Source organism: Cannabis sativa, chromosome 3 (assembly GCF_029168945.1).
Source record: "Cannabis sativa cultivar Pink pepper isolate KNU-18-1 chromosome 3, ASM2916894v1, whole genome shotgun sequence".
Classification (NCBI taxonomy): Eukaryota; Viridiplantae; Streptophyta; class Magnoliopsida; order Rosales; family Cannabaceae; genus Cannabis; species Cannabis sativa.
Window position 1 is genome coordinate 15033269 of NC_083603.1, and position 72089 is coordinate 15105357.

Consider the following 72089-nt stretch of genomic DNA (forward strand, 5'->3'; position numbering starts at 1 on the left):
TGACTGTGATCACCAAGATATTAAATTTCATGTGCGTCACCGGGAATGATAGAGTGGTCTGTGCAACTTTTCAGTTTCAAGAAGATGCGTTAGTATGGTGGGACATGGTGTCCATGATACATGATGTTACTACGATGACCTGGGAAAAGTTCCAGGAACTTTTCAATGCCAAGAACTATAATGAGGCCGTCCGAAGTGCCAAGAGAAAAGAATTCACCCACCTGACTCAGAAAGAGAATATGAGTGTTACTGAATACACGACCCAGTTTGATCGTCTGGCGAGGTGGGCCTCGGGTATAGTGCCAACAGATTTCAGTAAAAAGGAAAAGTATCTGGATGGATTGAATGTGAAGATTACACATGACCTAATGATTACTACCAACGACAAAACCACCTATGCTGAAATGGTGGAAAAGGCACTGCGAGCTGAGGGCACAGTTGGATGCATGTCAGAGTCTGCTAGGACTCCAGTGGTTGGCAGGGTTCTTACCCCTCCTGCATCAGGCTTTAGCAGGGGAGGTAGTGGTTCAGCCATGGATCAGAAAAGGAAAGCATCCACTGCAACCGGTGGCTCAGGTCAGAACAAGAGGTTCCGAGGGAACCAAGGTCGAAGCAGTCGTCAGGGTAGTTCTGAGACTTGATACACTTACCCAGAGTGCCCCAGTTGTAAAAGGCACCAACTGGGGGAGTGTAGAGGCCAAGGGTGCTTTTAGTGTGGCATGTTAGGGCATTACTAGAGGGATTGCCCTCAACTCAGAACCGAAACACCAAAGGCTCCGACGAAACCCACTCCAACAAGGGTGTTCGCCATTACTCAAGCTGATGCAGAAGCTGTTGGAAATATTTTACCAGGATCTAGATTTACTACCATGTATGTTTCATTAACATCCTAATATGAATTCTAATACAATTAAATAAACACATATAAATTTTAGGAAACCTTACATTGGGTGCAGCAAAATATAATGACTCCTTTCGTTCAGATCTCTAGCCCTTAATTCCTTTCTGTAGTAGAGCATCACCAAGATTTGAACCTGGATCTCTTTCTCTCCTTCCTTTGATGCTGATTCTCCTTCTTGTTGGTTGGATTCTACACAATCTTCCACACTATGATTGAGATACCACTTGATGTGTGTGGGCACTCACTCATTCACTCAAGGTTCAAAAGTAGAAGAAGAAAAGAGAAGGGAAGTGGCGGCTATAGAGAAAGAATAGGAGGCTCAAATTTCATCTCACAAAGTTAAGTGTGAATGTGAGCCATCACTATCTATTTATAGGTAGCCACCTAGGTTTAGGTTAAAATTATTTGGAATTAAAATAATGAAAAAATAAATGATAAAATCCATTAAGTGTGGTCGGCCATGGGCCTTGGATATTGGGCCTCACTTATGCAATTGCTGTTTTATCATTTTTGCATCTCATTTTCTCAAAAACGTCAATTTTCCAATTCAACCATTTAAATGCCAATTCTAATTATTTAATAACTAAAAATTAATTATTAAATAATATTTTCATTTAATATATTTATTAATTAGACATATAAAGTCTCTTAATTAACAAATAAAACCTAGAATCTCTTTTCTTCACAATTTCGCCCTTGCTTAGTGAAAATTCATAAACTAGACATAGTCTAACTTTAGAATTATAATTGATTAATTGAAATCAATTATTTAAGTCTTACAAGCAGTATGGTCTCAACTAGTATGGGGACCATGGGCCTATATAACCGAGCTTCCAATAAGCCAAACCAAATTTACCAAGTAAATTCCCTAACTTATTAATTCCCTATTGAATCCACACTTAGAACTTGGAATTGCACTCTCAGTCATATAGAACGCTCTATATGTTCCACGATATAGATACGCTATTAATTATCCATTGTTATAATCCTAATTTGATAAATGACCCTCTAATAGATGATCTACATTGAATAGGGACTAAATTACCATTAGACCTTCAATGTATTTTATCCTTAAAACACTTAGCTCCGTATAAATGATATTTCAGCGAAGTGAAATGAGATCTCAATCATTTATCTCTGTTTAGCCAAGCTCGAAGGATATCATCGTTTCACTTCTAAATTCCTATAGAAGTTATAGATTCCATATTTATTTTAGCGCTCCCACTCAATTATACTATCATGTTCCCAAAATGTACGTATCACCCTAACCCAAAAGTAGGCTTAACTAACAAATCAAAGAACATGTATAATACTCTTGAGATTGAACCTAACCATATCAGGATTAAGATCATTTGATCTAGGATCAACGTGTGATATTGAATTGAATAGATATTATGGTAAATTTTAATATATCTAATCAAAGTTCAATATCAGTCCCTTCCGATGTATACTCCATACATCCGATACTGATAAACTTTGCCAATGCCCTGGAAAGGACATAACACTTATCCAAGGTGTAAGAATACCCATCGCTGATTATCATGCTAGTCTAAATCCAGTGAACTGACAAATCAGGGAATAAACTTTCGAACATATAATCAAGATTATATTCCATTGTGCTAACAACACTATAATCATTAACAAATTCATATGTTCTGGACTTAAATAGAATTTATACATTATATATATAATCATAAAATAAATCAGGTGAACCATGCAACATAAAATGTAATTTCTGATCTTTATTAATAAGTAAATCTGATTATATTGAAATGGGTTTTATTTAGGGCACAAAACCCAACAGAAGCCATCCCTTCAGTGGTGACAGGTCAGCTCTCGGTCAACAACTGTTACTTCTCTGTATTGTTTGACTCCGGGGCCACACATTCTTATGTGGCAGCCAGGATCTTTAGTAAATTGGATAGACCACATGATAGTTACGAATCAGGGTTTGGAACCCTATTACCTGGCGTAGAGTTAGTTATCTCCAAAAGGTGGATTAGGTCTATGCCGATCAGAATTGATGATAGGGAGTTAAGTGCTGATCTAGTAGAAATTAGCTTAGCGGATTTTGATATCATACTGGGAATGGAATTTTTATCTAAATATTCAACCAGTATTGACTATAAGAGGAAGATGGTAATGTTCCAACCAGAAGGAGAAGAACCGTTTATTTTTGTCAGTTCGGTTCAGTTCAGGGATCTCGGATCCCGGTGATTTCAGCCTTATCAGCTAAGGAATTGTTGTGTGATGGATGTCTAGGGTTTCTGGCCGTGGTAGTAGATACCACTCGGCCAGACTCTGTTCGGCTAGAAGACATCAAGGTGGTTCAGGAATTTTTAGATATTTTTCCTAAAGAAATTTCAGGTTTACCATCTCAGCGGGAAATTGATTTTGTTATTGGTTTACCGCCTGGAGTGGAACCAATTTCTAAGGCTTCTTATAGAATGGCTCCAGCTGAACTTAAGGAATTAAAAATTTAGCTCCAGGGGTTGCTTGACATAGGGTTTATTCGGCCTAGTGTATCACCCTGGGGAGCTCTGGTATTGTTTGTCAAGAAGAAAGATGGGTCTCTGAGAATGTGCATCGACTATCGGGAGTTAAATAAGCTAACAATTAAGAATAAAATCCATTACCTAGGATCGATGATCTTTTTGATCAACTTCAGGGGAAGACGGTCTTTTCAAAGATTGATCTCCGATCGGGCTATCATCAGTTGAGAATCCGAGAGGAGGACATTCCAAAGATGGCTTTTCGTACTAGGTATGGACATTATGAATTTCTGGTTATGTTGTTTGGACTAACCAATGCTCCCTGCGGCATTCATGGACTTGATGAATAGGGTATTCAAGGATTTCCTCGATATCTGTGTGATTGTGTTTATCGATGACATCCTTGTGTACTCTCAATCAGAAGAGGAGCATGAGCTACATCTTCGAATGGTTCTGCAACAGCTTCGAGAACACAAGCTTTATGCCAAGTTCAAAAAGTGTGAATTTTGGTTGTCCTAGGTGTCCTTTTTAGGGCATATTGTTAGTAAGGATGGGATCAAGGTGGATCCAGGAAAGATAGAATCCGTCTGGGATTGGCCAAGATCAAAAACAGTGACAGAAGTCAGAAGTTTCTTGGGTCTAGCTGGTTATTATCATCGGTTTGTAGAAGGGTTTTCTAAAATCTCAACACCCTTCACCGAGCTCACCAAAAAGAATCAGCTGTTTATATTGTCAGACAAATGTGAGGCTAGTTTTCAGGAGCTGAAACAGAGGTTGATTACAGCTCCAGTGCTAGCTTTGCCTTCTGACAAAGAAAAGTTTGTGGTTTACTGTGATGCATCCAGACAGGGTCTGGGGTGTGTGTTGATGCAAGCCGATCGGGTTATCGCTTATGCCTCCCGTCAGTTAAAAGATTATGAACAGCAATACCCGACTCATGACCTAGAATTGGCCGCAGTAGTATTCTCTTTGAAGATTTGGCAACATTATCTTTATGGGGAAAAATGTGAAATTTATACTGACCATAAAAGTTTCAAATATTTTTTTACTTAGAAAGATTTTAATATGAGACAGAGGCGATGGTTGGAACTAGTAAAGGATTACGATTGTGAGATCCTTTATCACCCTAGGAAAGCCAACGTAGTGGCCGATGCCCTGAGCAAGAAGGGTCCCGGGCAGGTAGCTAGTCTGATTCAAATTTCAACTCAGTTAGCGGAGGATATGGTCAAATCTAGCATTGAGTTAGTTGCAGGAAAGCTTCACAACTTGACGCTGCAATCTGATCTGTTAGAACGAATTAAAGTCTCTCAGATGACTGATCCGGAGTTAGTGAAAATCAGAGAAGAGGTTTCAGCTGGTCAAGCCAGAGATTTTTCCGTGTCAGATAGTGGGATGTTATTGTTTAAAGCCAGGGTTTGTGTTCCAAATAGTGTGGAACTTAGAAACAAAATTCTCGAGGAGGCTCATACCACTCCATATTCCCTACATCCCGGCACCACCAAGATGTATCAGGATCTTAAACCTTACTTCTGGTGGAGCAAAATAAAGAAGAATTTGGTAGAATTCGTATCAAATGCCTAACCTGTCAGCAAATCAAGGCTGAGCATCAAAGGCCGACAGGGTTGTTACAGCCTTTAACCCTACCTGAATGGAAGTGGGAGGACATCACGATGGACTTTGTGGTTGGGTTACCTAGAACCACAGGATTGTTCGATTCTATCTGGGTTGTGGTAGATCGATTCACAAAGTCTGCTCATTTTCTGCCAGTTAAAACAACCTATTCAGTGGATCAGTTGGCAGAGTTGTATGTTAAAGAAAGAGTAAGGCTTCATGGGGTACCAAAGTCTATAGTTTTGGATAGAGGTCTGAAGTTCACCTCCAAGTGTTGGCAGAGTTTGCAACGAGCCATGGGTACGAAACTAAAATTTAGTACAGCATTCCATCCTCAGACAGATGGGCAGTTCGAAAGGACGATTCAGATATTGGAGGATATGTTACGAGCTCGTGTTATGGATTTTGAAGGCTCTTGGAGTAAGTATCTACCATTGATAGAATTTTCATACAATAACAGTTATCAGAGTACAATTGGGATGACTCTCTATGAACTGTTATACGGTAGAAAATGTAGATCTCCAATCCACTGGGATGAGAGAGGGGAAAGAAAGTATCTAGGTCCGGAATCAGTACAGCTGACCAATGAGGCAATTGAGAAGATTAAAGCTAGAATGCTTGCCTCTCAGAGTAGGCAAAAGAGTTATGCAGATCCGAAACGCAGAGATGTTGAGTTCCAAGTAGGGGATCATGTGTTTTTACGAGTATCTCCAATGAAGGGGATCAAACATTTTGGGAAAAGAAGCAAGTTATGCCCTAGGTTTATATAGGACCCTTCGAGATTCTCGAGAAGGTTGGACAAGTGGCATATCGGTTAGCTTTGCCTCCAACTCTTTCAGCAGTTCATAACATATTCCATGTCTCAATGCTGAGAAAATACGTTTCAGACCTTACTCATATACTTAGTTATGAGAGCCTTGAACTGCAGCCAGACATGTCATACGAGGAACAACCAGTACAGATCCTTGATAGAAAGGATAAAGTCCTCCGGAATAAGACCATAGCATTGGTCAAGGTACTCTGGAGAAACAGCAAGGTGGAGGAAGCCACCTGGGAGTTAGAGTCAGATATGAGAGCTTAATATCCGGAGTTATTCAGGTTAGATTTCGAGGACGAAATCCTTTTAAGGGGGGATAGTTGTGAAGACCGCTATTATTAATTTGAAAATTAGTAGATAATTAGGGTTAATTATGAAAATTGTTTATTGATATTTAAATAATTATTTATGTTGATTTATTTGAATTCAGAATGTATTTTTATATGTTATATATAGAAATTTCATATTTTTGCATGTTCGGTGGCCGACAACATTGGAACGCGGTGTATGGCTCAGTAGAATCACATTTTAGTATTTTAGTATAGCGAGGTAGTTTAGTTAGACATTGGGAATGTCGGGATTGGTGGGGAATTTAGAACTTCCCAAAATACCCTTTGTACCCCTTTTATGTTATTTTAGTGTGGAGGGGCAAAATGGTCATTTTGCCCCATTTGTATTTCGTCCTTTAGTGGACTTAGTTGCATTTTATTTTTCAGCTTTTATTAGCTATGTTTTGCTGAAATTAATTCAAGTAAAAACCATGTTATTTCATCATTTTTCAAAAAAAACAAAGAAAAGGAAAAATTGCATTTTCACTCCTCTCTCTCTCTCTCTCTCTCTCTCTCTCTCTCTCTCTCTCTCTCTCTCTCTCTCTCTCTCTCTCTCTCTCATTTTCGAACCACTTAGAACCAGCTAGGGTTCTGGTTTTTGCTGCTTCAAATCAGTGTGTTGCATCAATTTTAAGTTCAATCCAAGATAAGGTAATCCTTGTGTAACTTTCTTGCTAGTTTTCTTGAGTTTTAAGAAAGAAAATTTTGCATGCTTGGTGATTTTGATGTTGTGGCTGCTGTATGTGTTTGTTGTTGTTTTCTAAAGCTTAATATTGTTTTAATATGAAGATTTAAGCAGGTTTTTGTGGTTGTTAGATGGTTTTAAGTAAGTTTGGAGTTTGAACTCAAAACTTTGACTTTAATGGTGAAATGATGATTTAGCTACTGTGGTTGTTGTTTGGGTTCGGGTTTGTTTTCTCATGTTGTATTATGGATATATAAGGTGAATTGAGGAGGTTTTGATAGCTAGTTTGTGGGATGAGCAAGCTTTGAGTTTTTGAACTCAAGCTTGACTCATCAATGGTGATTTTTGTAATTGTGCATGATGCTGTATTTTATTGCTTTGGTATTGACCTCTAGGATGTTTAGAACAGGTCTGGAGAGTCTCATGTGGTTTGGGGTTGTTTTGGTCGAGATATGAAATTTTGAACCATTCCTGCACTGAACCAAAATTCTGGTTCAAGGAGGCCTGTAGGAACCGGAATTCCGGTTGGCTTCCAGGAATTTTCCCAGAACCAGATTTCCGATTGGGGAACCGGTCTACCGGTTGGGGCAAATTTGGGAACCCTAGTTTTTCCCATTTTTGTGTTATTTAGGGTATTGCCATGTTATTTATCGATAGGGAAACTTTTAGTCTCAAATTTAAGTCCCCGGGAAGTGATTTAGCGTGTCACTTATCAGTGTTGTGATTGATGTGATTTAGGAGCCTGTAATTCGCCGAGCAGATTATTCCACTCAGGTTGACCGGTACACCTGAATTCGGAATTGAGGTAAGATTAATATAACAATATGCATATGTATTTACATGTTTAGCGTGCATATTAGGAAGCCTGTTAGATTACATTAGATATGTATGTTGGCTTCGTACTATCCGACAGTATCACATCAGTACGGCTAGAGTATGACTAGCCTACCGAGTATAGGCTGATATTATGGTCGATAGTACCGTACTATTAGACAGTATCACATCGGTATGGTCAGAGTATGACTGACATACCGAGTATAGGCTGATACAGTAACACATCGGTACGGCTAGAGTATGACAAGCGTACCAAGTATAGGCTGTTACTATGTCTAAAGTACCATCGTACGAACGTTCGAGACTCAGTACCGTCTGGGACACGGGGATTAGGGTTGTGGTCAGGGGTATGGGCGTCTGATCATAACTCGGGATTTATCTATGTTATATGATTTATGCTTTTCTTACTGAGTCTGTCGACTTACAATGCTATGTTTATGTGTAGGTAAGGGCAAGGCTAAGGCCGAGGAACCGTGAGGACGAGCAGATGAAGATTGTACATGTCGGGGCGGTTGGGCTTGGAGCATACGATCCTCAGGACATCAGGGCTTTTATTGTTAGTCGCTGGGCGAAATTTTTTTTTGTAAAGAACTAGTAAACTTTTGTAAAGTATTTAGTAAACGGGATCCCGAGGTATTTTGTATGTAATGTTATAAGCTTTAATTAAATAGCAAAATTTTAATTAATCACGATTTTCATTAACCTCATTGGTTAGCAACGAGCTGCATAATACGCTTAAAATCACGTTAACATGCCTATGCTAGTTAGGGTGTTACAATACGGATATTCCCGTGTTCCACGACATGTCCCAGGAACTTGATACTTTCTTGAGCAAATGAGCACTTCTCTCGCTTCACATACAACTGTTATTTCCTCAACTTCTAGAACATCGTAGCCAAGTGTTCCCGATGCTCTTCCAAAAGGGGCGCTGTAGACCACGATATCATCTAGGTACACCACCACGAACTTATCCAAGTCTTCATGGAAGACTTCATTCATGAGTGTACAAAATGTGGCTAGCGCATTTGTCAACCCAAACGACATGACGCATAACTCAAATGCCCCATATCGAGTAACACAAGTTGTCTTTGGTTCATCCCCTACTGCGATCCGAACTTGATAGTAGCCAGATCTCAAGTCGAACTTCGTGAAGTATTTTGCCCCACTTAGTTTGTCAAACAAATCAGCGATCAAGGGAATGGGGTATCGGTTGCGCACAATTTCTTTGTTGAGGGCATGATAGTCTATGCATAGTCTCAAGGTCCCGTCCTTCTTCTTCTAGAACAACAAGGGGCAGCTAATGGTGCCTTTGATGGCTTGATGAATCCTGCCTCCAACATCGCTGTTAGCTGCCTCTTCAACTCCTTAAGTTCTGGGCAAGACAATCGGTATACTGCTTTAGCTGGGGCCTTTGCACTCGGCACCAGCTCTATTTAGTGATCAACTCCCCTCCTGGGAGGCAATCTCTTCGGGAGTTCATCCGACATCACGTCTTTGAATTCATTTAACACCTGCTCAATTTCAGGTGGAGTGGACTGCTCCACTTTTGCATCATACACAACGGTAGCAATGACAAATGTTGGCCTTTTCTTCTTCAGACCCTTCTTCAGTTGCAAGGCCAATAGAAGCTTGACTTCTAGGGGCTGTCTCACTTTAGCGGGAACCATTTAAGGATTCTCATCCATGATGAGTAGATTCCCTATTGCTGGAATCAGAATGGCCCCCTCCTCTGCTAGAAAGTCCATTCCCAATACCACATCGAAGTCATCCATGTGAACAGCTACAAGGTCAAGTTGCCCCTCCTAATCATCGATCTTGACATTCACTTTCTTGGCCACTCCAATCGTGGCCATGGCCTTCGAATTGACTGCTTTCATGCGGCCCACATCTTTCTCTAGTTTTAGGCCCACCCTCTTGGCTTCGATTTTGGAAATGAAGTTGTGTGTTGCGCCAATGTCAATCAACACACTCTTGGCATACTTTTCATTAAAAGTGGCCTCCATAAACATCAATCCCTTCCCGAGGGCTTTTTTTCTGCACTCAACAATCAAACGACACTCATGTGCGCACAGTCTTCGTCTTCATCATCTTCCCCACATCCTTGCTCCTCTTGAGCAATGGATGCCTTTATGGCACTCAACTTGGACTGGTGGGGGCAAGTAGTCGCCCTATGTGTGCCTTGACAAAGCTAACACTTAAGGGGCTTCTTCCCCGTTGTAGCATCACTCTTGGAGGAGGAGCTAGATTCTGGAGTCCTCTTGTCCCCTCTCCCACTTTTACTCGGCCATTGCTTTCCTGACTTCTTACTCGTAGAATTTTTGATGTTGGTCTGGGGATTCGTCTTCTTCGGCTGTGAATTCTCAAAGGTGTAATCAGTCACCCGCTCGGCTGTAGCTTGAGCAGTGGCGAGGTCTAACACCTGCTACCTTTGCAGCTCTTGTTTAGCCCACAGGTTGAGTCCTTCGAGGAAGTATAAAAGTCTGTCAACTTCATTCATGTCTTTAATGTCAAGCATCAATCCGGAAGACTTCTTCACATAATCTTGAACTGTCCCAACTTGCTTTAACTCTCTCAACTGTCGTCGAGCCAAGTAGGCGACATTTTCTAGCAGGAATTGGGCATTCAATTTTTTCTTGAGGTCTTTCCATGTCTCAATGGTGCATTTTCCACTTTGAATGTCCTCGTACTTTGTCCTCCACCACAACTTGGAATCCCCGGACAAATACATGGTAGCTGTTGCTACCTTTGCTTGTTCAGAGTCCTTCCGCAAGACCCTAAAGTATTGCTCCATGTCAAATAGAAAGTTTTGGAGCTCTTTCGCATCCCTTGCTCCTCCATAGCATTTAGGCTCAAGTGCTCTTGGTCGACCATACTCCATACTCCATGCCCCCGTGCCCCCCGGTATTTGCACGCTCTGTTGCTATCATGGTAAGATTTAGCTTAGTTTACATTCCAGCTAACTCTTCCCGGATGGCTGTGATAGATGCATGACAATCCTCTATCGTATCATTAAGGGAGTCTTGTAATGCAACCTGCCCATTTTATAGCACATTGATAGCAACCTGCATTTCTGTTGTTGCTTGTTCTATTGCCCTGATGCAATCCTCCATCTAAGGCGCACTTAATGTTTCGGCAGCAACGTCTCTCCTCTCGAACGCAGCTACCCTGGCCAACAAGTTAGCATGGTCTTGAGCCAACGTGGCAACTTGTCGTTGTGTCCCTGTTAGCCCTGAGTTCTGAGTGCTAGAGGTTAGATCCCTGGCCCTCTCGTCTAGGCCATCCAGTTCCCTTATGCGCTTCTCAAGCTCTTGAATCCTTTGAGTATTACTCACCATTATGAACGTGTTACCAAGCTTCCCTTTCTCTTGGCTCTGATACCAAATGTCACGGGCCGACTATTTAGACACTCCGAAGTAGGCGAAACGTGCGACACTTACTGGCACACCGAGCTAGCAAGTCAGCCTAAACGCACCTGTAGGCAAACAAGTTCAAAGGTTAGGCACGATACATGTCTCGCACATGTTGAGTGCAAACAAGAAGCATGAGCAAGCAAACACAAATCGTCCCTAATGACCAATCTCACACAACCCACAAGTAAACATATATACAAATGGTACACAATGGCCCAACAAAGGCAACAAACAAGCATCACAAAGGCAACATAGAAGCATACACAAGAATCATGGATAAACATCATTTTATTATTATATGGCCTTGATATGGCAAGGGAGTACACAGCTGGCCCCTATCATGCTGGTGACAAGGTGCTTCATAAGTCACTAGGTCACCCCCCTAAAGAGCTTAATGGGGTTTCAAGGGATTTCTAGGAACATATATGATTATAGCTCTTTATACATATCTAAAAGGAAATACAAAAAAAAAAAAAAAAGAAAGCTAATCAACAAAAGTCTCCCCACCCCAATGAGGTGCTTGGTGCAAGACTTGACTAATGATCAAACACCAAGGCATGCTCATGTTACAAAATGGCCCCATTGTGGGTGTGCCATGGGACAGCACGCCACACTCAGGAAGCATGGATCCTGGGTTGAAGGTGTGTGTAAGTGGTATTTGTGTATTTTTTTTTATTTGGGGTTGTATATTCGTTTATTTGGCAAGCTGGAAGTATTTTTGTAATATTGTTACTTTTTTTGGTTAAAAGTGAAAGAAGCCCATTCAATAAACATAAGAGCATGGCCTAAAGGTATAAGGGGTCTTAAATAAATTTAAGTTTTGGAGCCCTTATATAAATAGTTTAATTATAATTAAAATAATAATTCTAGTATTTTAGTGTAGTACTAAAATATTTTAAAAATTTAGCTACACATTAAAAAATAGAAAAGTATGAGGTTGGGAATTAATTCCTAACACTTTCTACACTAAAATACTACATATTATGGAGACGTAAGCATTTGGGGCCCAAGGTACACACCTAACTCGTCTCATCTCAAGGTTGATGAAAACATTATAGATATATATTCGACATAATGTTTGCTAAATTTATTTTTAATATTGTTAAAATCTACATAAAGTAATCGCACCTAATATATGAATTGTTAAATTTAATTTTAATTTTAAAAAATTATATCCAATTTTAAAACTAACTCTTTTAAAATAATTTTAAAAGAAATTATTGACATTGAATAAGTCAACATTGTATCGTTTGATAAGAAACGTCAATCAAAGAATAAGAGAGCTAAAGCAAGATAACTATTTGCCAAAAATATTTAGCTTGATGATAGACACTCTTTTTGACATGTGGCACGAAGAAAACAACTCGAGCCTCATTTCCCAAGATAGGCAGTGTCACCATGTTGGGGGCACCGAGGAAGAGGCTTAGATCCTACAAAGTTGTTTTTAAGCTTCATCCTTTTATAGTCTAAGTAATTAGCTCAACAACTACGATAAATAACATGAAGACATGTCATAATCAAGCCCTAAATCCTGTAACAAATTCTGAGACAAATCCTACATAAGAGGCACCCAAGTAGGTAACAACACCTAGGTTAACATTTAGTCATGTTGTGCACACGAAGACTAGGGTTTAGGTTTTCAGGAACTTTTATAGACCCCAATTTCAACGAGGAATGATGTGAGGATAAGTTTTTTCAAACTGTGCCCAAGATGGGCACAAACCCTTGACCAACACCCAGGTTGACTGTATGAAGCTCTTGAGCGCTAGGTTACCAACTCAAGTTCACTGAGTAAAACTTACCTAAATTAGACAAAACCAATTTGCGTGAATAATTTATTAGGAATATTTTACCAGGATCTAGATTTACTAACAAGTATGTTGAATTAACATACTAAATATGAATATCCCTAAAATAATGAAATTAAACACATAAGAGTTTAGAAAACCTTACATTGATTGCAGCAAAATAATATGACTCCTTCCGCTCAGATCTGTAACCCTTGTTCCTTTTTGTCGCAAAGTATTATTAAGATCTGAGCCTTGATCTCTTTCTCTCCTTCGGGTTGGTTACCACCGTCTTCCGCATTATGATTGAGTACTTTACTTGCTATGTGTGGGCATGACACTCTATCACTATGAGCGAATTCATGAAGAACAATGAAGGAGGGTTCAAAAACTGTATAGAAGGTGTCTCTCATCTACTAGTTGTCTGACAAAGTTAGAAACTACATTTGGAGTTGGATGAGATGAGAGCATCATGTTCCTTTTATATTGTTTCAGCTAGGGCTTAGGTTTGAAATATATGGATTAGAAAATAATAAAATATTGGGCAAAAAATCACTAGAGTGGCCAGTCACTTAAGGACCAATCTCTAGTTATAATTTGCCACTTTATTTCAACCAGTTATTCTTATTTCAATAATAGCATATTTTCTAATTCAATTCTATAAATGCCAAAAATATTTTTTTAATAAATATAATTAATTATCAAATAAAATTGCCATTTATATTATTTATTAATTAGACCATGCAAAGTCTTTTAATTAATATAACTCCAAAACCTTTTTTCCTCATAATTAAGCCCTTACTTAGTGAAATTTCATAAATAAGACATAGTTTAATTTTAAAATTATAATTGATTAATTAAAATCAATTAACTGAGTCTGTAAGTAGTATTATCTCAACTAGTGAGGGGACCATGAGCCTATATAACCGAGCTTTCAATAAGTAGATCTAGAATTTGTTGGAATTTATTTTGCCAAGATCTTAGATCTACTCACAAGTATGTTGTTTAAACACCCTTAATATGAACTTTCTAAAACGATAAATTAAACACATATAAAGTTAAGAAAACCTTACATTGATGCAGCGGAAATTAATGTCTCCTTCCGCTCAGATCTCTAACCCTTTTATCCTTTCTGTAGTAGAGTATAATCAAGATCTGAGTCCGAATGTCCTTCTTTAAGTTTGATCCTTCACAGTCTTCCAATCTATGATTGAGTTACTGCTTGCTGTGTGTGGGCACTTACTCTTTCACTAGGGTCACGAAATTGATGAAGAGAAAAGAGAAGAGAGGGTTTCGGCCAGGTATAGAAAGTGGGGAAGGCTCAGTTTTCTGAAGAGAGAAATTTCTGTCAGAAAAGGTTATGAAAGCATGTATTTTGACTGAGCCATCACTTTCTATTTATAGGCAACTACTAGGTTTAGGTTAGGAATTATTTGGCATTAAAATAATGAAAATATTAATTTGAAATCCCACAAATAGTGGCCGGCCATGGTGTGTTAGTGGGCCCTACTTAATTCTGCAGTTTTATCAAATTTTATTTCTATTTTCTCAAAAACGCCAATTTTCCAATTCTAACCTTTTAAATGCCAAAACTAATTATTTAATAACTAAAATAGATTATTAAATAATATTGTCATTTAATTTAATTATTAACTAGACATATAAAGTCCATTAATAAATAAATAAACCTAAAATCTCTTTTCTTTACAATTTCACCCATGCTTAGTGAAAATTCATAAAATTAGACATAGTCTAACTTTAGAATTATAATTGATCAATCACGAATCAATTAATGAGTCTTACAAGCAAAATGTTCTCAACTAGAATGGGGACCATGGATCTATATGCTGAGCTTCCAATAAATGAACCAAATTTACCAAGTAAATTCCTACTTATTAATTCTTCGTTGAATCCACTCTTAGAACTTAGAATTGCACTCTCAGACTTATATAGAGCATATTATATGTTTCACGATATCAATATGCTATCTCATTTAACCATTGTTATAATCTTATTGTGATTTAAAGATCCTCTATATAGATGATCTACATCGAGATGGGATTTCTTTACTGTTCTCACCCCTCAATGTATTTTGCCCCTTAAAACACTTAGCTACCTGTAAATGGTGTTTAGTGATCTAATAATTAGTCAGTTAAACAAGAGCTCATCCATTTACTTCTATTTGCTAAGCTCGAAGGGAATCATCACTTGACTTCTATACACCAGTAGAAGTTATAGATTCCATATTTATGTTCAGTACTCCCACTCAATCATACTATCATGTTCCCAAAATATACGTATCACCCTGACCCAAAAGTAGGCTTAACTAATAAATCAAAGAACATGAATAGCACTCCTGAGTTGAGCCTAATCATATCAGGAATTAGATTCTTTTAATCTTAAGATCAACTACTGATATTGACTTGGAAAGATATATATAACGGTAAGTTTGTAATATCTTAACTTAGTTGCAATATCGGTCCAGTCCAATGTATACTCCATACATTCGAAACTAGTATACTTTACTAATGTCCTGGAAAGAACATAACACTTACTCCAAGTGTAAGTACACATCATCGCTGATTATCACATTAGTGTAAATCCAATAACACTGATGAAACAGGGACCAATTCTTTTGATTCATATGATCACAATCACATTCCACTGTGTTGACGATACTGTAATTGTGAATAAACATATGATCTGGATTTAACTGATTCTGTGTGTAAATGTAATAAACATATTTAAACCATTAGCATGTTAAATTCATGCAAACATCAATCACTTCAAATTTCTTATATTGATAACTAATCAGATTGTAAAGAGTTTTATTTAGAGCATCAAACCCAACAAACTCCCACTTGCACTAACATAAAACAAACTGTGCAAATAGGTCAATCTGATGTCTTGATCTTTAGATCAAGTGTAGTATATTTGAATCCACCCAAACTTCTGGAAACTAGTTCATAAATACACTTATGAAACATCCTTTACTATATGCCTTACTCATTAAGGGATACTAAAATCTTTACTGTTTTGAAAGTACATCTGAATTAACAGAAGACATATCTCTCATATTTTAAAATATGTAATTGAGATAATACAGTGTAGACTTTTCTTCAGTGATATAACTTTCTTGGATTTTCGAATATATAAAGTTATAATTCTTCTCTAGTAGAGCTTGAATTATTATACAATAATTCCTCCACCCCCAAAGTAAGCACCATCTCATGAAATCTCGAAATGAGTTGGTGAGATACCAGGACAACTGATACACAGTTCCTTAACATATAGATCACTTTCATAAATCTTTCTTGAATATCTTCTAATGTTCCCTATTTGATTTCATCTCAGATAGCTCCCACTCAATAGCAGATGTCTGGTTAAATAATACTTTTAACCTCTGATGGATTGGAGAGTTACCTAGCTGTGACTTTTGTATTAGTCTGAAACTTTAAGTTAAGACTAAGTCATCAACATAGCAGACTAGTATTTGAAGTGAAAAATACATGTCAGAGATAAAGTAATCAAAATTAAGATACCATAAAATTTTATGAGGATTAAGAATTCTAGGTTCAAGTCATTCGAATGGACTGAACTAGAGTTCTTTATCTTATTCTCATAATTCTGATAAGCTATTCCTATCCATGTGAATGGTTGGATTTGCTTTTCAGTAGTGTTCTTAAGTATCTATTACAAATATCAACCTAATGAAGATGGGTATAGAACTTTAAAATTCTCCCACTCAATTAAGGTAGTGTGAAACTTTTCCAAAGAACTTTCAAAGGTATCAAACTTTTACTTACAGCAGTAAAATCGAAATGAAACATACAATCAAGATCAAGAATTTATATTGATAATAGCTAACTCATTATATTACTTCCATGTTTAAAGAAAATATGTGTCACATAGGGAATTGTGGAATAGACTCCACCCCTAAGAATACATATAGGGTACTTGTGGATAACCTCCACCCCTAAGTATATAAAGATTATGATCCACCCCTAAAGGTTGTAAAGATCATGATTCTCTAAGTGTGATAGAGTTTATGTAGAGTTGAATACTATCCAGAGTTCATTAGATATAAAAGATCGTTGAACTGCATAGTTTTCTTAACTTTTCTCCACCCCTATCAGATCAAAATATCTTTTTATTAAACAAATTCTTAATAATTGTATTAGAATTAACAATTATTAATAAACATAGAAATAGTTTCTAGTGTTTATTTAATATATAACTCTATGAAGAGTTGTAAATATTATAGAATTTGCATTAATAATAAAAACATTCACACATACAAACATATAAATATAATGTGGTAATAGTTGATGAAGATAAAATAAATGAAGCTCATTCTCATAAATTGCAATGGTTGAATTCGAAAATAAACTTTATTAATAAAAAAAAAAAGTATTGCAACAATATGAGAGAAACAGGGATAAATATCCCTAACTAAAATTTGAAATCCAAATTGTCTTTAAACTAAAACAATTAATTCAAAAATAAATTGAAGAGCTTCATCTTCATCTGGACGATGTCACCCTTGGTCCAGCTTTCCGATCCAACTCATCTGAGTTCAAGTAGCTTGGCCTATAAGAAGAAAAAAACAAATAAACAAAGTTAGTCCAGAATCATAAATCCAATTGGATAATAATTCACTAAAACTCTTAAAGTTTATAAATAGAAATACCTTGTTTCTTTGCAAGAAGTTTAGGACATTGGGGTTTCCAATGACCTTTCTCATTGCAGTAGAAACACTTTCCTTTAAGTGTAGCATCACCAGAAGGAGCAGCATTTTTATTCTTCATGGCTTTTGTTCGCTTCTTGGTGTTCTTCCACTTCTTCTTCGATTTGGGTTTCGAAGCAGAGGCAACATTTGCTTCAGGTTTCATTGTCCCATTACCATTCCCAGGATTATGAGGTTTACTCCCTTTCTTCTTGGGTCCTCCAATCAAATTTTCATAAGTTTGAAGGTCATTGACTAATTCATGAAAGTCAATTTCCTTCTTATTCATGACATAATTTGATGTGTATGGTAGAAATGCTGGAGTCAGGCTATTCAAGATAAGGCTTACTTGAGTAGCACTGTCCATTTCAGCACCATGATCCTAGGCTTCTTGGAAATAACTCGACATGAGGAGAACATGGTCACGCACGTTTTGATGAGGTTCCATCCGTGCATTAATGTACTTCTTAGTCGCGTCAAAGCGTGACTGAAGTGATGCCTTACCGAATAGCTCATTTAACTTCATCATAACTTCAGCAGCCTTCTCGGTTTTAGAAAACCTAGTTTTGAGGGTGTCAACCATGCTAGAAAGCATAAAGTATAGAGCTTTGTCATTTGCTTTCTGCCAACGCTCATACTTTTCTTTCACAGCTTTGGATGCATTGTCCCCAGGCACTTCAGGTGACGGCTCAGTTAAAACAAACAAGGCACTTTGTCCTATGAGAGCAATATTAATGTTCTCATTCCACTTAGTAAAGTTAGATCCATTCAGCTTATTTTCAGTCAACAGTGATAACATGGGATTCATTTTGATAATACGGGATACTACAAAATAATGGAAATTAACAAATAGAAATTAATAATGGTTTAACACAAAATCAATTCAGAAATTATAAGCACATAGCAAGTAGGAATGATATGAGAAAATACTTAAAAAATTCAATCCTAAATAATTTCCAAGGTTTTCAATAAACTGATATCAGTGTCCCGTTTAGGCGAGAGTCAAAGCTATCATCTATTGAATAGAGTTGTCAGCTCATCTAAAATGTTAAACATTCTAGCAACCTTTTATTCGATCAAGATTGGAATCCAGCGTTGTCTCGTTTAGGCGAGAGTCAAGACTATTCTATCTTATGAGCTACTACCATTGTTTCGCAATTTGCAAGTCAAATATGGTCGCCACCATTAGGGTGATCCATACCATATAAAACACTTACAAACTACTTATCTTTCGAGATTAAACGGTGCGAAATTGCTAATGAACGTTCCTCCATTAGGGAGGATTACTCACTAAAACAAACGCGATGTAAAACCAACAATGGAGATCGAATATCTTAATAATAATAAAGCTCATTCTTTAAAATGTATTTTCTTTATTATTCTAATAAATATATTCATTAAATTCGAAATTTAGAATTAAAAAATTCAAAATAAGAATTTAATATAATATTTATAAAATTATACTTAGATGGTAATTTGAAATAAAATTAATTATTTCCATCTTAGTAGTAATCTTAAATATAAATATTAAGAAAATTAATTTAAGTTGAATTAAATTAAATTAATTAGCAACTTAAAAAAATTTCCTTGCAAATATATTTATTGTATTCGAAAAATTAAAGTATAATTACTATACAATTTTTGAAAATAATATAAAAAAAATTAGAAAAGAAATACCCCAAGCAAAAATATCACCTATCTAGATTTTCTTTTAACTAGTTAATTCAATTTCTAATAATATATATTTTAAATTTCTTTATTTTAAAATTAATCAATTAAATGAAAAAATCATTGATTTAAGTTGGTCCAAGAATTAAAATAAATAATTAATTTACAACTCAATCTATTTTTCAAGATAAATTCAAAAATATTGCATAATTAGAATGCAAATTTCGAAATTGATTAATAAAAAAAAATATAAATATTTTGAAAATTATTTAAATTTAAGTTGAAAAATTAAATTTCAACCTAAAAATAATTTTCTATTTAATTAAGTGTCATGAAAAATAAGTATTTAAGTATCATGATGAAAATCAACTTAGATATTTAAATTTTTTCAAGTTAATTAAATGTATTAAATTCAAAAAATAAATAATTAAGTGTAGAGAAGGCTTAATTATTAATTTCTATTTAATACTAGGAAAAAACTATACTTAAATAAAATTGTACCAAAATTAATTATTTAAATAATTAATTTCACAATGTATAATATTTTCCTATTTAAATATTAGAAATAACAAGTAGTCTAGAAATGACTATCTAGAAAATATCTTATTTGACTATGTATCTTTTCAACAAAAATTTAAAAAAAATATCTAATTTAAGTTATGTAGAAAAAATCTAAAACTTAAATAATTTCAAATTTAGATTTAATTGAATATCAAAAATTAAGTTATAACCACTTAATTTGAAGATATCTCTTTAAGTTAATATTCGAAAAGATATTAACCTAAAAAAATCTAAAATATTCCATTTTAAGTTAATATTCGAAAAGATATTACCTTAAGAAATATCTTAAGAATCTTTAATAACTAATGCTTAGGATTCCTCAACTTAATTTAAAATTTAAATAAAATATTCAAATTTAAGTTAGATAAGAAAAATCAGTTGATACAACTAATTTATAACTTAAATAGGAATATTTAATTAAATAAGCTCCATAAAGAATGTAGTTAGTTAAAATTCTTTATTTAATTAAATACAAGAAAAATACAAATAGTTTGTCTAGAAATAATATCTAAAACCAAAAGTGTTCTTCTTAAAATTAACTTTAAAGTATTAAAATGAAAATAAATTTTCATATATTTTAAAAGTTAATTATGTTGCTAATGCAATTTTATTAGGTCAAACTAATATAATTAACCTAGTACAGTTTTTCAAATCAGGCAAATGTGCCTTCACAATTGGGGTAGTTCATGTGAGGGGGTGCTGGGTTCAGTATGTCGTACCCACTTCTATGGCTCCCAACTCTCACACAAGGCCCAAAAGAGAGGAATTTAACCTTAAAATAAATAACTGTTATTAATTGAATATGTCCAATAACTAAATGGACCTAAATAAAATCTATCATGGTGTGATATTTTATTTAGCAACAACCTATATGCATCTATATAATAAAATAAACATATAGGCTCACACAGGTACACACTTGGATGGATCCTATCATGTTGCTAGGTCATACACAGATGAAAGAAGATTGTAAAATTTACCTGTTACAAATTATTAACTTGACCAAGGGAGCCATGAATTAAAATCAGATCATTGGATCTGTCAACAAGTTAACCATGGCTATTTGCAATCAAGTAATAATAGGTTTTGAAAACTTACAAACAAGCTAAAACCACATACTCCTGCCACAAGGTTAGCTGGATAGTTGGAAGTAGGATTTATTTAATTTTAAATAAATAAATTTTGAAAAATAAATAATTAAATAAATAAAAAAAATATTTAATTTTGAAAAATAAAATAAATAATATTATTAATTTATTTTTCGAAAAAAAATAAAATTTAAATTTCGAAATTATTTTAAAATTAAACCGACAATTTTAAAAATTAGGTTTTAACTAACCTAAATATCATTTTAAAATTTGCTAACTACTTTTAAAAATTAAATGTTATTTTATAAATAAAAATTAAATAAAAATTAAAAAGATAAATAAAAATATCTTTTTCAAATTTTAAATTTAATTTAAATAAATAAAATAACAAAATTTAAAAGTTAGCAAAATATCTTACATCTATTTAAAATTACATGATTATAGTTATCTTATTTTAAATTTAAATAAGGTCAAATTATTTAAAAAAAATTAATTTAAAAATTTAATATCTGACCTTAAATTTAAAAATAAGATAAGATATAATCAAATTTAAAAATAAGATAGATAATTAGGCAAAAAGATAGATATTTACTAATTTCAAATTCAAATTACACTAATATCATTAATTAAATTAAAAAAAATATTAAATAAATTAATTATGATAATTAGAATTGAATTAGGAATAGTAAATCTATAAATACAAAACTACACAAAAAATCAGAACTTAATTCCATGAAAAGGCATGAAAAAACGAAGAAAAATAAAAAATTTGGGAGCTGTACGGACAGTATGCCAAGCATACTGTCCGCGCGCGCAGGATGGGTGCTTGGGCCGAGAAACCTCGGCGGACTGGGAGTCCTCCAGCATTCCCACGCGCGTAGGTGGGGCTTCAGACACGGTTCCGTGCGCGCATGAGGGATTCAGACAGCAAACTCGGTGGTGCTTGTCTGAATCCCCGCGCGCGTGTGTGATGCTCAGCATCCCTATCTTTTTTGATTCTTCAAAAAATCATAACTAATTCAAATTAAATCGAAATTAAGTTCTGTAAAAAAGTAACTTGCTTAATTTTTTCCATACTATCCAATAAAAATAATTCCAGAAACAAAATTTCAATTATTTTTCACGAAAATTCACTAACATCAATCAATCATCATATAACACTCAGTACAACATGAAACCATCCAAATAACAAAAAATTGTTTTAAAGTCCAAATTTCATGCAAGTAAATCAATTACCATGTCTCTTAGGCCAGTTGTTAGAATTTATTTTACCAGGATCTTAGATCTACTCACAAGTATGTTGTTTAAACACCCTAAATATGAACTTTCTAAAACGATAAATTAAACACATATAAAGTTAAGAAAACCTTACATTGATGCACTGGAATTAATGTCTCCTTCTGCTCAGATCTCTAACCCTTGTATCCTTTCTGTAGAAGAGTATAATCAAGATCTGAGCCCGAATGTCCTTCTTCTTTAAGTTTGATCCTTAACAGTCTTCCAATCTATGATTGAGTTACTGCTTGCTGTGTGTGGGCACTTACTCTTTCACTAGGGTCATGAAATTGATGAAGAGAAAAGAGAAGAGAGGGTTTCGGCCAGGTATAGAAAGTGGGGAAGGCTCAGTTTACTGAAGAGAGAAATTTCTGTCAGAAAAGGTTATGAAAGCATGTATTTTGACTGAGCCATCACTTTCTATTTATAGGCAACTACTAGGTTTAGGTTAGGAATTATTTGGCATTAAAATAATGAAAATATTAATTTGAAATCCCACAAATAGTGGTCGGCCATGGTGTGTTAGTGGGCCCCACTTGATTCTGCAGTTTTATCAAATTTTATTTCTATTTTCTCAAAAACGCCAATTTTCTAATTCTAACCTTTTAAATGCCAAAACTAATTATTCAATAACTAAAATAGATTATTAAATAATATTGTCATTTAATTTAATTATTAACTAGACATATAAAGTCCATTAATAAATAAATAAAACTAGAATCTCTTTTCTTTACAATTTCACCCCTGCTTAGTGAAAATTCATAAAATTAGACATAGTCTAACTTTAGAATTATAATCGATCAATCACGAATCAATTAATGAGTCTTACAAGCAGAATGTTCTCAACTAGAATGGGGACCATGGATCTATATGCTGAGCTTCCAATAAGTGAACCAAATTTACCAAGTAAATTCCTACTTATTAATTCTTCGTTGAATCCACTCTTAGAACTTAGAATTGCACTCTCAGACTTATATAAAGCATATTATATGTTCCACGATATCAATATGCTATCTCATTTAACCATTGTTATAATCTTATTGTGATTTAAAGATCCTATATATAGATGATCTACATCGAGATGGGATTTCTTTACCGTTCTCATCCCTCAATGTATTTTGCCCCTTAAAACACTTAGCTACCTGTAAATGGTGTTTAGTGATCTAATAATTAGTCAGTTAAACAAGAGCTCATCCATTTACTTCTATTTTCTAAGCTCGAAGGGAATCATCACTTGACTTCTATACACCAGTAGAAGCTATAGATTCCATATTTATGTTTAGCACTCCCACTCAATCATACTATCATGTTCCCAAAATATATGTATCACCCTGACCCAAAAGTAGGCTTAACTAATAAATCAAAGAACATGAATAGCACTCCTGAGTTGAGCCTAAGCATATCAGGATTTAGATTCTTTTAATCTTAAGATCAACTACTGACATTGACTTGGAAAGATATATATAACAGTAAGTTTGTAATATCTTAACTTAGTTGCAATATCGGTCCAGTCCAATGTATACTCCATACATTCGAAACTAGTATACTTTACTAATGTCCTGGAAAGAACATAACACTTACTCCAAGTGTAAGTACACATCATCGCTGATTATCACATTAGTGTAAATCCAATAACACTGATGAAACAGGGACCGATTCTTTTGATTCATATGATCACAATCACATTCCACTGTGTTGACGATACTGTAATTGTGAATAAACATATGATCTAAATTTAACTGATTCTGTGTGTAAATGTAATAAACATATTTAAACCATTTACATGTTAAATTCATGCAAACATCAATCACTTCAAATTTCTTATATTGATAACTAATCAGATTGTAAAGAGTTTTATTTAGGGCATATAACCCAACAGAATTTACAAAGTAGATTCCCTAACTCATTAAACTTGCCTTGCGCCACTATAGATTTGGAATTGAATAGTACTCTCAATTATATAGAACACGCTACATGTACCACGATATAGATACTTTATGATTAACCATTTTTACAATCCTAATAGTCAAAGATCCACTATAGATGACCTACACTGAATAAGGACAAATTTACCGTTCTACCCTTCAATGTATTTTATCCTTAAAATACACTTAGCTACCTATAAATGATATTTTAGTAAACTAATAATTACTAAAATGAGATCTTAATCATTTATCTCTATTCAGCTTAGCTCGAAGGAAATCATCGTTTCACTTCTAAATACTTATAGAAGCTATAAATTCTATATCTATGATCAGCGCTCCCACTCAATTGAACTACCATGTTTCCAAGATGTAAATATCCACCAGAACCATCTGTTGGCTTCCACGAACAACTTGAAGAGCATAAATAATACAACTAAACTGAACCTATGCATATCAGGATTAAGATCCATAGACCTAAGATCAACTATTGATATCGATTTAGAAAGATATAACAGTAAGTTTTGATATCTTATCCAAGATCAATATCGGTCGCTTTCTAATGTATACTGATAAACTTTGCCAATGCCCTGCAAAGGACATAGCACTTATCCAAATTATAAGTATACCTTATCGCCGATTGTCATGCCAGTCTAAATCCAATGAATTGACAAATCATGAGAATTAAAATTTTGAACATATAATTATGATTATATTCCACTGTGCTAATGACACTATAATCATGAACCAATATATATATATATATTTATATATATGTTCTGGACTTAATAGAATTTATAAATTTAACATAATCATGAAATAAATCATGTGAACCATGCAACATAAAACGTTTTCTAATCTTTTATTAATTAGTAAATCTGATTATATTGAAATGGATTTTATTTAGGGTACAAAACTCAACAAGGTCAACTATATGTTCCTTCTCCGCCACAGCCGTCGGGACCTCACAATGATAATAATGCGGATCAAGACTTTATAACCCGAGACCTTAATGAAGATTTTATGGAATAATTAGTTTATATTTTTTTTAATAATTTAGTTTAATTTTGAGATATTTTAATAGTATTAACGTTGAATATTGTTGCTTAGTTTATTTTGAGATATTTTTAAATTATTAATAAATATTATTGGAGTCAAATTATAATATTTGTAATTGGTTTAATTATATTTAAATTATTATTTATATATTTATATAATATAAATAATCATTAGTTTAATATAATTATTACTTTATTTTTTTTTATTTTTAAAATTTATTAGCGACAGGCATTAGCGGCGGAATGCCCTCTGTCAGTATTACCGGCAGGACCCACAAGTATAAATTGGAATTCCACTAGTAATAAAAAAGGTCAGAATTCCCTAGCAATACCAGCGGATCTCGCCCCTAATAATCTGCTAGCATTGCTGTTTTCAAAATTTGGGCGGTAAAATTTCCACCCTCATTAATAGTGGTGGATTTTCTGCCGATATTAAATTTTTTCCATCGGTATGAATATTTTTATTTAAAAAATTACAAATTAAAATTTATTAACTATTACCAGCGGATGGACTTTTCTGCCGGTAATACCTTTCTGCCAGTAATATATATGTAAATTTGTTGTAGTATATATATATTCTCTTGTAGACACAAATTATATAAAATATATTATAAATAATAAAAATAGATAATATATATAATTATATAATAAATATGTGAATAAATATATAAGAATAAGTACATAAACACACATATAACAACAATGATAAAAAAACTAAAAGAGTTTTTGAAAATAATTTTAGTCAGATGAGTATATATAAATATATATTTAGAGTACCACGACTTTAAAATAATTCAAGAATTTTAATAAAATAATATTTACTGTGGGCAGAGACTACAAAAAATCTTACTTTTAGTCACAACAAAACTTGTGATTAAAATTGAAAAAATTATGACTAATTATAAATCATGATTTTTCTATATTGTGACTAAAAGGTCCATGACCAAAAGTATTAGTCACAAAAATTACAATTTATTGTAACTAAATGTATTTTTAGTCATAATACTTGTTGTGACTAAAACTAAATTAGTGACAACTTGTAACTAAACACTATGTTTTAATCACAAGTAACATTTTGTTGTGACTAAAAGTCACATTTAGTCGCAAAACAATTATATTGTGACTAAAAAGTTATCACTAAAAGTAGCAGTTTTTTTTGTAGTATGCTAATAACGTGTTATAAAATAATATAGAATAGATAATAAAAATAGAAGAAGAGAAAAAGAGAAAAAGAGAAGAACTGAATGAGAGAGTAAATGAGATTTTCTCAGTTTTCTATTTAAATGGGGTGAATTCATATTTATAGGACTAAAAGATTGAGAAACTAAATCGATGTAATAAAGAAAAATACAATCAAACATTATTAATAATGATAATTAATTTAGTGATTTTGACATCTATATATCATATTTCATAACATTTGCACTATAATTGGGCATTCATCCTTACACAAACAAATCTAAAGGCAACTCCAATGTCAAAATCTAAGTTTAGTGTTAAATCAATACTAAAGGGTATTATTTTAGTACTAATTTTTTTTAATTCCAATCACAATACAAAAATTTACATTCAAAACTACAATATTTATTATAATATCATTTTATTAATATACTTAAAATATTTACTTGATAAATAAATTATTTAATTATTAAATAGTAGAAAAATGCGATAGTCTACAATGCTTATTAGTGAAACATTGTAAATTCCTATTTTGAATAGGATACGTTTTACCGCAGGATTGGAGCATTTTGTAATAAGAAAAACTATATTATATATAAGTTTTTAAAGTATCATTAAAGATGGCATAACATAGCTTTAACACAAATGTAATATAATTTTGTACAAGTTTATAATCGATTTTACCATTTTTCAAATAATCAGTTCGGGAAAAAAAAAACATAAAATTCAAGATCGATCTACAATAGACTAAAGCTTTAAGATGATGGGTGTTATTGCAATAATATTCAAATACAAAATGTTGGCTAACCGTGCATGATTGGTAGTTCAGACGTAAATGACAACAAATATTACTTAAATTTGTACTAATTGGAGTTGTTGAAATATTCCTTTCACATTATAATAATATACACATTTACTAAATAGTTTATAATAATAATATAAAAATCAAAAGGATTATCTTAAAGGGGTATGAGAGAGGATATTATCTGCTCTTCCATATATTCTGGTATAGTAACTTGTAAGCCAATGTTTTTGATTTGTAATAACAATAAAAACCGTGTTATTTTTTTAATTAAACTTGTTTTCTTTATCGGATAGATTCCAAATAAAAATAAATAAATAAAAAAGATAGTGTAAAAAAAAAAAATAAGAGAAGAAAAGAAAAGCAAATGGTAAAAATGTAAGAATATATGAAACAAAACACATATATTACATTTATATTTATGAATGATATTAAATAAGATAATGTGATTACATTGTAATAGATTTATAGTCCATTTGATTGAGGTTTGTGAATTGGACAAAAGGCATAATAGGTTAGTGATATGACTATTTAACCAGAAGCATTATTCTCTTGTGTATAGTTAGGAGGACCACATTATTAAATTACATGATTAGATATATGAATTGAATTTATATTTGATAAAATAAATATGTATAGTCATATAAAGAGTATTGGACCACATGACTTGGCTGACCCTTATTCCACATGCAAACAGACACATAAATTGATACAAAATTTTGGGGTTAAAAAATGGATGAAGTGGAAAGATCTCATTCACAAAGGGGTAAAAGGCAAAAGTGGTATTTTTCTAAAATACGAAAACCGACAACACTCCCAATCAATTTCCAAATAAAAAAATATATAGACATTTTCTCACATTTGGAGGCCTCATATTTTGCTTTCTTAGATATTAAGAACATGTGTTACAAAAGAAAAGTATAAAAATTAATATATATTTATATAATTCTTCCTTGAATTGTGGAGGAATTTATCCAGATAGTCACACATTGCAGTTGTAAGTAACCTCAAAGACAAAATGTGCTGTAGTAGTAGCTTATTATGAGGCCTTTCTTATACGAATAATGGTATTCTTAAATACTAAATACTGAATGCAAAGAAGGATAGTATATTATAAGAGAAAGGCTAATAACACCACCAAATATCTAGTTGGGTGAGTATACTTGAAAATTTAATGTTGGGGCAATATGCTTTATATGTAACAATAATAATATTCTATTTATTGATTGTTGTTGAAAAATGTCACACAATATTTTTAAATCAGTTAGTCTCTCTTGTTTCTCTCAATCCTATCCGTATATGGCTTTTTTTTTTTTTTTTCATATTATATTATGGGTTTAAGTTTTTTTTTTTTTTTTTTTCTGAAAATATTATGGGTTTAAGTTGCTCACTCTATCTATTTTTAATACTATAGTATTTTAGTTATTTTATTATAATTGGTTCATATTACTATCTTTAGGAGCTCATTCACATGACATATGTTGATTCCAAATATTTTATTTTTCAGGTTGGGGATATCTATATGTTATGAGCCTTTAAGAAACTAAAAGATGTATGCTGTATGAACTTTCAGTTTTTGAGGTTTTACCTCATCAATAAAATTGTTCTTCTATTTATTTTTAATTATTTTTTTTTTTGTATAAATAATATTTAACATATTTAGCTCATTATTTATTGGTGTTTTATTTTGAGATTGTATGTATGACACTGATACTAACACTGCATAAATAAAATGCTGCTTAATTTATTTCTAATCTTAACCAGCAAATTGATGTTTTTTTTTTTTAAATGATATCATTCAATAGAAAACAAACAAAATTAAGTACAGAACTCTTTGATAAACTACAACAATAAATTACTACCCCCAAAATCTTTTTGTTTACTTTAGAGAAATTATTTGAACACTCTTTTTATCATTTTGAATAATAAAATTAATTCCCTTTCCAATAGATCATTGGGGCTCTAAAAGAAAAACCTTACCACTATGTAAATATTTGATATGACCAATTTCATCATGTGGCTTATTTTAATTGATTGGCTGTTTAACTAATTTGCGTAGACATCAAATTATTATTATTTTTTTTTTCAAATATGATTATATATACTGTACATGTAAGATAATTTATCTAAATTAATTGTAATTGCATGATTGCATTATTTGAACAATTTGAGTAGAGATGTGGCCTACTTAATTAGGTGGTTAGAATTGGAGGAAGGTAATCAGATTTGTGGCCCAACACTGGGGCCTTAGTATCAGGGAAGAACTTAAACCCTGGTAACTCACCAATAGTTCCATCACTGCTTATTTCAATGGGGTATCGAAGAAGATGACCTGGCAATACCTCATAGGTGAATGTACTAGTTGAATAAGCTTCCCAATACTTTTGAGCATAAGCATTAACCTTTTGGACACAGTCTTGGGTTTCAGGATTTTCAAAAGCTTTCTCCAAGAAACCAAGGTGTTCCATCCACAGTGCCATTCGAAACCCAAATATTTGGCCTCTGGGTGGTTCGTGGCCGAGTAGATGGTGAGGCTGGAATGCCCCCATAGCTATCTCTGAGTCCCTACCGCCGTCCATGGATCTTTGATTGATGTTGGCTGATCCAATGATTATATATTCGTCATCAACTGTCATAAAAATTTCGAATAAGTTACTTTGTATTTTATAGCTACCATCACATATTACAAATTTAGTAAATATAGATTGGAAGGTTATAGTAGGCTGTTACTTTTTGTAGGATATTTATATGTATTTATATTTCATTCTAAAAATTCTAATAATTTTCTATAGAAAAAAGAGACTTCGTCAAAATAGTCAATTACTTGCATACATATAATAAAAGGAAAAAAAAAAGCATTTGAATCCTATTTTAGACATAGTAAATTAATTTAATTTTTTTAAAATAAATAAAATATTATATATTATAGAAGTTTACTCACTACTCAAGCGCACTCCTTTCTATTTTCTACATCCGCATAATTTTTTTATATTTTTTTTATATGAGAATATATAATGGGGTTATTTAAAATATTTTTAAAACTTTTAGAAATTTAGAAAAATATAACATACTTTAAAGTTTAAATAATGATTTGTACTAATATTTGAACCCTACATTTTATATTATAAAAATTTCTTAATTATATAACTATATATAATACACAATATTATATATAAAAATTAAAATTACACCTATCCTCCTATCAAAAACACAAAAGAACTGTACATGGTGCACCCGGATTGCATGTTTTTTTGGAGACAACACAAATTAAGGAGAAAATAAAAAAAAAAACACAAAAACAAAAATGGTGCTTCTATATACTTGGAGAGAGAAACGTACGTGTAAAAAAAAAAGGGGGTGGACCAAAGGCTAAAAATATATGCCACAATATTATTCATAAAGAAAAGACTATTGTTGAAGAGGGAGTTGCTTTACTTACCAATCATCATCTTTGAATGAACGTAAATCATGAAACGCCTAGAGTGTTGGGCTCTACTGTAATTAGTGTCAGGTTCTGGTCTCTCTGGGGGTATATACTCTGCCAAACCAGTTTGCTCTCGATTCCCAAGGCAAAAAAAGCTCAAATACTCTGTGGGATCAGCTTGTATACCTTTCCTTTGAAGAGCTTGGATGATATCAGAATACATCATTTCCATTGTACGTCTTTGCCAATCTAATATAGCCTGAACAGAACCACTTTCAGGAATTCCTTCTGGCCACATTGGAATAACAACGTATACAACAAACCTCTCCCCTGCTTCAATTTTACTAACAATTTTCAATGACAGCTCCTTAGGTATAAGATGCAAAGCATTAATATCATCAACTCTAATATCTGAATTAGCTTTCCATCCAAATGAACTTCCTAGGAAATACTGATTTTCAATGTAAATGAAATTTTTAGCTCGTCTAATAGCATTGATGTAAGCATCCTGAATGCTGCGTTCAATAACATTGTTTTTTCCAGATACGAGCCCCATTTTTGATGCTTCACTAGAATTCTCAGGAAAACCAGAGACAGCCCCACCATCAATGGATCGGAATAGTTGAACACTCCATGTTTCAGTGTCATGATCATTTGATGAAGTAATACCATATGTTGGGGGAACAAGAATAGTGTCCAACCTATTCATAGGAATTATGAACTTATTACCAACTTGTTTTCTCCACCTCTGCTCAAAATTGTACAACACGTCCCAAGCAATAGGCCCTTCTAGTTTGCAATGGATGTCGTGCCAAGGCTCCCTCGGACCGCCTTTATTGATGGAAGCACCGGGAAAGTTTGGTTGGTGAAAGTCATTATGGTGGGTTGTGGCTAATGAACTGAACAAAGGGTGATCTAAGGTATCGTATCTTCCATCGCAAAGATCAATACCACCAACAAAACTCACAATCCTCCTCTTTTGTTGAGACTGAGACCCTATTTGATCAAGTAACTCACTGTCAACGACAACAGTTTTTTGATGGTGAGTAAACATGGTAGAGGTCTCAAATCCCTGAATTATGGTTCTTTCATTATCAGGATTTCGGGGGCACAAGAAACAATGTACATTTGTGTTGCGAAAGTATTCCTCAGTTTCTTCATCATGTGTTGCCATTAAACCATCCTTTTTAAACTCCATAAGAGATGTCCTGTCGTCCCAGATAAGCACAAGAACAGAGACACCTTGATCAGCTTTCCTCTTAAGAAGCTCCCCAAGTGTAATACTATCTCCTCCTCCTGGTCTTGGCCTACTTGGGTCTCTTATCAAGGTTATTTGAGTATAGACAGACCATCCAGTTATGTAAATCAAGTGTTTGGCATTAGTGATTGCATCAAATATGTCTTCCCAACATCTTTGAGGCTGATATAACTTTCCCAAAGATGCAGCCACATCTGAATCGAAATAACTCGGAACATGGGCATCTTGGTAAAGAGTTACTTTGCAACCTTGTCTTTGATTAAAGAATGTTCTAGGAACTCCCTGAAATTGGGGGTTTCTAATTCCTAATGACCAATTTGGTTCATCATTGGCTCGAATAAATTGCAATGTGACACGAATATTCGAACCTGTTGGTTTTCGTTCTTCATCTAAGATTGGAAGCTCTTCATTCACCATATGCCTAGTGAACATACTTTCAGAAGGTAAATATGCTCTTCCAATCAATGTTGCACCAACAAGCTCACCATTTTTTACTGTGAATATCAACTCTGAAGTCCAATGGGCACAGTAAATGTAAAATGACTCGTTCCAAATCGGATGGTTGGTATTTTTTTGTACCATGCTGGTACGCGCCACCCTGGCCTTATCTAAATCAACTGTTGCATAGAGTTTTGTTCCAACAATCTTCACATGCACATATTTATACATAATATAATAGTGTAGTTATGTTAGTGAGTTTATGATATTGACATTAATTAATATAAATAAAGCTTAATATGCACATGTATAGTTATATAGTAATAATCTTTTCGCACTAATTAATTAAGATTTAAAGATAAATTTGTATGTACCTCAGGTCGGCAAAGTATAGCTTTCTTGACTCCAGCCAGAATTCTTTTAGGTGACTTGCGTAATAAAAATAAAAACACCAATTCCGAAAATTAGAAAAAATAAGAAGAAGAAGAAATTGATCATCAATATAATTAACAGTGTATTAAATTTAGCAGGAAAAATAAGTTGTTCAATTGGCAAGAAAAAAAATTCAGTTATATTTAGTATCTCAAAATGGAGAGTTAGCATTTTTTTATCTCTAATTATTGGAAATTAATGTGTCTCAGTTTGCCACATAATATAAACCTTTACTTTTTTTTTTATTGATTATTTAGAATTTTGCCACCCCTATTATTGTGTCTCTAAAATTTTTAACAAATTACTATACTCACGTATATAATTTAAAATTGAAAGAACAATATATGTATTTTTAAAATATCATTTAACTAAAAATTAATTTAATAATTAAAAAAATTACGTAAAATTAAATTATTTTTTTCAAATTAATTAAACATGTGACATTGACGTGACACTGTTGTAACAATTATCGAAACATATCATCATTTTGTTTGCTATGTGTGATGACAGAAGAAACAATTTACAAAAATATGAATAGTTTGAAGTTCATTTTTATTGGGCTGGAAATAATCAAAAGACACAATAATATACATAAAACATAGTTTAAGTAACAAAAATCCTAAATATTTTTTTTTATTTATCGATTTTGTCACTATAATATATTAACGTTTTCTATGAACAGATTTTTATTAATTTTTTTACTTATTCAATAAAAATGAATAAGTGACTTTGTGGACTTTTTGAGTTAATTTGTATTTTGTAAAAATTAAGAAAAATATTGTTTTTTCATCACAAAACTTTTACTTTTCATTAGAAATGGTACAATTATTATCATAGTATTATATTGACATGCATTATAGTACCTTTTTTTTTTTTGAATAATGCATTATAGTATATTAATATAAAAAACTTATTTTTTTTGGGTAAATAGAAGAAATTAAAGTTAACTATATTAATATTAAATAATAAACTAAAAATACTTAATAATAATATTGTATTTAGAATAAGTATATCAAATCTTTTTGTGTTGTTTTTAGCAAAAAAAAAAAAAAAAAGAAATGTGTTCAATTTAGCCATTAACAACTTAATATATTAGAGAAAGCTATTTTTTTTTGTAAAAAAAATATTTTAAAATATTGTAATATAGCATTTCATTACAAATTTGAAACTTCACTAATATATTCAAAATAAATGATAAGCATAGTTTTAGATGAAACTATTCAAGTGAGGCATTTTTAATGGATAATTACTGCTAAATTTAAATTATAGGTAATGAACATAAAAAATTAATAATTAAGGTTTCATAAACAATAAAAGAAATAGAAAGAGAGAAAGTATAGGAATTAAGTGTAGAAATATATTACGTAACATAATATATATAGTACATACCACACCTCCGCAGAAGCCTGCACACCCATTTTGAAGCTTATCAACGCTGTGAATGGTGGCAATAAGCGTCCCGTGAAGCAATATCGGCATTTTTGTAAATAATGAAAATATATCTCTACAACATAAAATCAAAAGCAAAAGTTCATAATTAATTATTAAACAACTGATGATCACAATTATTGAAATTGAATGTAACGTTAATTTACCCAAGGGTGGAATATTAGAGGCGTAGATGGAATAATGGATCATATAATGTAGTAGTGTTCATATTTGATGATCTAAATATACAAGAAAATGAAGAAGAGGATGTTTACTGTTATTGGTTTGGATGTGTGGGTATCAAGATTGAAAGAGAAGGAAAAGAAAGGCAAAGCATATATATATTTTCAGAATTCAAGTAAGAATCAGTTCCCCCCTTTCCTACCTTCCAAGCAGCCCCTAAACCCCTTATATACCCTTTTCTTTCATTTTGTTGGGAAAATATAGATTTTATAAGGGAAATTTTATTTACATCCCAACAATTTTTAAAGGCACTCTATTTTGAATAATTTTAATTTGATATAAAATTTATATTTTTAATTGTATTAAGTTTTTTTAACTTTTTTTTTTTAATTTATATTCTTAAAAAATATACTTATCAAACAAAAATAAAGTATATTTTAAATATTATGACAAAAAAATTAAAATAAAAAATTATATGAAATTTTTCGGTTCAATGTCTTACAATGTTCAAGCAGCATTCTTGTCGGAAGGATTTTTTAGGAGGCCCGGACACCTACCGAACATCCCTGAAGCCCTGCTTGGTCCCCCGGCACGGTGGAGGTTCCGTAGCGCGTCATGAGCACCGAGCTAAGGTTGAGCAACTCAAGCGAACCGCCCCACCTTACTACAACATAGGGACAGAAGGGAGAAGGTTGTGAAGGTGGCCTCGTTATCCACACCTCCGGTCGGATGAATGGTTTTAAAAAAAAAAAATTGAAAAAATATGTACATAAATTAGAAAAAATTATGAAAATAAAATCAAAATAAGTATTGAAATTAACATAAAATAATGTGAGGAAAAAAATTTAAAAAAATATTAAAAGTAATTTTTAAAAATATATTTAAGTTTATATTTTTTTTTAATAATTGAGCGTAAGTTTATAGGGTGCAAATAGAACTCCCCTTTTTATAATCAAGACGAATATGTGTTGGGAAATTCCGGATTTATCCCTACACAAGTCAACCTCAACAAATAGATCACAAGGGTCTGTATCGAGATTGGAATTAAATCCAACCGAAAACTGCCTAAACGGAAAAGAGTTACTACTAGAACTACTTGCACATAATCATCAAGATTATTACAACAGAGAATCCAAGGTGTACAAAACTAACTAACGGAAAGAATCTAAGCTAGAGGCTCGTTCATATACACGCGAGCTCTGCAATCCTCACCAACTTGTTAGAGATTTTAATATGTTAGGATTTGTAAAAACTCTAAAAAAAATATATGAATGTATTACAAATTTAATCATATTCTTAAAAGTGTTTTGATATAAAAAAACCCTAAATCATAAATTTATAGAACTTCTGCTAAATTAAATAAGAAAATTACAGAGAAAGTTTTGATCTTCTAAGAATACACTATTTTCTTAGGTATTTTCTCTGATGGGGAAGGAGAGAATACAAAAAATCTAGTATTTCTTGGAAACCACTATCTATTTATAAATACATCTTACACTATAAGAAAAATTATAAATAGGGGTGGACGTATTACCGGCGGAGCATGTCCACCCCTATTAAAACTGTTATTACTGGCGGATAAAGTAAAGTTAAATAATTTTTTTTCATCTATCTATATATCTATTTATCTATATATCTATATATATATATAAAGGAGAAGTATGAAGCCGTAACATGGCACTCTACAATTTCTTTAAATCTATTTTTCTCTTCTCTCCTTAATTCTCTCAATTTTAATATTTAATTAAAACATAAATTTACACATTAATATTTTACTATTATCAATCAATATATATATATAAAAGAGAAGTATAAGACGGTGACATGACGCTTTAAAATCACTCTAAATACATCTATATATTCTATCCTTAATTCACTCACTTTTTTATTTTTTTATTAAGCTTATAAATATAAATAATAAATTTTCTAATTTTTATAAATATATACTTAAAAAAAAACTTAAATATCTAACGCTAAATTTTCTCCAATTTTTAAAACATATATAACCCTAAATCTCTCTATATAAATATATATATTTATAATATTTATATATGTCTCGGCACTCTTTTTCGTCTTCTTCTTTTATTTTTGTATGTTTTTTTCTTTGTTTTTTAATTAGAAAAAAAATTAAAATATCTAACCCAAAATCTATATATCTATTCTATTTTAAGTGTGCTTATATAACTGAATTCTTGGTTTATGAGAAATTCATGGGTGACTTTTTATTTATATAATAAAATAAAAATAAAATAAATCCCATTAATATCACAAAAATATTAGCTATGAATAACCTTTCCATTTATTTATCTTTTCCATTTATTTATCTTCATACTTCTCCACCTTTCAAACCCAATCTCACTCCTTTTCACTTCTCCCTCTCGCCTCTACTCTACTCATACCCCAATCGCCAACCTGTGTGTATACTATGTGCTTTGGAACTGTATAGATGCAAGCTTTGCGTAGCTCGGCAAGAATAAGATCCATAAGATGTGGAACCTAAAACATATCACAAAACACATATCAGGTCGTGTATTTTCTTATGATATGACAAGATAAAGAGGTATTCCATCCAAACATTTTCCTTCTTTTTCTTGCTATAATTTCTATTTGTTATTGGGTCAATTAGTTCCTTCAAGCATTTTTTGCCATCCATTAAAGAGCAATTTTGTTTTTATATTTTGTTATTTAAAATTTCTGGTCAGTTGTAGCCTGACTTGTAGCAAAACCAAAACAAAAGGGCACCTGAGACGAAAACACAAGAGAATACAAATGAAGAACACTAACAAAATCACGAACTCTTTTATTTACCTCTGCAGTGACAAGAACAAGGACATAACCACATGCAAAAGCAAAGCTACCAGGTTTTGCATAATGTGAAACAACCTGCAATACCAAAACTTTGTTTCAGTATTTGGATCTGGCAATTATCCAAATATCCACTCCGAGCAAAGCAAGTAAATTAAAATTAAATAGCCACAGTGGCCATATTTAAATCATCAAATAGAACGATTAGCAGCTTGCTTGCCTAATGGATGTGATAGAGAGTAGCCCCAAGTAGGGATCCTCAAATCAATAGACGAAAAAAAACAGAGATGGAAGTAAATGGAAAATAGGCAACTCTGATAATAATTGTTACTGATTAAAGAGATAGAACACACTAGAATAATGAGCTCCCAATAGCAAAAGCTCGATTACAATATAATTCTCACGATCCTCTCCTCCTTAACCTATTTCATCACATCCAGTACTCAATACAACAATTACACATATACCCCTCTACGAACTAATTCTATTATTTAACCACTTAACCCCTCATCTAAGTAATATTTCTTTAAGTATTGGAACATAAATTTTTAATTTATTTTTTTATTAACTTAAGAACATATTTAAATCATCAAGCTTTCTTAAGCACTATATTTGCATTCAGTATTCACTTTTAATTGACATAATTATAAACTATAATATTTAGATACACATAATAATAATCTCACCTAATAACTAATAATATTTTTTCTTTAATTTTTAATTGTATCACTTCCAAATAACATAGAAAAAAATTAGCATAAAATTTAACAAACGTGCCTCCCACGTAACTTTTTACTAGTATATATATGTATACACATTTATATAATATATATCTATCAGCACTCTTTTTCGTATACTTCTTTTACTTTTACTTTTTATTTTTTTTTTCTTTTCACTGTTTTTTAATCCAAATTCTCCATCTATCTCTACTCCCATTAATTTATATTTTCCCTCTATATTTTTATACTTTTGTTTGGTTAAAGTTTAGGTAACTATTAATTCTTAATGTATAATAAGCAGTAGCAGTATCATCAATACAGAACATCAAGACTTCAATTTTCAATTGGTATTGTCAATATTCTCTTTATTCTTATTTTTCCATTTCTTTATATACATATATATATATATCATTCATCAAAAATATTTCTTCATAATTTAGAGGCATACTAATTTTTTTTATATCCACAACTTCACCGTTTCGATGCTATTTTTGATGATCCCAAGCTCCTTGAAGACCATTACAACACCGAACATACTCTTCGTAAGAGTTTTGTTTAAACAAATTAAGTACTCTTTATATTTATTTTAATCTTTTAATTTATTCTTTTTTTATACTAATAATTTAACATTTTATGTGGCATCAGTGGCGGACCCAGAATTTAAAGTGAGGGGGGGCGTAAATAAATTTAAAAAGAAAATATAAAGTGTAGTTAGTGAGGTTTGAACCTTCACCCACTAACCTATTTACCAACTACCTTAACCATTACACCAAGGTTACTATTATATCTATATATATCATCTTTTAATACAAATATATGTTGTAACTAATTAAAATACATATACATTTTTTTCTCGATTTTTTTTCAGGGGGGGCGACTGCCCCCCCTCGCTACAATGTGGGTCCGCCCCTGTGTGGCATGATGAATTTAGAGTTTTATTTTTTTCTTTAAACATTGATTTATTACTTTTTTTTTTTTAGAGTTTTCTATATAGATTTATTATTTTTTAAATAAATATATATTTTTAAAAACGTATACATAAAAATAAGTTTAAAATTATTTAATATACTGATTTTATTGTTCAATTAATATTTATATAATAATTATTTGATAAATTGAGATTTTATTGTTCAATTAAGATCTATATATCTATATATATATTGTAATGACCGAATTTTTAATTTGGATTAGTAAAAGCAATTAGCACTAATTCTTGGTAATTTTATAATTACTTATGAATTTAATTATTTGTGGGCCCCATTTTTAGAAATGGGCATTAGAGTTATAATGTCTCAATTCCGGAAATTTTATTAAACTCTAAGTGTATTATTTTAATTATATGTGAAATATGTTATTTTTATAATTTGTGCTCGGCGACAACGGAAAATGCGATGGATGGCTAGTTTGATAACATAGGTAAGTTTAGAATCTTATTTCTTAGTGGGATGTATATTGAAGGAAATTAAATGTCGAGGTTGTGCGGGGTTATGGTTTTTGACCATTTTACCCCTAAGATTAAAATAGGCTCAAGTTATGTAACAAGGGCCTTTTAGTAAATTTTCATATGAGTGTTAGGTGGCTGCCTTGGGGTGTTGACACCTAGCTTCATTTTCTTTCCAGCAAGGATTAACTTAGAAAATCCTTAATCATTTTGAGAAAACTAAGGAAAAGCCAAAAAAAAATCAAATAATACCTCTCTTTCCCTTCTCTCTCTTCGAACCAGCAATAAACCAAGGAGGAATCACTTTTTCTTCCTCATTTTTCTGGAATTCAGCCAAGATCCAAGGGTTCTTGAAGCAAAGGTAAACCCTAGACACTCTCTAAGTTATGTGTTTCTCTAGTTTTAATTGGTTTGATTATGTAATTTTGAAAGATAGGGGTTGTTAGGGTTTAAAGTTTGTGTAATCTTATTTCTAGGTTGATTTTAAGTTGATTCTAAGTACTGGATATTGGTTTTGTTGAGTTGTGATGGAATTGCATAAGTTTGTGCTTTGAAACTTAAGCTTTGGTCTTTAATGGCATGTTTGGATTCAATGAGTTTTTCTGGGATTTTCTTGTTGGAATATATTGTGTACACCCTATTTAGGTGTTCTAGAAGGTATGGTGGAAATTGGGGTCAAATTGGTGAAGTTTCGAAGTTTGGGGTTTTTCTGTAGGGAAAACCGGTTTACCGATTCTGCAGAACCGGTTAACCGATTTTCAGGGCAGGCCAGGAAACCGGTTTACCGATTTTGGGATTTCGGCCTGCCAATTTTTGCAGGGTTCCCGAAAAACCAATTTTTTCAACTCTCGTCCATTTCAGTGCCATAGTTGGGTGTTTCTCCATTTCCTAAGTTAATGTAATCCCTAGCGAGTATAGCAGAGCCTTAAGTTGTGGACTCGGGTTTCCCGATTTAGGGTTTTGAACGTGTGATTTACTCGATTTCAATATGTGATTAGGGCATCCATTCAGCACGGGACTTTCTGTTCAGGTCGACCAACTGATTCGAATCTGGAAAACAGGTAAGAGCTGTGTATAATGTGTGATGTGATTATCCGGGTGTATGTATATGTATGATATATATGCATGTTGTTTGTATCTTTGTATATGTTCGGATAATATCATAGCGACACAACCATTGTGTCAGTTGAGCAGTACAGGCATCGTGTAACACCCTAACTACCTTAGGCGTATTACGTGATTTTTAAACGTATTGTGCAGCTCGTTGCTAATCAACGAGGTTTATGGAAAAACGTGATTAATTAAAATTTTGCTTTTTGATTAAACTTGTAAAACATATTATAAAAGACTCGGGATCCCGATTATAAAAATATTTACAAAAAGTTTCACTGTTTAACTATTACATCAAAATAAAAGTCGTCTAACGACAGTTACAAAAAATTCAGCCTTGCTGTCCCGAGGATCGTACGCTCCAGGCCTAACCGCCCCGACATGTACAATCTCATAAGCTCGCTCACGGTCCATCAGCTATAGCCTTGCCTTTACCTACACATGAACATAAACTGTGAGTCGACAGACTCAGTAAGAAAAGCATAATAAAATCATACATAACTAACTGCCGTGTCCAACACGATACTGAGTCCCGCTACTGCCATGTCCAACATGGTACTGAGCCACTACTGCCATGTCCAACATGGTACTGAGTTTTGAACGTTCAGGGGACGGTACTATTGACAAGTATCCTCCTGATCGGTCGAACCGGTCATACTCCGGCTGCTGGTCATACTCCGGCTGTCTGACCGACGGGATAGGTCAATAGACCGAACCACCAACCAAGTGTCGGCTGATCGGTCGAGCCGGTCATACTCCGCCGTCGGTCATACTCCAACCTGTACCGACGTGACAGGGTTGGATGGTTCGAAGCCTAAATACATAACTAATGTAGTCTAGCAGGCTTCCTACATGCACGCTAAACATGTAATCTACATATGCATACTGTTATACTAATCTTACCTGGATTCCGATTTCAGGTGTGCCGGTCAACCTGACTGGAACTGAAGCTGAGCGGCGGATTACTGGCTCCTAAACCATAAAAATCACAACGCTATAAGTGACACGCTAAATCACTTCCCGGGGACTAAAACTTGAAACTAAAAGTTTCCCTACCGATAAAAAGCATGGCAATACCCCTAAAAACATAAAAACGAGGAAAACTAGGGTTCTGAAAAATCCCCCAACCGGTAGGCCAGGTTGCCCAACCGGAATTCCGGTTCTGGGAAATTCAGGACCCCCATCCGGAATTCCGGATGCACAACCGGAATTCCGGTTCCTCGCAGGCAGCCAACTAAAAATTCCATAACTCGACCAATTCAACCCCAATTGGTACCAAACTTTCCAGACCTGCTCTAAACCTTCCCTAGAACAAATCTAAGGCAACAAACTAACCCAGAAACCACAGAATCAAAAATCACCATTGGAGCTCAAGCTTTGAGTTCCAAACTCAAGCTTGAGCAAATCCACCTAAACATGCATTCCACTAGCTTATATCTACTTAAACTAGCATAATATCACCTCTGAAAACATTTAGAAACAACAGCAACATCACAGAACAAAATATAACATTTTCTCTCAAAAATCACATATTTTGCATAGGAAATTCAAAGCTTTAAACAACACCACTAGCATGCATTAAAACCTATATAATCCATCCATTTAAAACCTAATTAAGCTACTGCAAACAACAATTAAGCACAGCAACAAACAACCATACAATCTAACATGCAACCTACCATTTTCACATTAAAAACATCAAGAACACAAAGAAAGGTTGAGAACCACTTACAAGCAACTAAGGATCACAAAATCTACACAAGAAGGACTTGAATCACCAAGAAAAATCCTTCCTCCTTGCTGCTCAAAGGTGGCCGAAAAGAGAGAGGCTTGAGAGAGTTTCTTTTTGAAATTTTCTTTCTTTTTTACACTTAGCATAATTTGTAAAAATTGGAAATAAACTAAAGCCACTTATCTCATTTACTTCAGCCAAAAATATAAACAATTAACATTTATTTTTCAAATAAACAAGTCACTAAAAGACAAAAAGTCATTGGGGCAAAAAGACCATTTTGCCCCTCCATTCTAAAATCACATAAAAATCACTAAAGGGGTATTTTTGGGACATTCTAAATTCCCAGCCATTCCCGATATTCCCAATGTCTAAAACCCGTTCCCAAACTACTAACATACTAAGTTGTGATTTCTACTGAGCCAAACGCCGAGTTCCAAAATACCGGACACCGGAAATGCAGAATATGCAAGCTACTGAATAACATAAATAACAGTACAATAAATTATTTAAATAGCTATAAATAATTTCATAATTAAACATAAACAACTGCTAATTTCCAAATTAACTAAGCGGGCTTTACAACTATCCCCCCCTTAAAAGGATTTCGTCCCCGAAATCTAACCTGAATAACTCTGGATATTGAGCTCGCATATCTGACTCAAGCTCCCAGGTGGCTTCTTCCACCTTACTGTTTTTCCAGAGAACCTTGACCGATGCTATGGTCTTATTCCGAAGGACTTTATCCTTTCTATCCAGGATCTGCACTGGCTGTTCCTCATATGACATGTCTGGCTGAAGCTGAAGACTCTCAAAACTGAGTATATGAGAGGGGTCTGAAACGTATTTTCTCAACATTGAGACATGGAATACGTTGTGCACTTCTGATAAGGCTGGAGGCAATGCTAACCGATATGCCACTTGACCTATCTTCTCGAGAATCTCGAAAGGTCCTGTAAACCTAGGGCATAACTTGCCTCTTTTCCCGAAACGTTTAATCCCCTTCATCGGAGATACCCGTAAAAATACATGTTCCCCTACTTGGAACTCAACATCCCTGCGTTTCGGATCTGCGTAGCTCTTCTGTCTGCTCTGTGAGGCAAGCATTCTAGCTTTTATCTTATCTATTGCCTCATTGGTCCGCTGATCTGACTCTGGACCTAGGTATTTCCTCTCCCCTGTCTCATCCCAGTGGATAGGGGATCTACACTTTCTACCGTACAACAGTTCATAGGGTGCCATCCCTATCGTACTCTGATAACTGTTGTTGTACGAAAATTCTATTAACGGTAGATATTTACTCCATGAACCCTCAAAGTCCATAACACAGGCTCTCAACATATCCTCCAATATCTGAATTGTCCTTTCGGACTGACCATCTGTCTGAGGATGAAATGCTGTACTGAATTTTAGCTTTGTACCCATTGCCCGTTGCAAACTTTGCCAAAATTTGGAGGTGAATTTCGGATCCCTGTCCGAAACTATAGACTTCGGTACCCCGTGAAGTCTCACTATCTCCCTGACGTACAGTTCTGCCAACTGATCCACTGAAAATGTTATTCTAACCGGCAGAAAATGAGCAGATTTCGTAAATCGGTCCACCACTACCCAGATGGAATCATACATACCCGTGGTCCTAGGTAACCCGACCACAAAATCCATCGTAATATCCTCCCATTTCCATTCTGGTAGGGTTAGAGGCTGCAACAACCTGTGGTCTCGATGTTCGGCCTTGATCTGACGACGGGTGAGGCATCTCGATACGAATTCTACCAAATTCTTCTTCATACCGCTCCACCAGAAGTACGGTTTCAAATCTTGGTACATCTTGGTGGTGCCGGGATGCAGAGAATATGGAGTAGAATGAGCCTCCTCAAAGATCTCGTTCCTCAATTCCACACTGTTCGGAACACAAACCCTGGCTTTATACAAAAGCATTCCACTATCTGACATCGAAAAGTCTTTGGCTTGACCAGCCAATACCTCATCTCGGATCTTCACTAACTCCGGATCGGTCATCTGAGCGACTTTTATTCTTTCTAATAAATCAGATTGCAGCGTCAAGTTGTGAAGCTGACCTACCACAAACTCAATGCTGGATCTAACCATATCCTCTGCTAGCTGAGGTGAGATCTGAACCATGCTAGCTACTTGCCCGGGACCCTTTCTGCTCAGGGCATCGGCCACTACATTGGCTTTTCCGGGATGATAGAGGATCTCGCAATCATAATCCTTCGCTAATTCTAACCAACGCCTTTGTCTCATGTTCAAATCTTTCTGAGTAAAGAAATACTTGAGACTTTTATGGTCGGTATAGATCTCACACTTCTCTCCATACAGGTAATGCCGCCAAATCTTCAGTGCAAAAACCACTGCGGCCAATTCTAAATCATGAGTCGGGTATCGCTGTTCATAATCCTTTAGCGACGGGAGGCATAAGCGATAACCCGATCGGCTTGCATCAATACACACCCCAAACCCCGTTTGGATGCGTCACGATGAACTACGAACTTCTCCTTGTCCGAAGGCAAAGCTAGTACGGAGCGGTAATCAACCTCTCGTTTCGGCTCACGAAAACTAGCTTCGCATTTATCGACCGGATAAATCGGCGATTCTTCTTTGTAAGCTCGGTTAGGGGCATTGAAATTTTGGAGAACCCCTCCACGAACCTACGGTAGTACCCAGCTAATCCCAAGAAGCTTCGATCTCCATCCTTGTCTTCGGTCTCGGCCAATCCCTGACGGATTCAATCTTCCCGGGATCCACCTTGATCCCATCTTTACTCACAATGTGCCTTAGGAAGGACACCTGAGACAACCAGAACTCACATTTCTTGAACTTGGCGTAGAGCTTATGTTCTCGAAGTCGTTGCAGTACCATCTGAAGATGTAACCCATGCTCCACTTCTGATTGAGAGTACACGAGGATGTCGTCGATAAACACAATCACACAGATATCGAGGAAATCCTTGAATACTCTATTCATCAGGTCCATGAATCTTTGCGGGAGCATTGGTTAGTCCGAATGACATAACCAGAAACTCGTAATGTCCATACCTAGTGCGGAAAGCCGTCTTCGGAATGTCCTCCTCTCGGATTCTCAACTGATGATAACCCGAACGGAGATCAATCTTAGAAAAAACCGTCTTCCCCTGAAGCTGATCGAACAAGTCATCGATCCTAGGTAATGGATATTTATTCTTCACCGTCAACTTGTTCAACTCTCTGTAGTCGGTGCACATCCTCATAGATCCATCCTTCTTCTTGACGAACAAAACCGGGGCTCCCCAGGGTGACACACTGGGCCGAATGAACCCTATGTCAAGCAACCCTTGGAGCTGAATCTTTAATTCCTTAAGTTCAGCTGGAGCCATCCTATACGGGGCTTTGGAAACCGGATCCACCCACAGTGCCAAGTCGATCACGAAATCAATTTCCCGCTGAGGTGGTAACCCTGGAAGTTCTTCGGGAAAAACGTCCAAAAATTCCCGAACCACTCTGATGTCCTCTGGCCGAATGGTGTCTGGCCAAGTGGTGTCCACCACCACGGCCAGAAACCCTAAGCACCCACCGTGCAATAATTCTCTCGGCCCGACATAGCCGAGATCACGGGATCCGAGATCCCGAACCGAACCCACAAATACAAACGGTTCTTCACTTTCCGGTTGGAAGACCACCATCTTCCTCTTACGATCCAATGCTCGCCGAATATTTAGATAGGAAATCCATTCCTAAAATAATATCGAATTCGACTAAGCTCATCTCTATCAGATCAGCGCTTAACTCTCTACCATCTATCCTGATCGGCATAGACCTAATCCACCTATTGGAGATAACCAATTCTCCGCCGAGTAACGGGGTTCCAAACCACGATTCATATCTATCAAAGGGTCTACCCAACTTACTAAAGACTGCGCGCCGCCACATAAGAATGTGTAGCCTCGGAATCAAACGACCTTTGAATAAAGTGAGTTGTTAATAAAAAGCCGACTGTAACAACCGATGGGGTGGCATGCATCGGCTGCGTGATAGCGAACACCACAGGCCGGAGTGGGTATCACTTTGGAGCTCTCGGTGCCTGCGGCGGGCCCGGGGACATTCCCTCTTGAAGTGTCCGGGCATGCCACAATGAAAGCATCCCTGACCCTTGCACTCACCCCGATGATGCCTCTTGCAACTAGGGCACTCGGGATAGGAGAATCGGGTCTCAGTACCACCAGGACGACTCCCTGCGTGCAGGTTCCCCGGAACCTCTTGTTCGACTCGAGCCGCCGGAAGCGATGGGTGCCCTCTTCCTCGATCAATGGCCGAACCACTACTCCCCCTGCTATGGCACGATGCGGGGAGGGGTAGGAGCCCCGCCACTAACCGGAGTACTCAATGATTCTGACATGCACCCCACTGCGCCCTCAGCTCGCAGTGCCTTCTCCACCATCTGAGCATAGGTGGTGCTGTCGTCTGTGGTGATCATCAGGTCATGCCTGATCTTGGGATTCAACCCGTCCAGATGTTTCTCCTTCTTGCTGAAGTCGGTCGGCACAATTCCCGAGGCTAACCTCGCCAACCGGTCAAGGCGAGTAGTATACTCGGTGACGCTCATGTTCTCTGGCCGGGTCGGGTGAACGAACTCTTTCCTCTTGGCGCTTCGACCGCCTCATTGTAGTATTTCGCATTAAAGAGTTCACGAAACCTTTCCCGGGTCATGGTGGTGACATCGTGAATGCGAGACACCATGTCCCACCATACCGGGCGTCCTCACAGGCCCGAAACGTGGCGCACACCACTGCGTCGTTACGGTGACACCCATGAAATTCGGGATTACGGTAATCACCGTTAGCCACCTTTGTTTGGCTTTCATCACGTCCGGACCTCCCGGGAATACGGAGGTGCTTGCTTCGGAACCGCTCATACAATGGTTCCAATCTATGGGCCGCCACCACTATCTCGGCACAGGCGGCGAGGGCGGTGCCACTTTGGAACTACGGGCACAGAGGCTGCGGGAGCACCCTGCTGTCTCAACCTACGAATCTCGAGGTCTTGCTCTTCGATCCGGGCTTGCATCTCCGCAAACCGCAACTCCCAGTCGGGGCTCCACGATCGGGCGGGGAGCACAGGCGGCTGTGGCGGGTTCTCATCACCCGGCCACGAGCCACCGCCTCGGGGACCTCTGCCTCGGCCCACAGCGAGGTGGGGGAAACCGAGCTCCCCGTCCCCGATTCGACCCTACGGAGTTGCCCGACTCTGGTAGTCGCACGGCGTCCATCTAGTTAGAACCGCCTGCGAAACCAAGAGTTGGCATATCAGGTCGTATTCAAGGCGAGCTTACTAATGCCGCTTAATTTGGAAATTAGAAACGAAACATGCGCCTATTCTACTATCAGGCTACTAACATGCTTCCTAACAGGCTTTTCTTTTTCATAACTGAATAAAATAAACTACTAAAGCAATAAAGGCTTGCGGGAACCGTGAACCGAGCTAACTGCTGATGATGATTGTACATGTCGTGACGATCTTCGGAAGACAACCTGGCGGCTCTGATACCAAATTGTAACACCCTAACTACCTTAGGCGTATTACGTGATTTTTAAACGTACTGTACAGCTCGTTGCTAATCAACGAGGTTTATGGAAAAACGTGATTAATTAAAATTTTGCTTTTTGATTAAACTTGTAAAACATATTATAAAAGACTCGGGATCCCGATTATAAAAATATTTACAAAAAGTTTCACTGTTTAACTATTACATCAAAATAAAAGTCGTCTAACGACAGTTACAAAAAATTCAGCCTTGCTGTCCCGAGGATCGTACGCTCCAGGCCTAAACGCCCCGACATGTACAATCTCATAAGCTCGCTCACGGTCCATCAGCTATAGCCTTGCCTTTACCTACACATGAACATAAACCGTGAGTCGACAGACTCAGTAAGAAAAGCATAATAATATCATACATAACTAACTGCCGTGTCCAACACGATACTGAGTCCCGCTACTGCCATGTCCAACATGGTACTGAGCCACTACTGCCATGTCCAACATGGTGCGAGTTTTGAACGTTCGGGGGACGGTACTATTGACAAGTATCCTCCCGATCGGTCGAACCGGTCATACTCCGCCGCTGGTCATACTCCGGCTGTACCGACGGGATAGGTCAATAGCACCGAACCACCAACCAAGTGTCGGCTGATCGGTCGAGCCGGTCATACTCATTCTTGGTCATACTCCGGCTGTCACGACGTGACGGGGTTGGATGGTTCGAAGCCTAAATACATAACTAATGTAGTCTAGCAGGCGTCCTACATGCACGCTAAACATGTAATCTACATATGCATCTTGTTATACTAATCTTACACGGATTAGATTTCGGGTGTGCTTGGGTCAACTTTGGAACTGAAGCTGAGCGGCGGATTACTGGCTCCTAAACCATAAAAATCACAACGCTATAAGTGACACGCTAAATCACTTCCCGGGGACTAAAACTTGAAACTAAAAGTTTCCCTACCGATAAAAAGCATGGCAATACCCCTAAAAATATAAAAACGAGGAAAACTAGGGTTCTGAAAAATCCCCCAACCGGTAGACCGGTTGCCCAACCGGAATTCCGGTTCTGGGAAATTCAGGACCCCCATCCGAGTGGGATGCACAACCGAATTCCGGTTCCTCGCGAGCGACCAACTAAAAATTCCATAACTCGACCAATTCAACCCCAATTGGTACCAAACTTTCCGGACTGCTCTAAACCTTCCCTAGAACAAATCTAAGGCAACAAACTAACCCAGAAACCACAGAATCAAAAATCACCATTGGAGCTCAAGCTTTGAGTTCCAAACTCAAGCTTGAGCAAATCCACCTAAACATGCATTCCACTAGCTTATATCTACTTAAACTAGCATAATATCACCTCTGAAAACATTTAGAAACAACAGCAACATCACAGAACAAAATATAACATTTTCTCTCAAAAATCACATATTTTGCATAGGAGATTCAAAGCTTTAAACAACACCACTAGCATGCATTAAAACCTATATAATCCATCCATTTAAAACCTAATTAAGCTACTGCAAACAACAATTAAGCACAGCAACAAACAACCATACAATCTAACATGCAACCTACCATTTTCACATTAAAAACATCAAGAACACAAAGAAAGGTTGAGAACCACTTACAAGCAACTAAGGATCACAAAATATACACAAGAAGGACTTGAATCACCAAGAAAAATCCTTCCTCCTTGCTGCTCAAAGGTGGCCGAAAAGAGAGAGGCTTGAGAGAGTTTCTTTTTGAAATTTTCTTTCTTTTTTACACTTAGCATAATTTGTAAAAATTGGAAATAAACTAAAGCCACTTATCTCATTTACTTCAGCCAAAAATATAAACAATTAACATTTATTTTTCAAATAAACAAGTCACTAAAAGACAAAAAGTCATTGGGGCAAAAAGACCATTTTGCCCCTCCATTCTAAAATCACATAAAAATCACTAAAGGGGTATTTTTGGGACATTCTAAATTCCCAGCCATTCCCGATATTCCCAATGTCTAAAACCCGTTCCCAAACTACTAACATACTAAGTTGTGATTTCTACTGAGCCAAACGCCGAGTTCCAAAATACCGGACACCGGAAATGCAGAATATGCAAGCTACTGAATAACATAAATAACAGTACAATAAATTATTTAAATAGCTATAAATAATTTCATAATTAAACATAAACAACTGCTAATTTCCAAATTAACTAAGCGGGCTTTACAACTATCCCCCCCTTAAAAGGATTTCGTCCCCGAAATCTAACCTGAATAACTCTGGATATTGAGCTCGCATATCTGACTCAAGCTCCCAGGTGGCTTCTTCCACCTTACTGTTTTTCCAGAGAACCTTGACCGATGCTATGGTCTTATTCCGAAGGACTTTATCCTTTCTATCCAGGATCTGCACCTTGTTCCTCATATGACATGTCCGGCCGAAGGCGAAGACTCTCAAAACCGAGTATATGAGAGGGGTACGAAACGTATTTTCTCAACATTGAGACATGGAATACGTTGTGCACTTACGATAAAGTGGAGGCAATGCTAACTGATATGCCACTTGACCTATCTTCTCGAGAATCTCGAAAGGTCCTGTAAACCTAGGGCATAACTTGCCTCTTTTCCCGAAACGTTTAATCCCCTTCATCGGAGATACCCGTAAAAATACATGTTCCCCTACTTGGAACTCAACATCCCTGCGTTTCGGATCTGCGTAGCTCTTCTGTCTGCTCTGTGAGGCAAGCATTCTAGCTTTTATCTTATCTATTGCCTCATTGGTCCGCTGATCTGACTCTGGACCTAGGTATTTCCTCTCCCCTGTCTCATCCCAGTGGATAGGGGATCTACACTTTCTACCGTACAACAGTTCATAGGGTGCCATCCCTATCGTACTCTGATAACTGTTGTTGTACGAAAATTCTATTAATGGTAGATATTTACTCCATGAACCCTCAAAGTCCATAACACAGGCTCTCAACATATCCTCCAATATCTGAATTGTCCTTTCGGACTGACCATCTGTCTGAGGATGAAATCTTTGTCTTGAATTTTAGCTTTGTACCCATTGCCCGTTGCAAACTTTGCCAAAATTTGGAGGTGAATTTCGGATCCCTGTCCGAAACTATAGACTTCGGTACCCCGTGAAGTCTCACTATCTCCCTGACGTACAGTTCTGCCAACTGATCCACTGAAAATGTTATTCTAACCGGCAGAAAATGAGCAGATTTCGTAAATCGGTCCACCACTACCCAGATGGAATCATACATACCCGTGGTCCTAGGTAACCCGACCACAAAATCCATCGTAATATCCTCCCATTTCCATTCTGGTAGGGTTAGAGGCTGCAACAACCCTGCTGGTCTCTGATGTTCAGCCTTGATCTGCTGACAGGTGAGGCATCTCGATACGAATTCTACCAAATTCTTCTTCATACCGCTCCACCAGAAGTACGGTTTCAAATCTTGGTACATCTTGGTGGTGCCGGGATGCAGAGAATATGGAGTAGAATGAGCCTCCTCAAAGATCTCGTTCCTCAATTCCACCTTTGTTCGGAACACAAACCCTGGCTTTATACAAAAGCATTCCACTATCTGACATCGAAAAGTCTTTGGCTTGACCAGCCAATACCTCATCTCGGATCTTCACTAACTCCGGATCGGTCATCTGAGCGACTTTTATTCTTTCTAATAAATCAGATTGCAGCGTCAAGTTGTGAAGCTGACCTACCACAAACTCAATGCTGGATCTAACCATATCCTCTGCTAGCTGAGGTGAGATCTGAACCATGCTAGCTACTTGCCCGGGACCCTTTCTGCTCAGGGCATCGGCCACTACATTGGCTTTTCCGGGATGATAGAGGATCTCGCAATCATAATCCTTCGCTAATTCTAACCAACGCCTTTGTCTCATGTTCAAATCTTTCTGAGTAAAGAAATACTTGAGACTTTTATGGTCGGTATAGATCTCACACTTCTCTCCATACAGGTAATGCCGCCAAATCTTCAGTGCAAAAACCACTGCGGCCAATTCTAAATCATGAGTCGGGTATCGCTGTTCATAATCCTTTAACTGACGGGAGGCATAAGCGATAACCCGATCGGCTTGCATCAATACACACCCCAAACCCTGTTTGGATGCGTCACAGTAGACTACGAACTTCTCCTTGTCCGAATGCAAAGCTAGTACCGGAGCAGTAATCAACCTCTGTTTCAGCTCCTGAAAACTAGCTTCGCATTTATCTGACCAGATAAATCGCTGATTCTTCTTTGTAAGCTCGGTTAGGGGCATTGAAATTTTGGAGAACCCCTCCACGAACCTACGGTAGTACCCAGCTAATCCCAAGAAGCTTCTGATCTCTGTCACTGTCTTCGGTCTCGGCCAATCCCTGACGGATTCAATCTTCCCGGGATCCACCTTGATCCCATCTTTACTCACAATGTGCCTTAGGAAGGACACCTGAGACAACCAGAACTCACATTTCTTGAACTTGGCGTAGAGCTTATGTTCTCGAAGTCGTTGCAGTACCATCTGAAGATGTAACCCATGCTCCACTTCTGATTGAGAGTACACGAGGATGTCGTCGATAAACACAATCACACAGATATCGAGGAAATCCTTGAATACTCTATTCATCAGGTCCATGAATGCTGCAGGAGCATTGGTTAGTCCGAATGACATAACCAGAAACTCGTAATGTCCATACCTAGTGCGGAAAGCCGTCTTCGGAATGTCCTCCTCTCGGATTCTCAACTGATGATAACCCGAACGGAGATCAATCTTAGAAAAAACCGTCTTCCCCTGAAGCTGATCGAACAAGTCATCGATCCTAGGTAATGGATATTTATTCTTCACCGTCAACTTGTTCAACTCTCTGTAGTCGGTGCACATCCTCATAGATCCATCCTTCTTCTTGACGAACAAAACCGGGGCTCCCCAGGGTGACACACTGGGCCGAATGAACCCTATGTCAAGCAACCCTTGGAGCTGAATCTTTAATTCCTTAAGTTCAGCTGGAGCCATCCTATACGGGGCTTTGGAAACCGGATCCACCCCTGGTGCCAAGTCGATCACGAAATCAATTTCCCGCTGAGGTGGTAACCCTGGAAGTTCTTCGGGAAAAACGTCCAAAAATTCCCGAACCACTCTGATGTCCTCTGGCCGAATGGTGTCTGGCCAAGTGGTGTCCACCACCACGGCCAGAAACCCTAAGCACCCACCGTGCAATAATTCTCTCGCTGACATAGCCGAGATCACCGGGATCCGAGATCCCTGAACCGAACCCACAAATACAAACGGTTCTTCACTTTCCGGTTGGAAGACCACCATCTTCCTCTTACAGTCAATGCTCGCCGAATATTTAGATAGGAAATCCATTCCTAAAATAATATCGAATTCGACTAAGCTCATCTCTATCAGATCAGCGCTTAACTCTCTACCATCTATCCTGATCGGCATAGACCTAATCCACCTATTGGAGATAACCAATTCTCCGCCGTAACGGGGTTCCAAACCACGATTCATATCTATCAAAGGGTCTACCCAACTTACTAAAGACTGCGGCCGCCACATAAGAATGTGTAGCCTCGAATCAAACGGACCTTTGAATAAAGTGAGTTGTTAATAAAAAGGCGACCTGTAACAGGCGATGGGTGGCATCCGCATCGGCTGCGTGATAGCGAACACCACGGCTGGAGTGGGTATCACTTTGGAGCTCTCGGTGCCTGCGGCCGGGCCCGGGGACATTCCCTCTTGAAGTGTCCGGGCATGCCACAATGAAAGCATCCCTGACCCTTGCACTCACCCCGATGATGCCTCTTGCAACTAGGGCACTCGGGATAGGAGAATCGGGTCTCGGTACCACCGGGACGACTCCTGCGTTGCGGTTCCCCGGAACCTCTTGTTCGACTCGAGCCGCCGAAGCGATGGGTGCCCTCTTCCTCTGATCAATGGCCGAACCACTACTCCCCCTGCTATAGCCTGATGCAGGAGGGGTAGGAGCCCCGCCACTAACCGGAGTACTCAATGATTCTGACATGCACCCCACTGCGCCCTCAGCTCGCAGTGCCTTCTCCACCATCTGAGCATAGGTGGTGCTGTCGTCTGTGGTGATCATCAGGTCATGCCTGATCTTGGGATTCAACCCGTCCAGATGTTTCTCCTTCTTGCTGAAGTCGGTCGGCACAATTCCCGAGGCTAACCTCGCCAGCCGGTCAACCGAGTAGTATACTCGGTGACGCTCATGTTCTCCCGTGGGTCGGGTGAACGAACTCTTTCCTCTTGGCGCTTCGGCCGCCTCATTGTAGTATTTCGCATTAAAGAGTTCCTGAAACCTTTCCCGAGTCATGGTGGTGACATCGTGAATGCGAGACACCATGTCCCACCATACCGTGGCGTCCTCACAGGCCCGAAACGTGGCGCACACCACTGCGTCGTTCTACGGTGACACCCATGAAATTCGGGATTCGGTAATCACCGTTAGCCACCTTTGTTTGGCTTTCATCACGTCCGGACCTCCCGGGAATACGGAGGTGCTTGCTTCGGAACCGCTCATACAATGGTTCCAATCTATGGGCCGCCACCACTATCTCGGCACAGGCGGCGAGGGCGGTGCCACCGGAACTACGGGCACGAGGCTGCGGGAGCACCCTGCTTGTCTCAACCTACGAATCTCGAGGTCTTGCTCTTCGATCCGGCTTGCATCTCCGCAAACCGCAACTCCCAGTCGGGGCTCCCCGATCGGCCGGGGAGCACAGGCAGCTGTGGCGGGTTCTCATCACCCCGGCCACGAGCCACGCCTCGGGGACCTCTGCCTCGGCCCCCAGGGTGGGGGAACCGAGCTCCACGTCCCCGATTCGACCCTACGGAGTTGCCCCGACTCACGGTAGTCCGCCCGGCGTCCATCTAGTTAGAACCGCCCGCGAAACCAAGAGTTGGCATATCGGGTCGTATTCAAGGCGAGCTTACTAATGCCGCTTAATTTGGAAATTAGAAACGAAACATGCGCCTATTCTACTATCGGGCTACTAACATGCTTCCTAACGGGCTTTTCTTTTTCATAAGCGGAATAAAATAAACTACTAAAGCAATAAAGGCTTGCGAACCGTGAACCGAGCTAGCTGGCCGATGATGATTGTACATGTCGTGACGATCTTCGGAAGACAACACAGCGGCTACGATACCAAATTGTAACACCCTAACTACCTTAGGCGTATTACGTGATTTTTAAACGTCTTGTACGGCTCGTTGCTAATCAACGAGGTTTATGGAAAAACGTGATTAATTAAAATTTTGCTTTTTGATTAAACTTGTAAAACATATTATAAAAGACTCGGGATCCCGATTATAAAAATATTTACAAAAAGTTTCACTTTGTTTAACTATTACATCAAAATAAAAGTCGTCTAACGACGATTACAAAAAATTCAGCCTTCTTTGTCCCGAGGATCGTACGCTCCAGCCTAAACGCCCCGAGCATGTACAATCTCATAAGCTCGCTCACGGTCCATCGGCTATAGCCTTGCCTTTACCTACACATGAACATAAACCGTGAGTCGACGGACTCGGTAAGAAAAGCATAATAATATCATACATAACTAATCGCCGTGTCCAACACGATGCGAGTCCGCATTGCCATGTCCAACATGGTGCGAGCCACTTCTTGCCATGTCCAACATGGTGCGGGTTTTGAACGTTCGGGGGACGGTACTATTGACAAGTATCCTCTGATCGGTCGAACCGGTCATACTCATTTCTTGGTCATACTCCGGCTGTCTCGACGGGATAGGTCAATAGCCGAACCACCAACCAAGTGTCGGCTGATCGGTCGAGCCGGTCATACTCATTTCTTGGTCATACTCCGGCTGTACCGACGTGACAGGGTTGGATGGTTCGAAGCCTAAATACATAACTAATGTAGTCTAGCAGGCTTCCTACATGCACGCTAAACATGTAATCTACATATGCATACTGTTATACTAATCTTACACGGATTCCGATTTCGGGTGTGCTTGGCCAACCCGACCGGAATCGAAGCCGAGCGGCGGATTGCGGCTCCTAAACCATAAAAATCACAACGCTATAAGTGACACGCTAAATCACTTCCCGGGGACTAAAACTTGAAACTAAAAGTTTCCCTACCGATAAAAAGCATGGCAATACCCCTAAAAATATAAAAACGAGGAAAACTAGGGTTCTGAAAAATCCCCCAACCGGTAGACCGGTTGCCCAACCGGAATTCCGGTTACGGGAAGTCGGGACCCCCATCCGAATTCCGGATGCACAACCGAATTAGGTTCCTCGCGAGCGACCAACTAAAAATTCCATAACTCGACCAATTCAACCCCAATTGGTACCAAACTTTCCAGACCTGCTCTAAACCTTCCCTAGAACAAATCTAAGGCAACAAACTAACCCAGAAACCACAGAATCAAAAATCACCATTGGAGCTCAAGCTTTGAGTTCCAAACTCAAGCTTGAGCAAATCCACCTAAACATGCATTCCACTAGCTTATATCTACTTAAACTAGCATAATATCACCTCTGAAAACATTTAGAAACAACAGCAACATCACAGAACAAAATATAACATTTTCTCTCAAAAATCACATATTTTGCATAGGAGATTCAAAGCTTTAAACAACACCACTAGCATGCATTAAAACCTATATAATCCATCCATTTAAAACCTAATTAAGCTACTGCAAACAACAATTAAGCACAGCAACAAACAACCATACAATCTAACATGCAACCTACCATTTTCACATTAAAAACATCAAGAACACAAAGAAAGGTTGAGAACCACTTACAAGCAACTAAGGATCACAAAATCTACACAAGAAGGACTTGAATCACCAAGAAAAATCCTTCCTCCTTGCTGCTCAAAGGTGGCCGAAAAGAGAGAGGCTTGAGAGAGTTTCTTTTTGAAATTTTCTTTCTTTTTTACACTTAGCATAATTTGTAAAAATTGGAAATAAACTAAAGCCACTTATCTCATTTACTTCAGCCAAAAATATAAACAATTAACATTTATTTTTCAAATAAACAAGTCACTAAAAGACAAAAAGTCATTGGGGCAAAAAGACCATTTTGCCCCTCCATTCTAAAATCACATAAAAATCACTAAAGGGGTATTTTTGGGACATTCTAAATTCCCAGCCATTCCCGATATTCCCAATGTCTAAAACCCGTTCCCAAACTACTAACATACTAAGTTGTGATTTCTACTGAGCCAAACGCCGAGTTCCAAAATACCGGACACCGGAAATGCAGAATATGCAAGCTACTGAATAACATAAATAACAGTACAATAAATTATTTAAATAGCTATAAATAATTTCATAATTAAACATAAACAACTGCTAATTTCCAAATTAACTAAGCGGGCTTTACAACTATCCCCCCTTAAAAGGATTTCGTCCCCGAAATCTAACCTGAATAACTCTCGATATTGAGCTCGCATATCCGACTCAAGCTCCCAGTGGCTTCTTCCACCTTCTTGTTTTCCGAGAGAACCTTGGCCAGATGCTATGGTCTTATTCCGAAGGACTTTATCCTTTCTATCCGGGATGCCGCATTTGTTCCTCATATGACATGTCTGGCTGAAGCTGAAGACTCTCAAAACTGAGTATATGAGAGGGGTCTGAAACGTATTTTCTCAACATTGAGACATGGAATACGTTGTGCACTTCGATAAGTGGAGGCAATGCTAACCGATATGCCACTTGACCTATCTTCTCGAGAATCTCGAAAGGTCCTGTAAACCTAGGGCATAACTTGCCTCTTTTCCCGAAACGTTTAATCCCCTTCATCGGAGATACCCGTAAAAATACATGTTCCCCTACTTGGAACTCAACATCCCTGCGTTTCGGATCTGCGTAGCTCTTCTGTCTGCTCTGTGAGGCAAGCATTCTAGCTTTTATCTTATCTATTGCCTCATTGGTCCGCTGAACTGACTCCGGACCTAGGTATTTCCTCTCCCCTGTCTCATCCCAGTGGATAGGGGATCTACACTTTCTACCGTACAACAGTTCATAGGGTGCCATCCCTATCGTACTCTGATAACTGTTGTTGTACGAAAATTCTATTAACGGTAGATATTTACTCCATGAACCCTCAAAGTCCATAACACAGGCTCTCAACATATCCTCCAATATCTGAATTGTCCTTTCGGACTGACCATCTGTCTGAGGATGAAATGCTGTACTGAATTTTAGCTTTGTACCCATTGCCCGTTGCAAACTTTGCCAAAATTTGGAGGTGAATTTCGGATCCCTGTCCGAAACTATAGACTTCGGTACCCCGTGAAGTCTCACTATCTCCCTGACGTACAGTTCTGCCAACTGATCCACTGAAAATGTTATTCTAACCGGCAGAAAATGAGCAGATTTCGTAAATCGGTCCACCACTACCCAGATGGAATCATACATACCCGTGGTCCTAGGTAACCCGACCACAAAATCCATCGTAATATCCTCCCATTTCCATTCTGGTAGGGTTAGAGGCTGCAACAACCCTGCTGGTCTCTGATGTTCAGCCTTGATCTGCTGACAGGTGAGGCATCTCGATACGAATTCTACCAAATTCTTCTTCATACCGCTCCACCAGAAGTACGGTTTCAAATCTTGGTACATCTTGGTGGTGCCGGGATGCAGAGAATATGGAGTAGAATGAGCCTCCTCAAAGATCTCGTTCCTCAATTCCACACTGTTCGGAACACAAACCCTGGCTTTATACAAAAGCATTCCACTATCTGACATCGAAAAGTCTTTGGCTTGACCAGCCAATACCTCATCTCGGATCTTCACTAACTCCGGATCGGTCATCTGAGCGACTTTTATTCTTTCTAATAAATCAGATTGCAGCGTCAAGTTGTGAAGCTGACCTACCACAAACTCAATGCTGGATCTAACCATATCCTCTGCTAGCTGAGGTGAGATCTGAACCATGCTAGCTACTTGCCGGGACCCTTTCTGCTCAGGGCATCGGCCACTACATTGGCTTTTCCGGGATGATAGAGGATCTCGCAATCATAATCCTTCGCTAATTCTAACCAACGCCTTTGTCTCATGTTCAAATCTTTCTGAGTAAAGAAATACTTGAGACTTTTATGGTCGGTATAGATCTCACACTTCTCTCCATACAGGTAATGCCGCCAAATCTTCAGTGCAAAAACCACTGCGGCCAATTCTAAATCATGAGTCGGGTATCGCTGTTCATAATCCTTTAACTGACGGGAGGCATAAGCGATAACCCGATCGGCTTGCATCAATACACACCCCAAACCCTGTTTGGATGCGTCACAGTAGACTACGAACTTCTCCTTGTCCGAAGGCAAAGCTAGTACCGGAGCAGTAATCAACCTCTGTTTCAGCTCCTGAAAACTAGCTTCGCATTTATCTGACCAGATAAATCGCTGATTCTTCTTTGTAAGCTCGGTTAGGGGCATTGAAATTTTGGAGAACCCCTCCACGAACCTACGGTAGTACCCAGCTAATCCCAAGAAGCTTCTGATCTCATCCTTGTCTTCGGTCTCGGCCAATCCACGACGGATTCAATCTTCCCGGGATCCACCTTGATCCCATCTTTACTCACAATGTGCCTTAGGAAGGACACCTGAGACAACCAGAACTCACATTTCTTGAACTTGGCGTAGAGCTTATGTTCTCGAAGTCGTTGCAGTACCATCTGAAGATGTAACCCATGCTCCACTTCTGATTGAGAGTACACGAGGATGTCGTCGATAAACACAATCACACAGATATCGAGGAAATCCTTGAATACTCTATTCATCAGGTCCATGAATGCTGCAGGAGCATTGGTTAGTCCGAATGACATAACCAGAAACTCGTAATGTCCATACCTAGTGCGGAAAGCCGTCTTCGGAATGTCCTCCTCTCGGATTCTCAACTGATGATAACCCGAACGGAGATCAATCTTAGAAAAAACCGTCTTCCCCTGAAGCTGATCGAACAAGTCATCGATCCTAGGTAATGGATATTTATTCTTCACCGTCAACTTGTTCAACTCTCTGTAGTCGGTGCACATCCTCATAGATCCATCCTTCTTCTTGACGAACAAAACCGGGGCTCCCCAGGGTGACACACTGGGCCGAATGAACCCTATGTCAAGCAACCCTTGGAGCTGAATCTTTAATTCCTTAAGTTCAGCTGGAGCCATCCTATACGGAGCTTTGGAAACCGGATCCACCCCTGGTGCCAAGTCGATCACGAAATCAATTTCCCGCTGAGGTGGTAACCCTGGAAGTTCTTCGGGAAAAACGTCCAAAAATTCCCGAACCACTCTGATGTCCTCTGGCCGAATGGTGTCTGGCCAAGTGGTGTCCACCACCACGGCCGTAAACCCTAAGCACCCACCGTGCAATAATTCTCTCGCTGACATAGCCGAGATCACCGGGATCCGAGATCCCTGAACCGAACCCACAAATACAAACGGTTCTTCACTTTCCGGTTGGAAGACCACCATCTTCCTCTTACAGTCAATGCTCGCCGAATATTTAGATAGGAAATCCATTCCTAAAATAATATCGAATTCGACTAAGCTCATCTCTATCAGATCAGCGCTTAACTCTCTACCATCTATCCTGATCGGCATAGACCTAATCCACCTATTGGAGATAACACATTCTCCGCCAGGTAACAGGGTTCCAAACCCTGATTCATATCTATCAAAGGGTCTACCCAACTTACTAAAGACTCTGGCCGCCACATAAGAATGTGTAGCCTCAGAATCAAACAGCACTGAATAAAGTGAGTTGTTAATAAAAAGCTGACCTGTAACAACTGATGGGCTGGCATCTGCATCAGCCTGCGTGATAGCGAACACCCTGGCTGGAGTGGGTATCACTGGAGCTCTCGGTGCCTCTGGCCGGAGCTGGGGACATTCCCTCTTGAAGTGTCCGGGCATGCCACAATGAAAGCATCCCTGACCCTTGCACTCACCCCGATGATGCCTCTTGCAACTAGGGCACTCGGGATAGGAGAATCGGGTCTCAGTACCACCAGGACGACTCCTCGTTGCGGTTCCCCGAACCTCTTGTTCGACTCGAGCCGCCGGAAGCGGTGGGTGCCCTCTTCCTCGATCAATGGCCGAACCACTACTCCCCCTGCTATAGCCCGATGCGGGGAGGGGTAGGAGCCCCGCCACTAACCGGAGTACTCAATGATTCTGACATGCACCCCACTGCGCCCTCAGTCGCAGTGCCTTCTCCACCATCTGAGCATAGGTGGTGTTGTCGTCTGTGGGTGATCATCAGGTCATGCCTGATCTTGCGATTCAACCCGTCCAGATGTTTCTCCTCTTGCTGAAGTCGGTCGGCACAATTCCCGAGGCTAACCTCGCCAGCCGGTCAACCGAGTAGTATACTCGGTGACGCTCATGTTCTCTGGCCGGGTCGGGTGAACGAACTCTTTCCTCTTGGCGCTTCGACCGCCTCATTGTAGTATTTCGCATTAAAGAGTTCACGAAACCTTTCCCGGGTCATGGTGGTGACATCGTGAATGCGAGACACCATGTCCCACCATACCGGGCGTCCTCACAGGCCCGAAACGTGGCGCACACCACTGCAGCCGTTCTAGGTGACACCCATGAAATTCGGGATTCGGTAATCACCGTTAGCCCTTTGTTTGGCTTTCATCACGTCCGACCTCCCGGGAATACGGAGGTGCTTGCTTCCGAACCGCTCATACAATGGTTCCAATCTATGGGCCGCCACCACTATCTCGGCACAGGCGGCGAGGGGCGGTGCCACCGGAACTACGGGCACAGAGGCTGCGGGAGCACCCTGCCGTCTCAACCTGCGAATCTCGAGGTCTTGCTCTTCGATCCGGGCTTGCATCTCCGCAAACCGCAACTCCCAATTCGGGGCTCCACGATCGGGTGGGGAGCACTGGGCAGCTTGTGGCGGGTTCTCATCACCCCGGCCACGAGCCACCGCCTCGGGGACCTCTCGCCTCGGCCCCTAGCGGTGGGGAAACTGAGCTCCCTGTCCCTGATTCGACCCTACGGAGTTGCCCTGACTCCTGGTAGTCCGCCTGGCGTCCATCTAGTTAGAACCGCCTGCGAAACCAAGAGTTGGCATATCAGGTCGTATTCAAGGCGAGCTTACTAATGCCGCTTAATTTGGAAATTAGAAACGAAACATGCGCCTATTCTACTATCAGGCTACTAACATGCTTCCTAACAGGCTTTTCTTTTTCATAACTGAATAAAATAAACTACTAAAGCAATAAAGGCTTGCGAACCGTGAACCGAGCTAGCTGGCGATGATGATTGTACATGTCGTGACGATCTTCGGAAGACAACACAGCGGCTACGATACCAAATTGTAACACCCTAACTCCCTTAGGCGTATTACGTGATTTTTAAACGTACTGTGCAACTCGTTGCTAATCAACGAGGTTTATGGAAAAACGTGATTAATTAAAATTTTGCTTTTTGATTAAACTTGTAAAACATATTATAAAAGACTCGGGATCCCGATTATAAAAATATTTACAAAAAGTTTCACTGTTTAACTATTACATCAAAATAAAAGTCGTCTAACGACAGTTACAAAAAATTCAGCCTTCTTTGTCCGAGGATCGTACGCTCCAGGGCCTAAACGCCCCGACATGTACAATCTCATAAGCTCGCTCACGGTCCATCGGCTATAGCCTTGCCTTTACCTACACATGAACATAAACCGTGAGTCGACGGACTCGATGAAAAGCATAATAATATCATACATAACTAGCTGCCGTGTCCAACACGATACCGAGTCCCGCTTACCGCCATGTCCAACATGGTGCGAGCCACTTCTTGCCATGTCCAACATGGTGCGAGTTTTGAACGTTCGGGGGACGGTACTATTGACAAGTATCCTCCTGATCGGTCGAGCCGGTCATACTCCATTTCTTGGTCATACTCCGGCTGTCTGCAGACGGGATAGGTCAATAGCCGAACCACCAACCAAGTGTCGGCTGATCGGTCGAGCCGGTCATACTCATTCTTGGTCATACTCCGGCTGTCTCGACGTGACGGGGTTGGATGGTTCGAAGCCTAAATACATAACTAATGTAGTCTAGCAGGCTTCCTACATGCACGCTAAACATGTAATCTACATATGCATCTTGTTATACTAATCTTACCTCGGATTCCGATTTCGTGTGTCTTGGCCAACCCGACCGGAACCGAAGCCGAGCGCGGATTACCGGCTCCTAAACCATAAAAATCACAACGCTATAAGTGACACGCTAAATCACTTCCGGGGACTAAAACTTGAAACTAAAAGTTTCCCTACCGATAAAAAGCATGGCAATACCCCTAAAAATATAAAAACGAGGAAAACTAGGGTTACGAAAAATCCCCCAACCCAGGTAGGCCAGGTTGCCCAACCGGAATTCCGGTTCGGGAAATTCGGGACCCCCATCCGAATTCGGATGCACAACCGGAATTCGGTTCCTCGCGAGCGACCAACTAAAAATTCCACAACTCGACCAATTCAACCCCAATTGGTACCAAACTTTCCGGACACACTCTAAACCTTCCCTAGAACAAATCTAAGGCAACAAACTAACCCGAAACCACGAATCAAAAATCACCATTGGAGCTCAAGCTTTGAGTTCCAAACTCAAGCTTGAGCAAATCCACCTAAACATGCATTCCACTAGCTTATATCTACTTAAACTAGCATAATATCACCTCTGAAAACATTTAGAAACAACAGCAACATCACAGAACAAAATATAACATTTTCTCTCAAAAATCACATATTTTGCATAGGAGATTCAAAGCTTTAAACAACACCACTAGCATGCATTAAAACCTATATAATCCATCCATTTAAAACCTAATTAAGCTACTGCAAACAACAATTAAGCACAGCAACAAACAACCATACAATCTAACATGCAACCTACCATTTTCACATTAAAAACATCAAGAACACAAAGAAAGGTTGAGAACCACTTACAAGCAACTAAGGATCACAAAATCTACACAAGAAGGACTTGAATCACCAAGAAAAATCCTTCCTCCTTGCTGCTCAAAGGTGGCCGAAAAGAGAGAGGCTTGAGAGAGTTTCTTTTTGAAATTTTCTTTCTTTTTTACACTTAGCATAATTTGTAAAAATTGGAAATAAACTAAAGCCACTTATCTCATTTACTTCAGCCAAAAATATAAACAATTAACATTTATTTTTCAAATAAACAAGTCACTAAAAGACAAAAAGTCATTGGGGCAAAAAGACCATTTTGCCCCTCCATTCTAAAATCACATAAAAATCACTAAAGGGGTATTTTTGGGACATTCTAAATTCCCGGCCATTCCCGACATTCCCAATGTCTAAAACCCGTCCCCAAACTACTAACATACTAAGTTGTGATTTCTACTGAGCCAAACGCCGAGTTCCAAAATACCGGACACCGGAAATGCAGAATATGCAAGCTACTGAATAACATAAATAACAGTACAATAAATTATTTAAATAGCTATAAATAATTTCATAATTAAACATAAACAACTGCTAATTTCCAAATTAACTAAGCGGGCTTTACACATCGTACTGGTTAAGAGTGATATTAACCCCCGAAAGTATGAATTGGTACTATCATAGCGACACAACCATTGTGTCGGTTCAGCAGTACAGGCATCGTACTGGTTAAGAGTGATATCATGGCCAATTATACTTTTGGGTGTTATTGATGTTATCATAGCGGCACGAACATAGTGCCGGTCCTACAGCACGATTATAAAGCTGGTAGGAGTGATATCATGGTCAATAGCACAAGCAGTTAGAACGTTCTTACTCATATGTTAAGCTCTGTAAATAGGTGTATGGGCGCCTATTTACAGATCGAAATTTATATGATATGTTATATGCATTTCTTACTGAGTCTGTTGACTCACAGTTCTGCTTCCATGTGTAGGTAAAGGAAAGGCGAAGGCTGAACAGGAGTGAACCTGAGCTCGGGTGGGATTGTACATGTCAAAGCAGCGCGACCTGGAGTGTACGGTCTCGGGACATCTGGGGATCTTATTTCGATAGTCGCTGTGCGACCTGTAACAGTTATATATTTTGGAATGTTAAGTTTTAAAAATATAAAATCGGGATCCCGATATATGTAAATATTTTATTACATTTCAAAGTTTAATAATTAATATAAAAGTTTTAATTTGACACGTTTTTCGAGAAAACTCTTTGACTAGCAAAGACTGCACTATAATTGAAAAAGCATTGTAGCGTGCCTTAGCATTAGGGCGTTACAATTTTGGTATCAGAGCCGCCAGGTTTGTCTACCGAAGCTTGCTAAGACATGTACAATCTTCATCAGAGAAAGCTCGGTTCACGGTTCAGTAAGCCCGTACTTGTTTAGTATTTTAAATAATTATGAATGTGAAAGCATATTAGGAAGCATATTAGATTATATTTATTTATGTTAAGTGCAATGCCTTAAAATCCGTAAGTGCGGTAGTAAGTATGTAAATAGGTCGTTGCCTGACCAGGCTGACTTACTAACTGACAGGTTAGTCTTATAGAATGGACACCTGGTGCAATATTGAGAGTCAGAGTAAAGTGGCCAGGACTAGTAACGGTTGGAGAGAATGGAGTCCAAGTTGTCCCCGTAACCAAGGTGAAAGCCCTTGGAGGGCTTCCGACGGAAGTGATGGTTATCTTTAACGCCCCGATATTTTGCCTTATTTTACAAAAATACTATTTTCATGCATAATTTGAAAAGATAAAAAAATAATAATAATTTAAATACAACAGTGGATTTAAAAAAAAAATCAAAATGCAACAGAGAAGGATCCTTCATTCTTAAAACAAGATACAGTAAGTAAATAATTTTAAATAATGCATTTCCACTGTGTTAGATTTATCAACTGCTTAAAATAAAACTAAGGCACCACCGGCGTTCTAGATCGTTTGTCCGCCCGTAGCCGCTCACAGTATACGTACCAGAACTGACCCTGCTCACTATACATACTTCCCTGTCTAATACCTGTAGGGGGAAAGTAAGGGGGGTGAGCTAAAAGCTCAGTAAGGAAATGCTTATCAAACAATACCATATAATATCACACATACCATTAATGTATTTATTAAGTTTTAGCAATATCATACATGCTCTTTTATAACTATAACCAAATAACTGTACATATGGAAACCTTTATCATACAAGTCTATACTATTTGTTCACACCGTACACATATACAGAGATCATAACTCAAATATCATACTCATAACATAATCATATCAATACTATAAATAATAATAACATTATCACAACATTGGCATATCATAGCCATTACTTACATAACCCGGGCCTAGCCTGACCCTACAATATCATGCGCCTAATCTGCCCATATAATAACATGGGCCTATGCAGCCCTACCATTGTTATAGGATAGGGTATCTCTATATTCAACAGTAACATCACTGTATCATACCCACCATAACAATCTCATACACGACTCAGTAAAATGTAGGGTAGGGTATCTCTACATTCAACGGCCTTATCCCGTATCATACCCCACCATGGTCCCTCACTTTACCTGAGACGTTAGCATACAACATATAACATACAACATAAACCATACACCATACAACATACAATACACAACATACAACATACAACATATACAAGTCATAACAACCATAATTTATATATCAATTTACGAATATTGTGTCCATACCACACATTCTCAGTACCATATACATATTCATAATAACAAGTCATAAATCATATTTCAATACATAAAGAATTTAAATTTATGCATATAAACACATACAAAACTATCTAATTTCCTTACCTCAAATCCCGCTGCTTAAGAGTTGTTATCTCGTCACTACTACCTCTTGATGACTCTTCTTAATCAGTGCTAGATCTTGAAATCTCAAATTATTAGAATGGTGATGATGATCTCAATGTTATGTTGATGAAAATCATGAGTGTTGTTTGGCGAAGAGAATGAAACAAGAAGGAAAATTATAAATCTTTGATAGGTAGCGAGATGGATAACTTGTAGGGTATAGGATTTTATGAGTGTCTTCTCTAAGAATTGTATTCAGGCTAAAAGAAAGAGATTGAGATTGAGTTTTATTTTTCTCAGGGTTAGATGCTCTGCAATATTACGTATCAAGAATGTGATAGATTTAGGTTTTATAATCTAATTAAACCCATAAAAGAAAATAATAAAATAACTCCTGTAATCTGATACTAATTTAACTCTAAAAAGATAGAATAATTAAATAAAAATCTTATTTGTTAGATATAAGTTTTAAATTTGAATTTTAAAACTTAGGGTTTCTATACTAAACTTAACAGGTCGTCACTTTGTACCTTAATTTTGACCCCAATAAAGTTAAAATTACGATAAATCTATTTCTACATAATTGATAGATCTTTGAATTATCTTTCCAACGCCACTAAAATCACCTCAATCCGAGTTCTAGAACTCCAGATATGATCGTTTTAGTAAAACAGTTTTTAATCCTACGAATTTATCCAAACCTACGAATTTTTAACATTAATTCTATAATAATGTTATTTAATATCACTTATACCATTAATTAAAATCCACTAAATAATTTATAAAACCCTAATAAACTTTCATATTGGGCTTTAATTAAATGATTACCTACCTTGTAAAAATATCATAATATTTTACTTTCGTAATTAATATAACTTTAACTCTCTCTAGAAAATTGGTACAATAATCTAAGCAACAATCTCAACTCACTAACAACACAAATATATAAGATAATTATCCTCACACAATTAATATCCCAAGGAGAGAAAAAAAAATTAAATACTATTTTAATCTGGATATTACATTCTACCCTTCTTAAAAAATTTTGTCCTCGAAATTTAACTTACCAACACTCGGGGTGTTGAGTCTTCATGTCTTTCACCACTTACTGCACTACCTCATTATCTACCATATATATGGACCCAATAAACATGCATTTAACCTATGTCTTATCGGTCAATCCATAACACATAAAATATACACAACTTAATTAAGTATTATTATTTCTCTATACATTACTTAAATACCAAAATATACTCCATTACAATAACGTACATATACATGCTTTAAAAACATAAGTTTTGCAATAACATGCTCGTAATTTTATAAAAATTTCTTCTCTTATGAACATCCTTACATGTCATTAAGAGTTAAACTATTTATTCTCTAATGAACATCCTTACATGCCATCAAGAGTAAAACTATTCATTCTCTCATGAACATCCTTACATGTCACTTGAGAACACATTATATAATACAAAAATAACAAACACAAAGAGTAGGGTAAAAGATCTTATGCAAACTTCTCTTTAATTATTCCCATTCTCTCATTGAATGCTATTACAGACTAAAATCTTACTCTCTCTCTCTCTCTCTCTTTTTTATTCCACTGTAAAGCTACGGTGTCATTCTTACAGTTTCATAGTTGTTACTCAACGATAGATACTTTTTCCATGGCACTTGGAAATAAACATGGAATCTCTTTAAAAGGTCTTCTATGTATAAATATTTAACTATCTATCCGACTATCTTTTTTGTCTAACGTTCACTTCTTAATTTCCTTTATCCATGCATTCGTTGCACTTGTCATGACTTCCCATTTTCCAAGATAATAGTCTTTGGTTCCTTTTGTTGTCTGATTTTTGTATCACTCTATTGTATTTTCTTTGCTAATCTCTCTTATGGTGCTTGGTCCTCCATTACCCCCTTCAATCAAGTTGACTTGATTATGAGATTAGCTAGTTTTCTATACTAACTTTTATCTACTTTGGTATTATCTTGCTATAGTGGTGAAGTTTGAATCTGTAATGCCGATAGATTCTGATAGTTATGTTTAATGATTGCTTCTTCTAATATACTAGCCATCTGAGGTATCACATAACTTCATACTTATCATAGCATTGATTATTCCAGCCATATTCATGCCCTCAATATTGTAGCCGTCTTTAATTCACCAAAAAATATCTCAACTTCTTAATTGTACTTCTAAAACTTTTAAATCTCTTAAACATACATTCCAATACTAATTATTTACTTAAGACTATACCATATATGTATTAAAACATAGAAAGCACACTAATAACCCCTTTAAAATAAGTTCAACCCTACCATGGCTTATCGTAGCCTAATTATTTATTATCTGTTGACTATTAATAATAAGTCAACCATACCAATCTCCTAATGTATTGATCATCCAAGTTATCAGGGTAAGGATACTATATATATAATTTGCAAACTATGCCGAACAGACCTTACTCTGTCCATCACTATTATACCTCCTATACCCCTACTTGTATTTCATTTATTACTGGAGACTCACTATTTATAATTCCTTAGTCAGGAATTTTTTATTCTTACTTCCCATACTACCTTTAAGCACAAGTCAATAATTCGTTCAAGCGTCTCATTTTACATCCAAACGCCACCAAATTATCAATACCTATCTTGTTTTTTTCTTCTTCTAACTTTTGCACTTTCAATTGGACAAGACTTAGTAGTGTGCAATAAGTTAGTTATTGTCAGCTTGAGAGAGTCCTTCCAAAGATCTCTATTACTGGCTTTTTAGATTGAGAAAAATATCTAATATTTTTCCTTTTTTTTTTTTGCTCTTAATAATTTTAGCTTTTGACAAATCCATAGTCATTTTCTTCTCGGGCACTATAGGGCCTAGAAACACCATCTCTTTTCAGCAGGGCTGGACTTTGTGAGTTTTCCTCTTAGTTTCTCATTAGATGACACTCCAACATACTTATACTATTGCCCATAATATAAGTCGTAATTGGATTGTAGTATCCTTTGCTTACGTTGTGCCTTGAATTCCTTTATGTTGCATGAGTGTATTTTCTAATCCCAACAATTATCAAAAACTTGTATAGTCCTTGATATGCCATGACATTCTTCAATATATGTTACTTTGGTCCTAATTGTGTCTCACTTTTCTCCTGTCTCTAAGTGAGGCTTTCCTAATATTTTCTCATTGAGCTATACTCCACACCATTGTTGTTGTATCAGTGAGTATTTGGAATCTAGGGATGTCACCCTTGAATGCTAATTCCTCCTCTTTCTCAAGTTTTGAATTTGCGATCTACTCTCTATAGTTGTTTGTTGTACACCCGCCACAAAGCTGCATCCACAATCTCTTAGTTGTGTAATTGTGATCAATTCCGAGTAGTCACCCTCTTAGTTGTCTCTCATTCATGTTGTACCCAAATTGTTAGTCGTGCCTGGACTTTTTTTTGTCTTTCTCCTTTGAAAATGTCTTTGTCGAAACCATACACATTTTTCTCTATTATCTCCTCCACCAAGTAGATGACCTTGAGTTTAAAGTTTACAACTTTCCTTCGGTAATCTAATATTTGTTGATGCTCTGCTTATCTCTTAGTGTTTAAGATACCTTCATAAGTTATTACCTCTAGTAATTTTATCATGTCTCTTTCTAACTTCTCATTTTGGATTCTATTCAGCACACTACACTCCTTTCTATATGATGGCATCGTCCTCTCCTGACTCATTTCTATAACATACTTATCTCCAATGTCTTTGCATACAGTACTCATACTTCTTACCATCTAACTTAGGAGTGTGTAACTTATAGAATATCCAACAACATAGTACCTTCTCCTTAAAGATCTATTATTTCATCCTTCTTAATAAGTAGGTTTCGTAAATTATACTGTCCTTACCAGTATAACGTCTACTATTCTAAGTCATCCCTACTTCCTATATGTTGGGCTTCCATTCATGGCTAGGTGTAGAGACCGCTTCTTCAACCATTCATAGATAGGTGAAAATATATGCGTCGGTACTTAGTTGGCTATTGGTACATTTCATTATGTGCTTCAAGTTCCACTACTAGTGTTGGTGATATTTTGCTGAGCCTGTGAAAACTCTTCAACAAATTGTCTTAGTCATGCTCGTAGTCCTTCCAATACCTCTATTAGATCGTTAGCCTTAACTATTATTGGGTTCTCTGGAACATCAACCATCTGTGGGTCAGCGGAACACACATCCTTAGCCCCCACCTCTATTGGTCGTTCCTTTCACATTGATTCTAACTGATCTTCTAGTTTCATGTGTGAGCTCTTACAAGAAAGGTTGATTTAAAAGAAACAAAAGAGTTCAATTATTGGAAGAGAAGATTCTATGTACATATCTAAACTTAATACTGTCAAGCTTAACTAGTAATATTCTATTTATCAAATAAAGTCTTATGAACTCCTAATATAATTTATTCTAAATTTTCAAGAAAGGAACACAGTCCTTCCTAGTTCAATTCAAGACAATAAAGAAATATAAACCTATACATCTTCTTCCTAAAAAGTGTAATCAATCATAAGAGATAGAGGGTACTATTGATGTCTCTAAGCACCACCTAAGATGAGGCTCTAATTATATGTATCACATATAAGACTATTAATGGCAATACCAAGAAAATTAAAACTAACACTTACATAATAGGGAGAGTGATCTTTTTCAGTCTTCTGTATGTATACCGTGAGTATCCTTCGGGCTAACGGACGATCGGCTCTGATACCAACTGTAATGCCCCGATATTTTGCCTTATTTTACAAAAATACTATTTTCATGCATAATTTGAAAAGATAAAAAAAAAATAATAATAATTTAAATACAACAGTGGATTTTAAAAAAAAATCAAAATGCAACAGAGAAAGATCCTTCATTCGTAAAACAAGATACAGTAAGTAAATAATTTTAAATAATGCATTTCCACTGTGTTAGATTTATCAACTGCTTAAAATAAAACTAAGGCACCACCGGCGTTCTAGATCGTTTGTCCGCCCGTAGCCGCTCACAGTATACGTACCAGAAATGACCCTGCTCACTATACATACTTCCCTGTCTAATACCTGTAGGGGAAAGTAAGGGGGGTGAGCTAAAAGCTCAGTAAGGAAATGCTTATCAAACAATACCATATAATATCACACATACCATTAATGTATTTATTAAGTTTTAGCAATATCATACATGCTCTTTTATAACTATAACCAAATAACTGTACATATGGAAACCTTTATCATACAAGTCTATACTATTTGTTCACACCGTACACATATACAGAGATCATAACTCCAATATCATACTCATAACATAATCATATCAATACTATAAATAATAATAACATTATCACAACATTGGCATATCATAGCCATTACTTACATAACCCGGGCCTAGCCTGACCCTACAATATCATGCGCCTAATCTGCCCATATAATAACATGGGCCTATGCAGCCCTACCATTGTTATAGGATAGGGTATCTCTATATTCAACAGTAACATCACTGTATCATACCCACCATAACAATCTCATACACGACTCAGTAAAATGTAGGGTAGGGTATCTCTACATTCAACGGCCTTATCCCGTATCATACCCCACCATGGTCCCTCACTTTACCTGAG

At 37.0% G+C, this 72089-nt stretch overlaps 1 protein-coding gene across 1 annotated transcript; it reads right to left on the reverse strand.

The window, feature by feature from the left end:
• Positions 1 to 28976: 28976 nt before the first annotated feature.
• On the reverse strand, positions 28977 to 34470 carry LOC133035644 (phospholipase D alpha 1-like). The gene is made up of 5 exons (XM_061111692.1): positions 34293 to 34470; positions 34087 to 34201; positions 32640 to 32693; positions 30585 to 32472; positions 28977 to 29774 (listed from the first exon to the last, which is right to left on the reverse strand). Exons 2-5 carry the CDS (start codon positions 34174 to 34176, stop codon positions 29338 to 29340), a joined length of 2469 nt encoding a protein of 822 aa, XP_060967675.1. The 5' UTR covers positions 34177 to 34201; positions 34293 to 34470; the 3' UTR covers positions 28977 to 29337.
• Positions 34471 to 72089: the final 37619 nt, after the last annotated feature.

Coding starts and splice junctions, on each gene's coding strand:
- LOC133035644 (XM_061111692.1), bottom strand. CDS start 34,176: ATGCCGATATTGCTTCACGGGACGCTTATTGCCACCATTCACAGCGTT. Junction 32,694..34,086: donor CAGGCTTCTGCGGAGGTGTG/GTATGTACTATA, acceptor TTATTACGCAAG/TCACCTAAAAGAATTCTGGC. Junction 29,775..30,584: donor TCATTCAAAGATGATGATTG/GTAAGTAAAGCA, acceptor TTTTTATGACAG/TTGATGACGAATATATAATC.